The sequence below is a fragment of the Neopelma chrysocephalum genome, unplaced genomic scaffold, assembly GCF_003984885.1.
Source record: "Neopelma chrysocephalum unplaced genomic scaffold, ASM398488v2 Primary Assembly neopelma1_97034, whole genome shotgun sequence".
NCBI classification, from domain to species: Eukaryota; Metazoa; Chordata; class Aves; order Passeriformes; family Pipridae; genus Neopelma; species Neopelma chrysocephalum.
In genome coordinates this window covers 1,927,648-1,999,736 of record NW_020925676.1, presented here as the reverse complement: position 1 = coordinate 1,999,736, position 72,089 = coordinate 1,927,648, and the positions used below count along the sequence as shown (strand labels likewise).

General features: G+C 41.1%; 1 long non-coding RNA gene across 2 annotated transcripts; it reads left to right on the top strand.

Annotated features, from left to right (window-relative positions):
* Nucleotides 1-11,452: 11,452 nt before the first annotated feature.
* LOC113961100 lies at nucleotides 11,453-44,803 on the top strand. Of its 2 annotated transcripts, none has more exons than XR_003532203.1 (3): nucleotides 11,453-11,577; nucleotides 15,360-15,488; nucleotides 44,221-44,803. It is a non-coding gene; the product is annotated as an uncharacterized LOC113961100 (long non-coding RNA). The 2 variants fall into 2 exon arrangements; XR_003532204.1 differs by lacking the exon at nucleotides 11,453-11,577 and adding an exon at nucleotides 11,663-11,723.
* Nucleotides 44,804-72,089: the final 27,286 nt, after the last annotated feature.

Below are 72,089 nucleotides of genomic sequence, written 5' to 3'. Positions count from 1 at the left end.
CAAGCTCATGAAATTTAGCATGGAGTGCAAGGCCCCCATGTTTCCAGACTTCGGGTGGAATTCCATCAACCCCAGCTGCCTTGCCAATTTTCACCTGCTGTATGGCCTTGAGGGTTTCTCCTAAAGTGGGGGCAGTATCCAATTCGAATTTCACCGGTTGTTGTGTGATGGACTGAATTGCTGAGTCTTGTACTACACGGTTGGTGCTGAAAAGAGTCTGAAAGTGTTCAGACCATCGATTCAGAATGGAGGTTTTATCTGTCAGAAGCGTTTGACCATCTGCACTGAGTAGTGGGCTTTGGACTTGGTACGTAGGCCCGTATGCTGTTTTCAGGGCCTCATAGAATCCTTTGTGATCCCCTGTATCTGCACATAGTTGAGTTTTTGCAGCTAGATCGGTCCACCACTTGTTCTGGATGTCACAGAGTTTCTGTTGGAGCTTGCTGCATGCAAGACGAAAGGCTGTTTTTCTTGCGTGACAGGATGGCAGTGCAAGGTGTGCTTGGTGGGCAGTTCTCTTCTTCCTCAACAAGTCCTGGATTTCTTGATTGTTTTCATCAAACCAGTCCTTGTTCTTCTTGAGGGAGAACCCTAAGGATTCTTCAGAGGATTGCAGGATGCAGCTTTTAATATGATGCCAAATTGTTTCAGGAGAGGAATCTGCAGGATTTGTGGGATGGTTTTCGAGCCTGGTTTGAAGATTTGTCTGGAATCTTTCTCTTACTGTGGCTGATTGGAGATCATTAACTTGAAGTCTTCTCCTTGGGATACTGCCCCTTTTGGGTTTGAATTTGAGAATGAAGTTGAGTTTACAGCGCACAAGCCGATGGTCTGCTTGGCATTCTGCGCTGGGCATCACGCGGGTGTGGAGGACATCGCGGACATCTCTCCGACGCACCAAGACATAATCAATGAGGTGCCAATGCTTAGACCTGGGGTGCATCCAGGTTGTCTTCAGACTATTTTTCTGCTGAAAGATAGTATTAGTTATGGTAAACTGTTGCTCTGCACAGAATTCTAGCAGAAGTCGACCATTATCATTGCAGTGTCCAATACCATGCTTGCCTAATACTCCTTTCCAAGCTTCAAAATTCTTACCTACTCTGGCGTTGAAATCACCAAGGATAATGATCTTATCATCTGCGGGCACCTTTTGGGTAAGGCAGCGCAGGTCAGTGTAGAATTTATCTTTTTCAGCAGGGTCAGCTTGGAGAGTTGGGGCATATATACTAAAGATGACAACGTGATGCTTGTTGTTTAGTGGAAGGCGTAGGGAGATAATGCGGTCAGAGTGACCTGTCGGCAGATTTTCGAGTTTAGGGACAATAGAGTTTTTGATCATGAAACCGACACCTGAGAGGTGTTTTTCGGTTCTGGGCTTACCTGACCAAAAGAGTGTGTAACCGGCACCATGTTCTCTGAGGCTGCCTTCCTCGTGAAGGCGAACTTCACTGAGACCAGCAATGTCGATGTTGAGACGAGCCAGTTCATGGGCAATTAGGGCAGAACGTCGCTCAGGACGTCCGCTATTCACAGAATCGAGCATGGTTCTGATGTTCCAACATGCTAGAGTTAGTTTAGGTACACCTTTGAAGGCAGGTGTGTGCCTTTGTCTTTTGCTCTTTGTGCGACCGCATTGGAAGAAGATGCCCGTTGGTCTGCGGTTAACCAACCGGGTGAAGGTGGAGATGAGCTTTGTTTAGGCCACCTTTTCTAGGCCCCTCTCCGAGTGGAGCAAGCAGTGCTGTCCTTGAAAAGGTTGCTTGGTCGTTCAGGGTGCTGCCCCAAGAGACTGTCATCTCCGTCAGTCTCAAATGACCAATATCCTGAACCGCCTGCATGCAGGGTTGAGTCTGCGGCTCCCAGTGCATCTTTCACCTACCGTTTCAACCCTCGCCCGTCGCTGCAGGACTTTTTGCATGTGGGTAAAGCCTTCAAGCCTGCGCAATGGATTTTTTTAGGTGAGATGCAGTATGCGCGGAACTGAACCCACCCTTTAATCCTGAGGCTCATCTGCCAGGGCCGAGCGAGCTTGGACGGTGGCAGCGAGGTCCTCAGGACGTAGGTTTGATTAGAGTGACCTTCTCTTAGATGGATGGCCTTACAGGGCTAAGCGAGCTCCATCTGCCCGGGTTTGAGATTAGAGTTGTCCTTCTCCTAGGATGATTGCCAGAAGGCTAACGAGCTCATCCTGCCCAAGAATGTAATGTATCTGACCCTACGGTTTTGACCTGTCTGGCATGGGTGACCCTACCGATGGCATGTACCATGGCCAGCATAGCTCGCAACCACATAGGGGCACACATGGTCTGTGCCTGTCAGAGCGATCTGGGCAAGTCCCTCACTTCCCACCCCACTATCACCTAACTATACACAATCTCAAGGAGACACCCAGGAACAACCCCCGCCCTGTCCACCCCTTCAGGACGCAACAGAGCAAAGCAGATACATCTAGAACATGCCGCAGCTGTGCAGAAGCCACAGGTGAGCCAAAACCAAACAGACAAACAAAGCAACCAACCAACCCCCCCACTCATCCAAGGCTGGGGTGCCTATCAAGGCCCCAGCCTGGCCGGGACCCCCATCACTGTAAAGGAACCCCACTATCCAGCCTGACCATATCCTTCCTTCACTGTGTTACCACATATCATCAGGTGCACTGCTTACCTGTGACACTTGATACAGGACTGCCCCGCTCTACCTCCTGCAAGTCGGAGGACCCCCACGGCCTGCTCGATACCCCTCCCCTCTCCTCCTCCCCCTTCCCCTGAACCCCCATCCTCCCACCTCACCTCCCCCTCCCCCCATCAAACCCCTCCCCCCCAAACCTGGAACGGCAAACCTGAGTGTGCTGTCCTCTCCTCCATGGGGGTGCAGCTCCGGCCTGCGAGGCTCCCCCGGGGCTCCAATTTAGCAGATATATTTAATATATATTAAACGCTCAGTGATAGTTTCTAACTTACTGTGTGATTCACAGCTGTGTGAATCCTTCCTTCAGTTTCTTAATATATAAATAATAAAGCCATCAGTGTTTATATTTTAATATTTTGTCCTTCTGTTATTTTTCTCATTCTGCCCACTGGCTGTTCTTTCCTGGTTGGCATTAGCCATGCACCCGGTAGCTGCTATGTTTTAAAAGGTGTCAACTAATCTTCTGTGGGCACTTAGAAAACAAGAGTCTGCTAGGAGCATTTCTGAAAATCTTCTGTAAATTGTACCTGAAATTACAGTATCTTTATATTTGATCTGTGAATCGAGTAAACTTTTTAATCTGTAAATTAATCAAAAGCCTATGGTCCCTGACAATTCTGTGTGGCTAATCTTTTATTCTGGTATTTGTAACTATAAAACAAAAAAGCCACTAAAACCAAGCAGCTAGCCAAATGTTGTGGTATCATTTTTTCTGAAAGAATTATACCATAAATACAAAGAGATTAGAGCATATTTAATTATTTGGGTCTAGATTTCATGTGGGATCCATTCGAAGTAAAATGTGAATGCAAGAATAAATTGCTTACACCTGTGAAACCAGAAGCTGCACAGTCAGGCACATTTATTTACCATGCAGAGGGAATATTTCCTTCTAACTCATTTATAGAATTCTTCCCTTCAATGATATAAAAGCAATTTTGTGGTCAGTGGGATCTGTTGGATGTCCTTTCCTAGTTTAAGAGTTAGATATTGCACGTGAGGTATGCAGTCCTGTGTGTAATGTACTCCATCTGTTACAAGACTGAAAGGCACATTTGGTGCACACGCCTGCCAAATGAACTGCTGTGGGCTGCCAAAGTGTAAGATGTTAAAAGGGAGTGAAGGTTGAATTTCCCGATTCTCTAATGCCTGCAATTGGAAAGTAATTTCTAGTGTGACGTGAAGTGGAAGAATACAAATTTATCTATATTCCTCTCTCTTTGGTGTTTCCAGTTGTTTCCCCACCTTCCACTCGTGTCCACAGTTGTTTCGCTCAGCAGTGAGCGGAGGTTTGTGGGCATTACTCAGTGTCTCCTTGAGGTGCACAATCAGGCATCCTGTTTTTCTTTTGGAATCTCCTTGCCTTCTGTTTCAAAAATATCACTTCTCTGGTAGAAGTCATGGCTACCAGCAGAGCTGGGATTTTTTAAGCCTAGGAACCAGACCAAGGAGAAGATTCTGGGTGCATGATGCATCCAGTTAAAGCAGTGGAGACTTGAAATAGCTCCAGGCTTCCTACTCCATTAAGGTAGGAAGCATTCCCACAGTCACAGAGGAATGTACCTCCTTGCTTTTCCTCCATTTCTTTCTGCTTGGCGCAAGAGTGCCTTGAGGTAGACAGGAGGACATGGCACTTGGATAATTGCAAGCTGCTGATGCCTTGCCAAGGTGTGTTCCTCCTGCTCAGCTCAGAGTCCTGTTCTTGCTGCTCCTCAGCTTTGCTTTGCAGAGGAGTTAGTCGTTGATCAGTGGAGGAAGGAAGGGGAGGACAGACAGATTTTGGGACAAGGTTTGGCCTCAACTTCCTCCTGTGTCATAAAAATGCTCCCCTTCTCGTCTCCTCAGCAATAAGGAGAGGGCAGTGGAAGTTTTTAGATTCTGAATTGTGAAATCCGGGTACCGTCTGCACCAGCACTGTGCAGGACTGACACCATATGCTCAGATTGAACAAAGACAGAGTGATCCAAAGCCCCGTGTCCCCATGGTCTGTGGGAAAGAGTTCTAAAACTTGAATGAAAACCTGCTTCTGTTTTGTTGTGAGGACATGCACATAGAAAGTGTGTGGATGATGCAAGGGACAGGACCATTTGGAAATCTGAATATCTGATATTTAGAATACTTTGCTGTTTGACTCCCCGAGGGTCAGGTGTGTGAACAGAGGACATATGGTGATGGATAATAGGTGCAAAAGAACAAAACACACTGATGTCAGCAAAACAGCAATGAAAAGTGAGTAGGTGTACAATGAAATCTGCAACAGCCAGATCATTTCTCTTCCTGCTCTCTCCATGTCTTCCATTAATAAAAGATAAGTCTGTCAAGGCTACTGTCTAGACTTCGTATTGGAGAAATTTCTGCAGAAACAATGGGACCACAAAACAGATTGCATTGAAACTTGAAGGTTTTAACAGGTTTTAAATTCTGGTTTCCCTTTTGAGAATGTTTGCTTTTGGGACATTCTGCTTGAATGGGTAGTTCTTGGATGTGTTGTAAGGGTTGAGGTTTCCCTTTGCCTGTGCAAGCATAGCTGAAAGCTCTGATTTAGACAGAACTATTGTGTGCCCTAATTTAATTGAACAAACACTATCAGCTATAATGAAAGCAAAGTATTTCTTTGCTGTACTGCGAGCAGGTCTTGCACTTCTCAGGGATGGATTATAATGTTGACAGGATCTGCCCTAGCACAGTTCAGTATTGTCTTTCTCTTTGCTGCTTCTCGTGGGGATTCATGTTGGTAAAAAACCCCTAACATTACAAAAACAAGAGAAAGTGATGATGTATAAAATATAATAACAGAGCAGAATTATGTCTGATCCAGAACTCTTCCTAAGTGGTCAGTGAGGCCAGCTGTGAGTAAAGATGGCAAAGCACAGGGAATGATATAGCTTAATAAACCAGAAATTTTTTGTAGGTAGTCCAGTGCAAATTAAATTTAAGGTACCGGTTCTGTCCCTGACTACTCAGTTTTCTACATGTCTGGTAATGGGTAATTTCACTTATCTACTGACTGCTTTCTGGATGGAAGGCACACCATGAGAAATGCTCATGTTTGCAGCATTACAACAGTTCCCTGCAGCTTGGAAAGCTGGGCAGCAGCCACTGAAACTTGGTGTAGTTTAAGGTCAGCAGTAATGCTGATCCATCTTGGGCAAAGAACTAATATGGCTCCAAGGTTGGCTGATTCCTCCTTTAACTCAAGTCCTGTGATATACAGGGGATGAGTAAATCCAAGGATCCAGAGATAACAGCAGCCACTTAAGGATATAGATACTTTTTATTGGTACCTAGTGAGGAATTGAAGTCACGAAATGCAAAGCCATGGTGTTATTAGCTACTCCTCTTATCATAGGTCTGTGCATGAGTGAGAGAAACAGGATGACAGGTGTCTCACATAAGGACCTAACAGCAAAAATGGCAGATAAAGCAGAGGAGGAATTTTTCTAATTGATAAAACAGGGCGTTATTCACCTAGGTTCAAACAGTGGCTGAAAGCACAGTTGCTTTTACAAAACCAAACAAAGTGCTTGTCTAAATACAAAGTTTTAGCGAAACCCACAAAATGCAAACTCACAGGAAGAGTGTGAGAGTTTGTCTAAATTTCATATTGCAAAGGTATTTTTCAGCTTACAAGGTATCACTTCATTGATTCCATAGTCTCAACTCTGAAAAGGTTTATTCGAGACTCCTGGGGGATTCAGTGGAAGCTAACACTCTGGTTAGGCTCCTGGATCTAGATGCCAAGCTTTTCACATGGAAGTAGCTGCAATTGCCTCAGCAACCATGTAGTGTGGGACAGAACTTTCAGGATATGCTGCCTGGGGACAAGAATGATTAATACTGCAGTAAGAAATGGTGCAATATTCTGCAGCACATCACAAAAAAAAAAAAAGGACTTAAAAGTGAAGTGGATGTCACTGTAAGCTGGAACAAATTAGTTATGTTTACCTACATAGTCAGCGACAGACGAGTTGAAGGTGGAAGAAAAGAGAAGACAACTATACATATGGCAAGGCTTCCTCAGTTGCAATTCCCGGAAAGCTGAAGCTGTAATGGACTGCTTTGCAGCTGACTAGGATAAATAAACAGATCTCTCATTTGTCTCAGTGGAATCTACCTGCTGAGGTGTAGAGGGGTGCATATTTCTTGCTTTCAGAAGGCACTGTAAAGAGGGGAAAGAGGAAAGCTTTGGGCAGTTGAGAATTAGGTGCCCCAGAAGCATTTCTAGATATTCTGAGATTAATAAACAATCCACAGTCATGGCCATTGCAAGACAATAATGTGAAAGGTTATATAAGTACTGAGTAGCCACAGAAGAGTTAATTTCAGAGAGAAAAAGATAGATTAAGTGAAGGAAAGCTGGAGGCAGAATGTGATTGCAAACGCTTTCATTAACACATATTTGTAGAAATCCCTGGAGATGGGAGCAGATCTTAAACCACAGGGAGCCACCCACTGAGTGAGAAGGAGGTACACCCGGTCAGCACTGCTGTTCAATATATTTTGCTTCCTGCAGCCCTAATACTCTCCCCCAGGATGATGAGCTCATAGCAGATACTCTTCCACTTGGCTGTGTGCCACAGACTGAAGTGGATCTGGAATGTGATCTGTACTAGCGACAAGCTTGTGCTGTACTGAGGCAATTCTTAGTTGGTGTAATGCCTCTCATATAATTATGATTTAATTGGGATACAGTCGTTCAGGCTAACCTATGGCTGCATGATCTCATGCTTTTTTGTGGGCAGATTTTACTCAGCCTGTTTGGCAACTGTCTCAGCAACAGGCCGTGGTAGAATTCTTCCATTTGTCTATAAACATTATATTCCTTCCTGATAGTGTAACATTGCACATGGTTCTCAAAAGGTCACACTAGCCATTTTGCCCTGTAGTTTCTGTAATTCTATCTGCTTCCAGCTCAAGCAGCTTTGAAGCATACATACCTCCCTTGCACCTGATTACATACTTCAGTATGCCCTAAACATGCAATCATTTCCTTCTCTAATGGTAAGTAACATTTCTCTTTCTCGATGGTGTTGAAAGTACTGCATGCAAAATGCAGACCAGAAGGACAATCAGATGTAATGAAGAGGAAAAAAAATGCAAGATACATTCACTCATTATGGCTTGGGAAAATTCTTTTCACGTTATGGAAAGCTGCAGGTGTGATTGTCCTGGGGCCAGGGTGAGGACTGTTCTAATACTTCAGTGGCCTGCAGGCACAAACACCACCACGCTCCTGTTTCTGTACTCAGATTGTACCATCATAGAAAAAAAAAATTTAACTGCAGCAGTTTGAGATAAGCAGTAATCACTGCTGGTTACCTTTGTAAGAAGAAGAAAGACAGATTTGTCTGTGCCCATGGTTACAATTTTATAGGTGCTCAAATATGTCTGCAGATGTTTGCTCCCCACTAGGAAAGCTGTGGGTAAATGTGGGATTGTTGAAGTTAGGCAGTAAGATGCACTTTGTGTACAGATTGCTGCTGCCAACTTAGTGGAATACATGCTGAGTGGTCCTTAAAATGCCTTCCAATCGATATTACAATTGTAATGCAGGGACACATTTGCTCAAATCTATAAGGGTATGTGAAATAAACTTCTGTAAAGTCAACAAGAACAAATAATTAATGCAGGTGCAGATTAGAGACTTTTTTGAAGCAATAACCTCTGAAAATGTAGGTGGTATCAGAAAAACCACAAATGGCAAGCCAGAAACCACTGATTTTATATTGGCTGCAGCGGTAAGTAATAGGAAAAATCTTCTTGTCTTTCCCCCACATTAATTTCCACCCACCCTAGGTTAAATTTTGATCTCTGCTATTCTGACTATTTAAATTCTTATCCTCAAACAAGGTAATCTTACACAGTTATGGATTTACTATGTGCAATAAGGTTCAAGGACAGCCACTGTACATCATAACAGCATCTCATGCTCTAGTCCAAGTACAATGGTGAGCTGCAAATCAGAAAAAGATAGACCAGAAGGAGCTGTATTGTCATTTGCTATGGCCCACACCTTGTAGGAAACCTTGTCACGCAAAATTTCCAAGTACTGCATTAATTTTCCTAGAACTTCTTTTCGAATATGTCACTTCCTTTTGTACCAAATGAAGTGTCTTTGGAGACTCTTTACCACGGATCAGCTAACAGATAATGGAGAAAAAAATAAGAGACTGTTTTTACAACTGATGAAAAACTAGTCAGAAATGATCCCTAAGTATTTTTTCATTTGTCTCAAGGCCTCTGGAGATGGTCAGAAAGCATACTGTCATTAGGGAGACTTAAATTTTGTGAGATTTTTGCACTTTAACTAGAAAAGAGATTTCTACCAGTCTCACTGAGTCAAATGTTTTCTTTTTGACAGGGAGGACAAATTTTCAGAAATCAGGTAACATATCAACACCTCAGCCTAAGTCACTGTAATGGGCCCAAGGGTTTGCTTTGAGCTTCAGAAATATGCAAGATTCGTGTTTAGTGAGTGCAATAAGCACAAGCCACCAACTGGCAAGTACATATGATGCTTTCCTTCCTGTGTTTGGTTTTTTTTTTTTAAATTTGTTAACTTATTCCTGTTTAGGATTCCACAGCTCTTTCTTTGTACTCTTCCCATCATCCTGCTTTTGTAATTTCTCAAACTTGCTACTGGAGGAAGAAGTTATAATGAGAAAAAGACTGGAAGAGAAATACTAGGTGGAAATATTGTTGTGAGAAAGATAACAAAGAATTAGAACAGGCATGAGGTGAGGAGGAAAAAGATACAATATAGAAGACAAGAAATAGTACAAGCCATTAGGAGGAAGAGGCAAAGTTGTACAAGTGAAGAAGTGATACCAAACAGGAACTGAATCACTTGGGGAAGAATCAATAGCACAGAGAGTAACCACAGAGAACAGGTGGTAAACAGTTTGCCTGTAGGAAGCCTGGGCATGTACCTTGTGAGTGAGACACTGAAGTGCAGAGCATCAGGTTTGGGAAGAGGATGGAGCAGAGAAACATCTGGCTGCCTTCTCTGTGGTTGTCCCTGTGAGTCTGAAAGGTGCCAGCCAAAAAGTGGGGTGTTGGCAAGCCTCTCATCAGTGATTCTATGAACAAGGACAGAATGTGGCTGTGTGTAAATATTTTTCAGCACGAGGCTAAACTGATCTGATTTTGATGTCAGGAATGAGTGATGTGTGGGTCAGAAGTCTTGCCTGACTGACACTGTAGGGAAAATCAAGGAAGGAGAAGGGAAAACTGTCTTTTCAGCTGTTTCTTAGTCTCTAATGTTGGAAGCTCCTGGTTTTGAGGTAGGCAGGTTGGTAGAAGAGGTTCCATGAAGACTGTTGTGCTATACAAGACCGCTAGAAGGCAGCAGTATTCTGCTGTGCTCTCTTGTCCCCCTTCGTCATGTCCTCTGTTGGAAATGAAAAGCCCAAAGTGGGTACCACATTTTCTGGTCTCAAAAGTGGTTTAGCTGAACCAGTGGTTATTTAGATATAATCCCAACTTTAAATTAAACTGCAAACTAGTTGCACTTACTTCTCAGCACAAAACTTCAAATTAGGGATTAATTTATCTTAATCAGATTGTTTATGGAAACTTGATTAGAAAGGGTGACTTCAAAATGCAAATACTGCTTTTGAAATGTCATAACACAAACCTAACATGCTTCTGAATTATTCAGTGGGACATCGCAGTATTGGTAGATGATATTTAAATTATTAAAAACATAGTTTTCAAATTCATAAGCAGGACAGTTTTTACAGGAACCTTCCCATTTAATGTGATCAGACTGATTGCATTTGTTAAGAACGCCAAACAGTTTGCTATAGTACAGTCTGTACTGCTAACAAACAAAAACAAAACCAAAAAAGTAATATACAGAGGTGTTATTCCACAATTTATACAAGATATTCTGTCTCCTGGGTTTTAAATTTTTTAAAAAAGGAATAGAACAGTACTTATGACATAATTCTTGTGTGATTTCTCTTTGTTTCGATTGGTTAGTTAGTGGTGTTTGCCTGAAGTGTATTACTTACACAGAACCATAAATGCACATGGTGCCTTACATATAAGCATGCCAGATTCTATGCTGCAGAATGTGTAATTTGATCAAAACAGATAGGCGTAATGTTTTGCATTTCAAAATCCACATATCTGTCTGCCTGCCTCTGTTTAGTTACTTGATTTACCACAGTCATTTTTAATGCTTGTATCACTGTAGTATCTGGCCAGCCTACAAATGGATGAAATTCTACCTCTCTTTGCCATTTTAGACCCAAAATAGATCAGCCCTGTACCTATAGTGATGATCAGTGTTGGACAACATGCCAGCTTGATTACAGCATGCAGAGACGGATATTTCATAGCGCTTTTCACAGCAAATGCTAGTTACAGTAGAAGATGTCTTGCCTCACCTTCCAGGCATTTCTCCCAAGAGTGCTCAGAATCAGTTCTATATTTGCCATCAGGAGGGGCTGCAAAGGTATGTCATCCTAAGTCCCAAAGTGCTGATCAGTGAGAAGTCCGGGCTGGTATCATAATGAGCAACATCGGGATACTCCCCTGATGTGGCATCAGCAAGAGGCTTCATGCAGTTCCCTCATTGCTGACCACTGAAAAACACCACATCCTCCCCAAAGCAGCCCAGGACCTTGCTGTGACAGGACTTTGCTGGTGCGAAATTACAGCTTCAAATACCATTGAGGTCATTGGTGACAGAAAGCCCCATGGAATCTGGCAGCTGGATGATCTGAAGGAAACAACTTCAGCCTCTTCCCAAGTGTTTCATGCTGTAAGATCCACCCTTAGCACTTTGTTAGCTGCCTGCTTGGAAATGATAGATGAAAGTCTATCAGAAGTCAAGGCCCTGGTCCTGAAAATGTTTCCTGATCCAAATTTCCCACTGAAGTAAGTACTGTGAGGCTATTTTTCTGGTGTGGTCATGTGTTGGCCCAGAGACTGAGATTTTAGAGATTGTCCTTTCCGCTTGAGGGCCAAGTTACACTTGAGAGAGGAAGGCTGAGCAACGTCTATGGCTTTCACACTTCTGAAGGGTGAGCAATGTCTGAGCAATGGCTTTCAGCCTCAAACACTAACAGCTGGTAGTAAACAGCTCATTCGAAAATCATGATTTGTGCGCATTCACTGTGGCTTTAACAAAATCAAACCCATTTTGCCAACTAGGATGGTGCATAAATAAATAACTAACTCATAGCAACTATGAAGCCAGTGTTTGCCAGAACTGTATATAGCAGTTCCCAGAGACCACTGGGAAGTTCTAGAGAAAAAAGAATTTTAAAATAACATTTTAAGTACAATTTTTAATCCAACTAATAAATTACAATGTAACTGCACCTGTGGACTTGTTTAAGTAGAATAAATGTGAAATAAATGGAATATTGATATCAAGCAAATATATAACATGATGGATCAGAAATATATTATTCTCCACACTATCTGTCTTCTAAGCGCTACAGATTTGGGGAAGTGATTCACCCTGCATCTTGAAATTTGATACATATTTGTTTCCACACTATTCCTGATTTATTAGGATTATGAAGGATTATGAATCAAAGAATCATGAACCTTGCTAAAGCAAGAGAAAGAACTGACTCCTGAGTATTGTGTGCCTGCTCTTTTGAAGAAAGAGAAAACTATGCAAATGCCAAGTGCATTAAATTCCTATTGCAATTACTAGTTTAGAGTCTTTTTATTTAAAATTGCTAGTTGTGTAGCAGGTCCCATTGTTACACTACTGACTGGATGTCCAAGTACTTTGTGCTTGATACAAATGTCTGTTCTGAAAATCTAGCCTCAATTATGGAAGCTAAGAAGTATTGAAAGTCTGACCATTATTTTAATTGTTGAACTCATCTTATAATTGAACATGAAAGTATAATAGAGACACAGATCTCCTTAAAATATAAAGATACATTGAAGAACTCTTGCCCTGTCCTCACAATGTATCCTTGTACCCATGGAAGAAACTTCAGTTGGAATTGTTAGCTTTAGAAGGTTTCCTAATAGGTCATATTTCCCAGTTCAGAGGTGATATGGATTTTACTTTTGAGAACTAGAGGAGTTATGAGATGTACTGCCTTGTTCTCTGACTAAAAGGATGCTTTGCATCCAAATGCTTGGTTTGAATCATCTCAGAAAGGCTCTTGGAGATCTGTTTTGCTTTGCAAAATATTGATTGAAGTATCATCCTTATAACCAATTTATAGTTGTGGACGTACTCCTGTACACTAGTTCAAACTGAGTTTAATAGCCTTTTTTCATTAATATGTATATTTTTTGTTGCAAGAAAAAACAGTAATATTCTGTTCACAGAACTACAGGATATCCTGAGTTGGAAGGGACCCACAAGAAACCTGGAGTCCAACTCCTGGCCCTGCACAGGACAGCCCCCAGAATCACACCTGGTTCCTGAGAGCCTTGCCCAAACACTTATTCAACTCCATCAGGCTTGGTGCTGTGACCACTTCCCTGGGGAGCCTGTTCCAGTGCCCAGCCACCCTCTGGGTGGCAAACGTTTTCCTAACATCCAGCCTAAACCTCTGCTGACACACAGCTTCACACCATTCCTTCAGGTCCTGTCACTGATCCCCACAGAGATCAGTGCTTGCCCCTCTATTACGACTCAAGAGGAATTTTAGACTGTAATGAAGTCTTCCCTCAGCCTCCTCTCGGCTGAACAGACCAAGCTCCTCATACGGCTTCCCCTCTAAACCCTTCTCCATCTTTATTGCTCTTATTTGGATGCTCTCTAATAGCTTAATATCTTTCTTATATTGTGGTGCCCAAAACTGCCACAATATTTAAGGTGAGGCTGCCCCAGTGCAGAGCAGAGCTGGACAATCCCCTCCCTTGCCTGGCTGGTGATGCTTTGCCTGATTTCCCCCAGGACACGGTTGTCTCTCCTGGCTGCCAGGGCACTGCTGATTTATATTCAGCTTGCCATTGACCAGTACCTCCAGGTCATTTTCCCAGCACTGCTCTCCAGCACCTCATTCCCCAGGTTGAACAAAAATCAGGGGTTGCCCCATCCCAGGTGCAGAATTCAGCACTTGCCCTTACTGTGAACTTCATATGGTTGGTGATTGCTGAGTCCTCTAACTTTTCCAGGTCTCTCTGCAGGGCCTCTCTGTCTTTGAGGGAATCAACAGTTCCTCCCAATTTAGTATCATCATCAAATTTATTTAGTGTACCTTTGAGTCCTGTGTCCAAGTCATTTATAAAGATGTTGAAGACCACTAGCCCTGGAATGGAGCCCTATGGAACCCACTAGTGACAGGTTGCCAATCTGATGTCACCTCATTTGCTATAACTCTTTTGTGTCCAACCTGACAGCCAGCTGCTCACCCACCATGTGGTGTGTTTATCCAGCTGTGTGCTGAACATTTTGTCCAGAAGGATCCTATGAGAGATAGTATCAAAACTTTACTAAAATCCTAAAACTACATCAGCTGGTTTCCCTTGATCCACTAGATGGGTTACCTTGTTGAAAAGGGAAATTAGGTTTGACCAGCAGGATTTTCCCCTCATAAAGCCATGCTGGCTATGACTGATGACTGCATTGTCCTTCAGCTGTTTTTGCAGTACCTCCCAGAATAATCTCTTCCATAATTTTCTCAGTCACTAAAGAGAGACTGAGAGGCCTGCAGTTTCCATGGAGGCACCTACTAAAAGTACCCTTCTTTTTTTAATTAAAAGAGGAGGTTATGATGCGTGGGATAGAGTGTCTTGCCCTAGGTGAACCCTCTGACCTAGAAGGAACTTTATCCACCTCATCAGGTGGGTCGGGACAACCCCCAGTATTAACTCAGGCTGGGGGATGAACAGACCAAGAGCAGCCCTGCTGAGAAGGACGTGGGGGACCTGGTGGGTGAGGCTGGACATGAGCCATCAATGTGCACTCACAGCCCAGACATCGAAGTATGTCCTGGGCTGCATCCAAAACATTGTGGGCAGCAGGTGAGGGAGGGGATTCTACCCCTCTGCTCTGCTCTGGTGAGACCTCACCTGCAGTACTGCATCCAGCTCTGGGGTCCCCAGCACAGGAAGGACATGGACCTATTGGAGCAACTCCAGAGGAAACCACCAAGGTGATCAGGGGGATGGAGCACCTCTGCTATGAGGAAAGGTTGAAAGACATGGGATTGTTCACCCTGGAGAAGAGAAGGCTTTGGGATGACCTAATTTTGGCCTTCCAGTACCTGAAGGGTGCCCCCAAGAAAGATGGAGAGGGACATTTTACAAGGGCATGTGGTGATGTGACAAGGGGGAATGGCTTCAAACTGAAAGAGAGTAGGTTTAGATTAGATACTAGGAAAAAGTTCTTTACTGTGAGGGTGGTAAGGCACTGGAACAAGTTGTTCAGAGAAGTTGTGGATGCCCCATCCCTGGAGGTGTCCAAGGCCAGGTTGGATGGGGCTTTGAGCAACCTGGTCTCGTGGAAGGTGTCCAAGGTGTCCTGCTCATGGCAGGAAGGTTGGAACTGGATGATCTTTAGGATCCCTTCCAACCCACACCACTCTATGGTTCTATAGTCGGTCTGTCCAGCTTCAGGCCCCCATACCTGTCGTATAAGGTACTAAACCTATTTGTCAACCGCCAGTCTTCAGGAAGAACAGGAGCCTTCTTCCTTGTGTGTGCAGTGACCAGCTTCTGATCTTTGTATTGAACAGACTTCTGAGTTACTGCTTGACATGCTATAGAGCCCACCTTCATCTCTGCTGTCATGGCAGGTCAAGACTCCTGAGACTGTGAGGACATAAACAGGCTGCACAGCATTGGCGAGGATGAGCAAGACATAGGTAAGATATTCTCAGAGACTCTGTAGTCTCAGGAGTCTCAACATGGATTTTAAACAACATCATTTGATGTATTTGATGCTTTTGAACATCAAATAAAATAGCAGACAGGGCTACAAAAAGAAGATAATTTGATTTTCCAAAAGGAACTGGTGAATCTGAGCTGTGGATTCAAACTTTGTGTGCCCCAATCTGGATAATTTTAAAGAGTTTTTTAGAGATTGGAGTCTTTGTAATGTATCTAAACTTGATACTCTAAAAATGTAGTGAAATTTGAAAACCTGTAACACTTAATTTAGTGGAGCAGTATACAAGATGCTCGTGAAATGACAAAATTTTAGAACAATCTGGACCGACTTCCTTACAGAGAAAAATAATTCTAAATCGTACTACTAATTTCATATAAATTTACAATCCAGGGATATAGCCATTAAAATATAAATGTGACATAGGATGCTTCTGAAGCTAAGGAAGAAAATCCTTTTACAAATGGGCATGTCTTGTAGTATATGAAATGAGTAATTAAGTAGGGGTCCTAGGCTGGTACACAAAGATACAAGAGTGCTTGGAAAGGACTAATAGCAGGTAAATGACCTCATTTACCTGCTTTCTGTTTTTCTTGGTAACATACAAATGAATTAAATACAAAAAATATTTTGATTTATTGAATTAAATTATGTCATGTGTTATAATTATGCATTTCCTGATTATAATTGTACGGCTTCTCAGAGTAGCTGATGTGATGGAGAACTGAACTGACCTTTTGTTTCAGATTTAATAGTCCTGGTTTAAGGATGAGTGAAAGATCTGTGTCCAAATTAATTATTATATTAATAATGAGATAAGCTATATATTTGCTTTTCATTGACACTATAGAATATTAGTTATTCAGTACACTCTGTTATGTATAGTAGTCATTCCTTAGCGACTAATTACAGTGATGATTTGTGTGATATTTGAAATGTTGATCACTTTGTTCATTATTGCCATAAAATGTGGATAACTTCATGTACAGTCTGTATGATGGTATTGCATGCTGTATGATGCAAACATGTATTAGCCTGATATTTTCTGATCCTCTTTTTGACAGTGTCTTGGAGATATTTGTCTGTAAATTATTAATGTCCTTGATTATCAGTGAATATTCCTCAGCTCACTTTTTAGTTCACTAATTTATATGTGTAATTTCTATGTGGAGTCAAGGGAAAACAACATTTTTCCATAAAAAGCTGTATTGACTGATGGAAATTTGAGAGACAGGAGAAAGAATTCAGTTGGTGGGTAGTTGTCATAGCCAGTGTACATATTAGAAAACCAAAGTATAATTTTGGGAGAACAAGATCTGTGATTTCTTTCAGAATTCAATTTTGAAAGACGAAACTTCTGGCCAGTCCTCAAGGTACTAGTGCACTTTTTAATCCTTTCTGGAGCCAAACAAAATATTTAGTGTATTTTAAAACAGTGTTGTAAACTACTAATTTTTGGAGCCATGTATGGCAAGTGACACGAAAATATGCCAGTAGATATCTACTGTGTGCTGTTGTTATATACACATGCTATTACCAGAATTCTCTTGGCTGACCATAGCTTTGAACAAACTGTTGGGGTGTGTTGGATGTGATTTGAGTGTGCCTGCTAAACTCTGCATCTCAGGACTGAGGCGGGGATCCCCTGTGGGCCTTGAAGGTACAAATTCAGCAGTGACTTTCCTGAGTCACGGCTGCACAGATGCTGAGCTGAACAAGAAGCACCCATCAAACTGCATGCCTGAAATATTAGGTGCCTCTAAGATTTACTTAGCAGTGTGTTTACACAGAGGACATGAGGCTGGAATGTTTTGACCGAAAATCTGCTGACAACTTACTTCAGATATCTAAATCCTTTAATGGGTCTGAGTCATAGGCTTAGATCTGCAACATGAAAGCTGTGAGCAGGCTGCTGCATCTTTACAGGGACAAGGTACTGGATTGACAGTCATCATTAGATTCATGACTAACTACTAGATGACTTGTCAATCTCTGACGGGAAGACTTGAGTATCAGGGTCTCCCAGTAGACCCTATTCTGTGGACTAAAATGGTGCATAGGTCTGGAGCAGATTCTCTTCCTCCCCTTCCATGAAGATAAATTTCACCCACAGGGATTGGGAGCTCACAAGGACTGAGAAATAGCATTGGCAATACTAATTTTCTAATGTGAGTTAAGACCAACATTTCTCCTGAGTTAAACAAGGAAAGAAGGCTTTTTCTAGTGAATCAGAGGATGAATCAAATGCCATGAGTATAAATAAAATAAATAATCATTTCAGAGAAGGGAAGCACTTTATACCTCTAAGACAACAAATACAGAGAGATCAGTGAGAGATTTGTGATCCACTCTGTATTCTGCTGTTCTTTTTATTTTTATTAGTTCAGGTGGTGATGTTTACTCACAAGTTTACACTAAGTGGAAACATGGTATTCATGAACCATTGATCTTAGTGTGGTATTAGGAATGAAAATCAAATGCTCATTAACACCCATCTTCAGGCAAGAAAATAGACTAGCCAAGCTCTATGGTTTCACTTGTCTTTGAGCAAGTGATAATTGGAAAAATGATAATGCAGAACCTAATTAGGCAAATATGTGAAAAGATATACAAGAAGAAACACAGATCATAAAACATCTCCTATTTTAGAATTGCTAAATAACACCAAATACCTAGCCAGGGGGCTGCAGATCAGGCTGCAGCATGTGCCTCATTTTGTGAAAACCAGAAAGCTCTTATACGCAAATCTTGCACAGTCTGCATAAGACAGGATGTTTGTAAGACCCTTTGGGCTGGTCAGAAAGAATGAAGCTTCATTATTCACTCTTTCATATGCCAGTGGCATGTGGCAAGTCTGGAGTATTCTGTCTGTGGTCATACCTGTGAATACAACCTAGTAGCTTCTCTTCCAAATCTTTATGGTGGTTTGCTAGACCCACTCCTCATCCACTGCCCTGAGCTACTTGGGCAGAAAGAGTCATAGAATCATAGAATCAGCTGGGTTGGAAGGGACCTCTGAGATCATCAAGTCCAACCCTTGATCCACTACTGCCATGGTTACTAGACCATGGCACTAAGTGCCACATCCAGTCTCATCTTAAAAACCCCCAGGGATGGAGAATCCGCCTCTTCCCTGAGCAGCCCATTCCAATGCCTGATTACCCTCTCTGTAAAGAATTTCTTCCTAATATCCAACTTAAACCTCCCCTGGCACAGCTTAAGACCATGCCCTCTTGTCTTACTAATAGTTGCCTGGGAGAAGAGACCAACCCCCACCTGGCTACAACCTCCTTTCAGGTAGTTGTAGAGAGTGATGAGGTCTCCCCTGAGACTCCTCTTCTCCAGGCTCAACAACCCCAGCTCCCTCAGCCTCTCCTCATAGGACTTGTGCTCGAGTCCCTTCACCAGCCTCATTGCTCTTCTCTGGACCTGCTCCAGCACCTCAATATCCTTTCTGAACTGAGGGGCCCAGAACTGGACACAGTACTCCAGGTGTGGCCTCACCAGCACTGAGTACAGGGCAAGAATCACTTCCCTGGACCTGTTGACCTCACTGTTCCTGACAAAGGCCAGGATGCCATTGGCCTTCTTGGCCACCTGGGCACACTGCTGGCTCATGTTCAGCTTCCTGTCAATCCAAACTCCCAAGTCCCTTTCTGCCTGGCTGCTCTCCAGCCACTCTGTGCCCAGCCTGTAGTGCTGCACGGGGTTGTTGTGGCCAAAGTGCAGGACCTGGCACTTGGCCTTGTTGAACCTCATCCTGTTGGAATCTGCCCAACTCTCCAGCCTGTCCAGGTCCCTCTGCAGAGCCCTCCTGCCTTCCACCTGATCGACACTGCCCCCCAACTTGGTGTCATCTGCAAATTTGCTGATGGTGGACTCAATCCCCTCATCTAAATCATCAGTAAAGGTATTAAACAGAACTGGGTGCCTTGGTCTGGATTTGGATGGTGACGATGACAGCAATAAGGGATCTTTGCAAGGTGGAAGGTCTGAGGCTATCGCAAGTTTATTGAAGGAGGGTGCTGCCTTTTATAGAGCTCAGGAGGAAGGTGCTGGAAGAAAAGGTGGAGCATGGGATGGACAGATGAGGGAATGAACCAAAGGGTGAACTAGGAAAGGTAGGAGGGACATGGAGATAAGTGGGGACCAATGGTAGGTCGCTCCACACTGCGGCAAATCTTAGCCAATCAGAGGGAGGAAAAAGAGAACAGGGGGTGAACAAGTCTGAACATGCCTGGGCAATAGGAATAAATGGGGTACATCGGTATATGCATGCATTAACAATTATATAAACATTCTAAAGTCCTTAAAATCAGTTCAGTAGTGTCTTCTTTTAGTTTCCATAAACTTCTCTCCACTTTTGGAATTTTTTCCACTCTGATATCTCGTCCAACACAACTGGGCCCAACACTGATCCCTGGGGGACACCACTAGTGACCGGCTGCCAACTGGATGCAGCACCGTTCACCACCACTCTCTGGGCCCGGCCATCAGCCAGTTCCTAACCCAGCACAGAGTGCCCCTGTCCAAGCCGTGAGCTGCAGCTTTTTCAGGAGTATGCTGAGGGAGACGGTGTCAAAGGCTTTGCTGAAGTCCAGGTAGACACATCCACAGCCTTCCCCTCATCCAGCAGGTGGGTCACCTGATCATAAGAGGAGATTAGGTTCGTCAGACAGGACCTGCCCTTCCTAAACCCGTGGTGGCTGGGTCTGATCCCTTGTCCATCCTGTAGGTGCTGTGTGATTGCACTTAGGATGATCTGCTCCGTTACCTTGCCAGGCACTGAGGTCAGGTTGACGGGCCTGTAGTTTCCCCTGTAGTTTCAAAATGGAGGAAAGAGGTGAAACTTGCTACATCTTTCTCTTCCTTGCTCAGTGGAATTGCAGTCACCCAGGTCTTGAATCCTGTGGCTTTATTATTGTTGTGCTTTGTGAACGGTATCAGAAAAAATTGTGTACACCACCAGTAGACTTGACTTCTCCTCCTAATCCACACAATTGCTGCACTGACTGCCAACAGGCAGCCCATGGGGAAACCTATAAGATGTAAGGTCCATCATAAGATCTCCGGTAACTGACTAAGGTATTGGACATACATGGGCATGTGATATGTGTCATAAAGTGGCCTCTGGCTGAACCTGTGGCTGTATTTTCTGTCTGTATGAACTGTGCATTTGGTCTTGAACCTTGCCTTGGGGCATCCTTTGCATATGCAAAGTGCATATAACCTTTGTGCCTGTAGATGGAAGGTAAGAGCTATTGACACAGAGCAGCAGAGGTCTGCTCTGTGCACAGCTGTATTTTATATATGTGTATATATAAATGAATAAATGCATAAATATTTTCATTTGAAACTAGTGTATTCTCCATAACGGATACTTAGAATCCCGTATAGCTTTTTTTCTGACTCATAAGTAATACAGTGGAAGAAATCAGAATCTAGTATGAAAAGTCCACATGATCACAATTGCTTGAGATGATCTACAGATCTTTTGTGGTATTGAAATATACTATTTTTACTTCCCCCTTTTTTTTCTTTTTTTGGTTGGTTGTTTGGTTGGTTGGGTTTTTTCAACTTTTTTATTATAGTGTTCTTAATTGACTCCATCTTGGCCCAGAATCAGCATTTCTAGAACATCCAAAATTACACGTTTATGGAACTGAAGTACTAAAGGTGTACAATTTGTTCTTTAAAGTTTGGCTCCCCTTGTAGTCTTCACTTATAAACCCAGATAAATAAGAGAACACATGCCTGGCTGAAATGCAGAATCTTTGCATTTCTGCCTAATTGCTTCCTCATTGCAGTCCTCTTTCAACCCTTCCCCTTCTGCTTTTTTTTCAAGACTCTGAAGACATTTCTGCCTGACTTCATATTTGGCAGAGGATTGAAGGCAATTGCTAGATAAACTTAGTCACCACTTAGGGACCCTGTAAGACAATAGCTATCCAAGCTTCCGCATGATGTCAAGACAAGGACTTGGCCAGAATAAATCTCATTCCTGTTAAACTTAATTTTTTATATGGAACATTTTTGATAAGTCAGTAGGAAAAAAAAATCACATTTTAGTTAACACAGTCAAAGTACCCCAACCAAGAATCCAGGGACTAATTTGCTTAAGGCCAAATGGCAGGCTTGTACAGGTAGGCAAGCATGCTTACCAGAGGAGGAAAAGGCTGAACCAGCCGTTACAGGCACTGCCAGCTGTGGGATATGCCAGCAATGGCACTATTTTTCCAGGCAGACATACATCAGCTATCTAACCATTCCAAGAGATGTGAATCAGTCTTGCTAATTATCAGAGAACTTGGTAATTGCTTTCTTATAGTTTTGATTTATTACTTTTTGCTCCAAATCTTACAAACCAGAACAAGCAGCATGCTCTGGTTGCTTATATGTTAGTGTTTCCTATGCAGTAATTGATATATATACTATTTGCACGTGAATACACTCATTCTGTAGTACTACCTTCAAAAGGTAATGCTTTGGCCATGCCAGAAGAATTTTGTCTGGATGACAGATTCAGAAATGTACACAGCCTATCCAATTTCATCTGAAAAGTGCTTTTTAAAACACAGAAGTCTAGAGAAATTAGCAAGAAAAGGTTGACATTTAACCTGTGTTTGCATAGGGACTGCTTATTAGCACTAGAGCTATAAAGGCAAAGATTTGCAGTTTATACATATAACAAAGCCACTGTGGCCTTCCATTCACCTGGCCCCAGGGGAAACAAGCTATTATTCAGAAAAAAATGTTGTCTCTCCTAGTAAGGTCTTTTGTCAGTATAGCTACTTCGGATAGGGCTTTGTATTCTTCTTACCTTCACAGTCTTCCCAAACAAATTCCTTGTAGTGTAAAGCTAGATGAGTATTGGGTTTTCACTTGTAATATCTGCACTTGAAGGTTATTTCCTTGTGTCAGACTTCCCTGTGTTAAGGAAACTTTGCTGTCTGACCATTCAGGAGCCACTCTGAAAGTTATACGTACACCACCTGAGCTGGGACCTAAGCTGGGACTGAAGCCCCTGGGCAGTGGTGGCTCCAGGTAGCTGATGGAGGCCCTGCTTGACTCCCCACATATCCCACTCTCACACAGTCAGACCAGGTTTCCTTATCAATTCGACCCCAGGTTTCTCACAGCAAAGTCTCAGATCTCTGGATCCTTAAAGTAATTTTATCATGATGCAAAAACAGAATAACAGCTCGAGCTGGTGCTTCTGAGGGGGGACCCTGAACAAAGGGATCCCTGGGCTTTATACCCTCGCAGTCTGTATAGGGGCAAGTGTGGAGTCTTCCTACTGAGTCCTTGGCTCCTGTGGTGTCTCTGAGTTCCCTCACCTGGCTGTGCACAGGTCCCTGTGCCCTTTGTTATGCAAAGGGTCAGCACCAGTTCATGGCCTCTAGCCTGGGGCTCCTACTACCCATAGGCTTTCTCACTGCAGCTGCACACAGAGCTACCTGCATTGCAGGTACTCTTCAACACCAGAGACATAATTCCTCCTGGTTTCCTAGCAGATACCCCTCCTTACGTATGATCTTTTGGCTCAAATTGCCTTCTGAAGTGTTTCATTTGAACTGATTCATCTCCTTAGCCTCTTCACCTAGTCAACTGCAAATTTTCTAGGAGATTCCTGCCACAGATAATATCACATTGTGAAGAGGAACTGTCTACAATATTTCATTAATATAATAGGATTCACCATTTGCTAGGTATTGCATTGGATGCTATACAATTGCCTGCTAGGCTGGGCTGTTTCCAATAGTCTGACTCATCACTTACTAGCCACAGCACTTATGTGTGCTGAGATCTGCACCACAGCAAGGAAATTCAAGCTGGGAGCTGAAACGAAACCCTTCAGCAAACCTCTGAAGAATGGTAGAAGTGAGAGGTTTCTGTAGAGCACATCCTACGGGAGGCTCTTTTTAAGCCAGCAAACTGGCCCAAGTCCTCATTTCCAGTGTTTGGCTGAAGCTGCCGATGCAGCCTGTTAGAAGTCTCCTTGACACAACTTTGGTAATCATTGGCTTTCCTTGACAAGGTCTGGAAGCAGTTTGTGAGTGCAGTCTAGGAATTTTTCCAAGTGCACAGTGTGGCTGATAAGGTGAGAAGGAGGACAAGGTAGATGAAGAGCACTCTGCTGATTTGTTCAGCAGTGTGGAGGTACTGAGTACGAGGTTCGTCTCAGGAAGACAGGAGCAAAGACCTTTTATTGCCTTAAGGAGTCTGCTAGCAATGTTCCATCTCTTCTGAGGAAGGTATTTGTATTCATTGATGTTCCTCACTTGCAGACTTACGGCATAGGCTCGGTGCATGTGGAATAGCAGAGCAGGGTAGAGTAGACCTGGTCTAAATAGCACTTCAACCTTGCACTTTTAATTTAGTGAAGGACATCTTGGATATACCTGCTGGTAGCACATGCTGATCAACTTGCTGAGCAACCATGCTGAGCCTGTTTTGAGTGGGGTTGGTGAAATCAGTTGCCTGCTCCTGGATCTGCTGGCCTGAAGTACAAGCTCTGCAAAGTTGTGCTAGTCCTTAAGGCAACAAAATTTGCTTTGCCTAATCTGTTGAAAAAAATGTGGACAGGTTCTGGTCAGAAGAGAAGCTGGGACTGGTAGACAATGTAGTGTGCTTTGGACCTGAGGAAGTTTATCTACAATTTCACGTGCTTTGCTTCCCAGTTGGTACAGTTTTGGTAAGAACAAGTATTAAAATCAAAGTGACCTCTGAAAGTGAATTTAAACATGGTTGGAGAGTATTTGTGTAGAAAATGTTAACTTAATAAAAAAAATTGGGTTTGGGCAGGTCGTCCGGAGATCATCTAGTCAAACTTCGTACCCAAGTTGGATTAAGTGGCTCAGAGGCTGGTCTAGCTGAGGCCAAGACACCTACAAGGATGGATTTTCTGTATCTTTTTGGGGAACCTGTGCTGGTTCTTAACCAGCCCCCTGGTGAACATTTTCTCCTTATATTCAATCATAATTGCTTTGCTGCAAGCTGGGACACTTGACTCTTTTCTCCTCATGGAGCATTAGAGAAGAGCCTGTTTTCATATTTTTCTATAATCCTTCTTATTTTAATGATGAAAATTCTCTGTACATGGCTGCTGTTGTTCCATGGGGTGGGACTGTTGTTCCCAGGATGCAGGTTTATCAGCTGGGCATCTCCAAGAGCACATCTGCCCACTGCGGCTCTTGCTTCCCTACAGCTTTTTGTATTGAATGGGTGGCAAAATCAGAGCTCAATACAAAGTCACTTAGTTTGTGCTATGCCCAGCTGATACAGGATGATCTTAACTCAACCTGTGACTCTAATGACATGTATTGAATATTTCTATAAGACAAATACACTTTCTTTGCTCCAGTAGTGAGGTCGCCCATTTGAAGTGACTGAATTATTATTTTAAGCTGATACTACACTGTATAAAACTATCATGTGCCTTTGTGCTATTTCCAGTTCCATTCACCATGCTGGTGGAGCTCAGTAAGACTCCATATCTGGGCAGGAATGGGGTAAGTTTAGGAACTGGCTGCTTTGTTCAGCCTTTTTCTTGCAAAACCTAGAGGAAGCCAATGCAGTCTGTCTGCAAGGCTTCTTATTACATATTGTGTTGTGTGGTTTCCCTATGGAAAATATATGACTGGAAAGAATGTCCTGTGTTGAACCACTAGAATGTAAAGAATTTGGGAATCTGATTTTCTTCCATAGCTCTGTATTCACTCTTCAGAAGAAAACCTCATCAGAAAGAAAAGGCTCTTTGACTGGGGTTATGATCTTCTTTATTTTTGCTCCTTTATTATACTGGGATTATTATTTCCTTTATTTGCTATTTACATAGCAGTCTTTTCTAATATTCTAAGAATTTTCAGTAATTTTCCATGAGAAAGGAATTGCTGTAGGGTCTGAATGTTAGAATAAAAACTTACATGTAAATAGATTCTATTTTGTAAATAAAATATTTAAAGAAAAAATTGTAAAATCATGAAATGCAGCTCAGAAAAGAGGACATTTCCATTCTTTGATAATGTACCCGCTGTACATGGAGGTCACAAAGGAATAAAGGGAAAAACACTGAAATAATCAATCTTCCAGTTGAATGATGTTACTGAAATGAATATTTTTACTTGGTTTACATGCTGTGAATTCTTCTTCAAATCCTTAATTCTTTACCTCTGGAAACCAGAATTGTTTGACAAGAGAATGACTGACATTTATAAACAGCAAATAATATGGTTTCAAAATACAGTCTTCAAGGAAAGCCCATACAACCATCAGTAGAACATTAGAATTCTTTCCTACTAGTCCTCTGTTTTGGCAAGACATTTCCTTGGATGCTGGGAACCATCAACTGCAGATGGTCTGGAATAACCCAAGAGGGAACATCTGAAGTGATTTTTTGCATGTCTCTGTAAGTCACTCTTCTGTTTTAAATTAGCAAGATCTAAAACATTGTGGTAGCAGATGTCCATCTCTGAGGCCAAACATTTCAGAATGGAAATCTCTCTCTGTGTCTCCTGCTCTGTATACATAATATGAACAGCACACAAACATATCTAGGAAAAGTTTACACCTATGCTGAATTACTGAACTTTATTTGAATTTTATTTACACAAAATTAATAGTATTAAGAGTGTTAATAACATTAAAAGTGTTAAAAAACTTGTTGTGCCTGACTGAGGGCCTATGAATATAGGTGATAGTCAAAATAATCATTTGCTATCTTTTTTGTTTTGCTACTCATATTCATTACTATAGAGGAATATGACTTATCCTTTGGCCAAAAGCTTCTAATTTTTGCATGAAAACCTGGGTTTCACAAAACGTGGGCCATAACAGGATCAGGGGAAGTGAATTCTGGAACATATTTTGTGTAGGATCAAATAAAAATACTTTGAGTTCCCAAAAAAAGTTTATATTCCCCTCAAGGAAGGTGAGTTTAGTAGCTGGTATTGGCATTTAATAGTGATTGAAAATGGTAACCCGGGCAGATGGAGCTCGCTTAACCCTGTAAGGCCATCCATCTAAGAGAAGGTCACTCTAATTAAACCTACGTCCTGAGGACCTCACTGCCACCGTCCAAGCTCGCTCGGCCCTGGCAGATGAACCTTAGGATTAAAGGGTGGGTTCAGTTCCGTGCATACTGCATGTCACCTAAAAATCCATTGCGCAGGCTTGAAGGCTCTACCCACATGCAAAAAGTCCTGCAGCGACGGGCGAGGGTCGAAACGGCAGGTGAAAGGTGCACTGGAAGAAGCAGACCAAACCCTGCATGCAGGCAGTTCAGGGCATTGGTCATTTGAGACTGACCGGAGATGGCAGTCTCTTGGGGCAGCACCCTGAACGACCAAGCAGCCTTTTCAAGGACAGCACTGCTTGCTCCACTCGGAGAGGGGCCTAGAAAAGGTGGCCTAAACAAAGCTCATCTCCACCTTCACCCGGTTGGTTTACTGCAGACCAACGGGCATCTTTTACTAATGCAGTCACACAAAGATCAAAAGACAAAGGCATACACCTGCTTCCAAAGGTGTACCTAAATTAACTCTAGCATGTTGGAACATCAGAACCATGCTCGATTCTGCGAATAGCGGACGTCCTGAGCGACATTCTGCCCTAATTGCCCATGAACTGGCTCGTCTCAACAACGACATTGCTGGTCTCAGTGAAGTTCGCCTTCACGAGGAAGGAAGTCTCAGAGAATATGGTGATGGTTACACACTCTTTTGGTCAGGTAAGCCCAGAACCGAAAAACATCTCTCAGGAGTCGGTTTCATGATCAAAAACTCTATTGTCCCTAAACTTGAAAATCTGCCGACAGGTCACTCTGACCGCATTATCTCCCTACGCCTTCCACTAAACAACAAGCAATACATTGTCGTCTTTAGTATATATGCCCCAACTCTCCAAGCTGATCCGGCCGAAAAAGATAAATTTTACACTGACCTGTGCTGCCTTTCCCAAAAGGTGCCTGCAGATGATAAGATCATTACCCTCGGTGATTTCAATGCCAGAGTAGGTAAGAATTTTGAAGCCTGGAAAGGAATATTAGGCAAGCGTGGTGTTGGAAACTGCAATGATAATGGTCGACTTCTGCTAGAATTCTGTGCAGAGCAACAGTTTACCATCACTAATACTATCTTTCAGCAGAAAAATAGTCTGAAGACAACCTGGATGCATCCCAGATCTAAGCATTGGCACCTCATTGATTATGTCTTGGTGCGACGGAGAGATGTCCGCAATGTCCTCCATACCCGCATGATGCCCAGCGCAGAATGCCAAACAGACCATCGGCTTGTGCGCTGTAAACTCAACTTCAATCTCAAATTCAAACCTAAAAGGGGCAGCATCCCAAGGAGAAGACTCCAAGTTAACAATCTCCAATCAGCCACAGTAAGAGAAAGATTCCAGGCAAACCTTCAAACTAGGCTCGAAAACCATTCCACAGATTCTGCAGACTCTCCTGAAACAATTTGGCATCATATTAAAAGCAGCATCTTGCAATCCTCTGAAGAATCCTTAGGGTTCTCCCTCAAGAGGAACAAGGACTGGTTTGATGAAAACAATCAAGAAATACAGGAATTGTTGAGAAAGAAGAGAACTGCCCACCAAGCGCATCTTGCACTGCCATCCTGTCATGCAAGAAAAATAGCCTTTCATCTTGCATGCAGCAAGCTCCAACAGAAACTCCGTGACATCCAGAACAAGTGGTGGACCGATCTAGCTGCAAAAATTCAATTATGTGCAGATACGGGGGATCACAGAGGATTCTATGAGGCCCTGAAAACAGCATACGGGCCTACATACCAAGTCCAAAGCCCACTACTCAGTGCAGATGGTCAAACGCTTCTGACAGATAAAACCTCCATTCTGAATCGATGGTCTGAACACTTTCAGGCTCTTTTCAGTACCAACCGAGTAGTCCAAGACTCAGCAATTCAGTCCATCACACAGCAACCGGTGAAATTCGAATTGGATACTGCCCCCACTTTAGAAGAAACCCTCAAGGCCATACAGCAGGTGAGAATCGGCAAGGCAGCTGGGGTTGATGGAATTCCACCCGAAGTCTGGAAACATGGGGGCCTTGCACTCCATGCTAAATTTCATGAGTTTGTGGTGCGCTGTTGGGAACTAGGCCAACTACCATCAGACCTTCGTGATGCAGTCATCATCACCTTGTATAAGAAGAAAGGTACTAAATCAGACTGCTCAAATTACCGTGATATTACTCTGCTCACCATTGCTGGCAAAATCTTGGCAAGAATACTCTTGAACAGACTAATACCTGCTATAGCAGAAGGAATTCTACCTGAAAGTCAGTGTGGTTTCAGAGCCAACAGGAGCACCACAGACATGGTGTTTGTTCTCAGACAACTGCAAGAGAAGTGTGAGGAACAGAACAATGGTCTCTATGTAACCTTTGTCGACCTCACCAAGGCTTTCGATACTTTCGAGCAGAAAAGGTCTTTGGCAGATTTTGGAACGTTTAGGTTGTCCCCCCAAGTTCCTTAAAATGATCATCTCACTCCATGAGGATCAGCACGGCCAAGTCAGATATGGCAACACACTTTCTGAGCCCTTTCTAATAATGAACGGTGTGAAACAAGGCTGCATTCTCGCACCTACCCTATTCACAGTCTTTTTCAGCATGATGCTCCAAAGGACCACGGCAGACCTTGATGATCAGGACGGTATCTACATTCGATATCGTACTGATGGAAGCCTATTCAACCTAAGGCGACTGAAGGCCCATACTAAGACCTTAAATCATCTTGTCCGGGAGCTGCTTTATGCTGATGACACCGCCCTTGTTACCCACACAGAAGCAGCTCTGCAGCATTTAACATCCTGCTTTGCAGATGCTGCTGAGCTCTTTGGGCTGGAAGTCAGCTTAAAGAAGACAGAAGTTCTCCATCAACCTGCACCCCAGGGAGTCCTCCATCATCCCCACATCACCATTGGCCAATCAGAGCTCAAATAAGTCCAGCAGTTTAATTACCTAGGCAGCCTCATCTCCTCGGATGGTAAGATTGACAGGGAGATAGACAACAGGTTAGCGAAGGCATATAGTACCTTCGGAAAACTCCATAAAAGAGTATGGCATAATAAACACTTGAAGAAAAGTACCAAGATCAGTGTTTACAGAGCCATAGTGCTGTCTACTCTCTTATATGGTTCCGAATCATGGGTCATCTACCGCCACCACCTGCGTCTCCTAGAACGCTTCCATCAACGCTGCCTCCGTACAATCCTGAACATCCGCTGGTCAGATTATGTGACCAATACATCTGTTCTTGAACAGGCAGCAATCACAAGTATTGAGGCCATGTTACTGAGAACACAGCTGTGATGGGCAGGGCATGTCTCCAGGATGAAGGACCACCGCCTCCCTAAGATCTTGCTTTATGGTGAACTTGCCACTGGCTGCCACAGGAGAGGAGCCCCAAAGAGAAGATACAAGGACTCCCTGAAACAACATCTCAGCCTGGGCCATATTGACCACCATAACTGGTCTACTCTGGCCTCCAATCGGGAGGCTTGGAGACAGACCATCTATAACACTGCTGATGCTTTTGAGAAAGCACGCAGGATCACCCTTGAGGAGAAAAGACAACGCAGAAAGAATCGAGCCTTGCATAATATACCACCTAAGGAGTTTTTCTGTTGTGCCTTTTGCAACCAGACGTGCCTATCTCGTATTGGCCTTTTTAGCCACCAACGCACTTGCAATAAACGTGGGTAGAGCCCTTCCCAAATCTTCGTTTGCAAAGCCTAGCCATGATGATGAAAATGGTAAGGGATTAAACTTATCACAAGATGAAGCTTCTCATTTGACAATTAGAAATTAATCATAAGCATTAATTAGACCAATGATCTTAATTTTCTCAATCTATTCTAGAAATTTAGAATAGATCTTACATTTTCAAAAGATGAAGAAGGAATCTGGAAAATGTAACACAGAAGCATACACATATTCCTTTTTTTCCCTTCCAAATGAATATTTTAAAAACAGTAGGTTTTTTATTTACTTTGAACAATACCAAAATGCAGCATGCTTGAGAAGAATGGCTATCTTAATACTGAGAGTTGGGAGAGTTAACTTCAGACAGTGACCTGAAAAACACATGTAGACTCACAATCCTTTATTTTATTTGCACTCATGGCAGTGTTTATCTGTGGGAATTGCCTGAGAGGAGTAAGCTATTTTTGAGGACTCCCCAGAGCTAATGTTAGTTTGCTGTTTCCATTTCAACCCAGGTGTTTAGCTGGTGTGTGGAATCCTGAGAACCACTGGGAGCAAGAGAAACTTGAGCAAGTTCTGTACTTTGAGACTTTTTTTTTTAATTAGAACAAGATGCTCAAGTTTCTGTCTCTGAGTACAGAAGAAACAGGAGGAAACTGGAAAATTTCTTCCATGAAATAGCATTCATTTGTGGTATTTTTCCTTTCTTTGAATATCTGTTGTACTTTTTTGATGTCTTGTCCACCTTTTTATCTCTTCTAGTACTAGAAGCATTGCACTGGAAATTGAGTGCCTCTGTCTCTTTCCCAGTCCTCTTCAGTTGCTCATGAGTGTCTTTGAGTCATCCTACTAGGAATCTGACAGTATCATGCACCCCATTGCCTTCTCCATGCATTTGATGCACCCTCCACCCCTGTGTTCATCCCTTCAGAGTCATGTTGTCCTGGGTTGAGCAGCTCCCACCCCCGGGGGGGGGGCCCTGAGTTAAAAATGGTTAGTCCCAGTTGAGATTCTGGCCAGGGGGACCAATAGCAGCTGGGGTTTTTTTCGCTCCTGTGAAATTAGATATCACAACCACCAGAAATGAGTTGGCAGAGTGGGCAGCCAGTCTGTTGCTGTGTCTGTGTGTGTGTGTGTGTGTGTGTGTGTGTGAGAGGGCCTAGGGGTGGTCAGGGTCCCCTTGCCCCTTCCCCCAGGGAAGAGGGGCCCTGGGCCCCACAGCTCTGGCCAAGCTAGGGCTGAAGGCAACATGTAAGAGTGAGTGTATGTTGTAAGGGAAGAGATTCACAACAGTTGAGGTAAGAGAGAGGGAGATGCAAGCTCCTTGTGAGGAGGCCAGGCCCTCTTTCCCCCTCCTTTTCAGCCAGACTGCAGAGCTCGGGACAGTTCATAACTGGATCGAATGCCTGGAGCAAAAGTTGAGTGGGGGCTTTTCCCTCTCACTGTAGGTGGGAGTGGATGTAAGGCTCAGTATTTTGAAGCTGAGCCAAAAAGGAGACAGGCTGAAATGAAAGTTCGGTGCCAGGAGAAGAATAAATCCAGGCGAAAATTGGAGACGAGCCAAGCAGGCTTGGAGGTGCTCTGCATCAGCTCTTGGACATAGACTGCCAAAATTGGAAGCTGCAGCAGCTGGAGAAGAGTGAGAGAGCCAACTAGCAGCAAGTGAGTTCCAGGTAAAGACTCAGAACAGCATCTTACCCTGGGAGGAAACCTCCATGGACCAAAGAGGACAAACTCAGAGTTATTTCTTTGGACCTCATGAGGAAGAGGAGGCTTCTGCATGGAGCTGGGACTGGTGGTGGGGGGTGGTTCAGAGGAAACCCTTTTCCCTGACACCCCAATGAGAGAAAGACTGTTTACCTGTCAGCCTAAGGGCTTCTCCTGGACTGATTGTGGGAGGGGCTCGGAGGGATGATAGAAGTGTGTTACTATTGTATAGTAACTTTATATTGTATAGTTGCTTTTAGTTTGTACAGTATTTATTTGTATAAAATAAATGTATATATTTCCCTTCCCCCCTTACAGAGGTGTGGCTGCCTGAAAATTTCTCTTCGGTGTTGAGGTAAATTGTGGGGGAGGTAGGGGAAGCTTGGAGATTGGATTTTTGTGGGGGTCAAACCACCACACATGCCCACATTTTTCATCCTGGTAGACAGTCCACTCTCCCACTCTCTAAGTTGGCTCTGGGGATGGCCCATCAATGTCTTCTAAGAAGTCATGTAAACCTGCTTCTTTTGCTGTTCATATGAAAGTCTTCCCCTGCATTTTCCTCCTTCTGTTTGCACATCATTTTATGATTTGGCCCCCTTTCCCATGATTTTATATCTATCATCCTTATGCTACCTTCTATTTCATCCCTTGCCTATTTTTCTTATTTCTTCACCCTCTTCTGGGAAGAGCTGCTTCATAGTTCTCATTTTCTGTTTTCCCTTAGTACAGCCAATTCCTTCCTTGAGGATATCTTTGCTTTGGTAGTTTTATTCCTTCTTTTCTTCTGTCCTTACATTTTCCCAGAGGCAATCCATCTAAGCCAGGGTATTCTTTTGCTCCTCTTCTCTACTAAGTACCTCTCAGTCTTGAGTTACCTACCTATTTTCTGCTGCTTCAGAATGATAAATGTCTACTGAATTCTGTTATTCTCTCCAGTTGCATTTAAGTCTTGGGTCTCATAATTTGTTGCCTTGGTTTGGCCAAATTTTTCACAATAATGGTTTGTGCCAGATACCCTCTGCAGACACACTAGATATCTCTCTCTTTTTTTGTCATACCAAGTCTTAGGTCATCTCCAGGTGTCTTTTTCTGTGTTTTATCACTGCCAACTTCTTCCTTTTTGCTGGCCTTAAAAAAGAAAAACAGTATCTCCCAATATTTCTTTCATGGTCTTCGCTTTACTAGCATGATGGCTTGACTATGTTTGGATGCCAGGTATCCACAAAAGCTGCTCTGTCACTGCCCTCTGCAACTGGACAGGGGAGAGAAAATTTAGCAAAAGGCTTATGAGTTGAGATAAGGGCAGGAAGAGATCATTCACTAATCACCATCATGGGCAAAAGAGACTCAACTTGGGGAAATTACTTGAATTTATTACCATATAAAATCAGAGCAGGATGATGAGAACACCTCCCCCTCACTCCTCTCTCCTTCCCAGGCTCTACCTCCTCCCTTCCAGCAGTGCAGCGATAGAGGAGAGAGAGGAATGGGGGTTACAGTCAGTTCAGCACAGTTTGTTTCTACCGCTGCTCAGGGAGAGGAGTCCTTCCCTTGCTCCAGCGTGGGGTCTCTCCCATGGGAGACAGTCCTCCATGAATTTCTCCAACATGAGTCTATCCCACGGGCAACAGTTCTCCACAAACTGTTGCACTCAGGGTCACTTTTCCATGGGGTACAGTCCTTCAGGAACGGGTTGCTCCAGCATAGGGTCCCTCCTACAGGAGACAGCTCACCATGAACTTCTCTAGCATGAATCCTTCCCATGGGCTACCCTTCTTCATGAACTGCTCTGACATGGATCTTTTCCAAGGGGTGCATTCCTTCAGGAGCAGACTGATCCAGCGTGGGTCCCTCATAGAGTCACAAGTCCTACCAGGAACCTGCTCCAGAGGCAGTTCCTTACTGAATGGGTCTGCAGGTCCCTGCCAGGAACCTGCTCCAGCACAGGCTTCCCATGGGTTCACAGTCCTTTCTTGGGCATCCACCTGATCCAGAGTGGGCTCCTCCAAGGGCTGCAGGTGGATCTCTGCACCCTGCTGGTCCTTCATGGGCTGCAGTGGCACAGCTGCCTCACCATGGTCTGCACCACAGGCTGCAGGGGAATCTCTGCTCTGGAACCTGGAGCACCTCCTGCTCCTCCTTCTTAACTGGCCTTGGGGTCTGCAGAGCTGTTCCTCTCACATATTCTCACTCTGTTCTTCTCTTCTATGCTATAAATATTTTTCTGTCTTAAATACGTTGTCCCAGAGACATTACCACTCTCACTGATGGGCTCAGCCTTGGCCAGCAGTGGATTCGTTTTGGAACTGGCCAGCATTGACTTTATTGAATGGGGAGGAAGCTTCTGGCAACTTCTCACAGAAGCCCCCCTGTAGTCCCATCACTACCAAAACCTGGCAATGCAAACCCAATAAAACTAGTCACTTTTCATAAAATGGAGCATGAATGACATAATTATGAAAGTTATGCTTCTTTCCTTCTGCATAACAAAAGTAGCTGAACTCCTGCTTTAAATGTGAAATTTGATGATGTTAACTGTGGAAACTCAAGCTGTACAATTAGTTGTCACCTTTTGCAAAATTAAAAGCAAATATATGGGATCATATGTAAAATTCAGTTATTAGCATCTGTTTCAATACTACATTTTAGGGGAACAAAAGGAGAAGAATAGATTCAGAAAGGTCCACAGCTAGGTAGTATTGATTAATACAACTCCATTGCTAGGGAAATATTTCTCTACTCAGGACATTGCCATTAGAAATTGAAAGATTTTTTGAGAAACAGCAATTTTGGTCATCAGCAATATCTGAATGTTGTCAAACACAAACACCTGCACCTATTAAAGCATCAAGACTTAGAAGAGAATGAACTGGATAGTCTACAATTTTCAAGAAGTTCCAGCTTCTGCCATTTAAGCACCAAATAAAGTTTAGATTTTTGGACAGGCACATCCGTGTTCAACACCCAACAAGCATAGTTCCCAGTGACAGATCACTGCTTAGTCCTCACTGAATCTGGATGACAGAGGCTGTGCACTGGGCTAGGCAGAAACTGATGTTCCAGAAATAATGCTTTTACCACAAATTTATACATTTATGTCTGTTTTGATGAAAACCAAAGGCCCAGATTTTCACACAGTCCCTGTGATTTGAAAATAACTTCAAAATGGTAATTCCAAGTGTCAGTCCTCGTAATGCTGTTTCTGACTTTTAAACCAGATAATTCAAAATTACCACCCTTAGAAGGCAACTGAAATAGTTCTTTTTTTCCTGTTAAATATTAGGGCTCACCTGCAAGATTCCTTTCAAATGACCAGTTCTACAAATGATTAATAACAGGAGCATTTACAACAGATTAACTGTTAAACTCCATTCTGCCTATCAAAGAACACAGATTTTTGCACTCCTTTTATTGAACAATATGCAGTTTATTGCTTCAAAAATTCTCGTTTCAATTTATTGCAGTGAGACGTGGCTCTCTTTGAAGGAATTAACACTGAATGTGAAAATTCTTATCATCCTCTGTCTTGCCTCACTTTTTCTCTTTGTCTTACTGAGCAGTCTGCTTCTGCTGCTGCAGGGAGCTCTCTTGTAGCAACCTTATGTTTGACCTTTCTCATGGCACAGGTTACTCAAGGCGATCAGGACTGTGATTTGGAGGACAGCACTATGTGTGGCCATTTAAGCTGTAAGTTAATTCTGCTTCTTGAATCATCATTAAACATCTTACAAAGATTCCTGCACTGAGAGAGGGGTATATATTTGCTAGTGAGTAAGCAGTATGATAAAGCCTCTGAGCCACTGGTGCTGCTCCTGGGAAGGAGATGCAGTGTTGCAGGACAAGGTGTTGACCTTGGTGACAAGCCATAATTTTCACACCACGTTTCAACAAATCATGTGCTTCCTCCCTCCTTCCCTTTTCTAGCATTTCCATCTCCTTTGCCCAGGGAAGAAACTCAGACATTTTCTGTATTGCTACACAAGGACATTCACATTCATTTTCTTCTCTTCCATGAGTTTTTTCCCTTGGAATACAATTTTGAGCAGAGTTTAGAGGAGAGAGGGCTGCTGCGGTACAAGATATAAATTGGCATGAGCACTGACAACAGGAGTAGGTCTCTCAGTGAGGTTTCTGGTTTGTTCAGTCACAGAGTAATACAGAAATTCTCTTGGATTCATGAGTGCTACAGATGGAAAAGTCATATTCGGTCGTCTGGTTCATCCATTTGAGAGCACAGGGTTATTCAGCAGGACATATGTTTCTAATATTTTGTCCAACCTATTTTTGTAGCCTGGGTGATGAGTCATGGGGCTTTCACCGTCCCCAAAGGAACAATGTTCTACTGCTAATCAAATTTTAATGCTGGGAATATTTTTTCCTGCTATAGGTTTTCAATGTGTTAATTTTATTTTGTTACATTTGCTTATCTCTCCTAAACATTCCTCCCAGTTTTTGTTTTTAAGTTCTTGTGGTAGTTTGGCCTGGGCCTTCCTTGGTGACCAGCTTGTAACCAAGGAAGTGCCCAGATTTACCCGGTATTCCCTACGATTTTTACGTAAACTGGGGTATAAGAAGAAGGGAGGAAAGACCTTCGCTCTCTTTCCTTCTGGCGGCTTTGGAGGTGCAGATCTCCCTGTGTTGAGTCTGCCGGCTTGGAGAGTGAGGCCTGGTAAGGCCTTGTCGACCTTGGGAGGCGGAGGCCGCCGGCAGCCACCAGTCACCCCAGCGTGATTCTGCGTTGTCCCAAGGAGAGTAGTAAGATCTTCTTTGTTAATTCTTTTAGGTGATAGACCTTGGGCTACTGAGCGGGATAATATAACATATATATATATTATTTTGGTTTTTGTTCTTCCCTTCCCCTTTCCCTGTGAAATTATATATACTCATATATTTCAACTGTATATAACTGTAAATATAAGTGTAAATATATTTATATACATTACTTTGTCTCTCTCTCGTTTTCTGTTCTTTCGGTTTTTTCCCCCTCTTCTCCCTTGGTTTGGGGTGGGGGGGGGACTCCTTGTGGTGAGGTTTGGAGACTTGGCAGGGAGCCAGCTCCAAATCATAACAGTTCTTCATCTGTATCTTTGTTCCTATCAGATCATGGTATTTTAAACAAGGCAAGTTGTTGAAGCCTATCTTTATTTTTGCCTGTCACATTGCTGTATAAAACCCTGTGTTCATTATTGTGTCATTTAATCTTCAGACTTAAACATTTTGGAAAGTTAAGCTGTATCAGAGAACTGTATGAGGCAAAAATATTCATGCTCCCTTCCATGTTAATATAATCAATAGTGATTCAGTTGAAGCTCTACATGCCTATATTTTGAAGCAAGGCTGGGAAATTTGGCAGGAAGTGTGGGTGCTTACAACAAAGGTGTGTCTCTTGACATCACTGAAAAATGTATTTTAGACAAATGATAAATTTGCCTTCTGAGTGTGGAAGACCCTCTATCCAGCTGTGGCTGCTGTGGGATGGGCAGAGCCTGACTGTGCAGAAATCCCTCCAAAAGGCAGTCGCCCACCTTGTCTAAGGACATAGGGCACCCTGCCTGATCCTGGCACAAAAGAGACAGGAAAGCAGGAGAGGAAAGGAAGAGGAATAATAGAAGAGAAAGAAAGGGAGGAAGAGAGGTCTGAGTCGGGAAGGAGAGGAGATGAGACCAGTCAGGGGAAACAGTATAGACCAGGCATAGGAAGGAGTACAAAACTCCATGTTATACGGTCCCCTCCAGAATCAGGCATATGATAATCATTAGGAAGGCATGTACTTCTGTACCGTATGGAGATGAGCATCTTTTTTTTTTGGACTAGTTTTACAGACCTATTTTTTAGTTCCAGGCTCTTTTTTGCCTGAATTGACCCCTAAGTAGCTCCATTCCCATCTCTCACCTTCTGTTCCTTGTTTTCCTGAGCACCTTTCTATTCCTGTTTTCCCCATTTCCTACCCCCCCATCTGCATGTCTTAGCTGTACGTTTTTTACCTCTCCCACAGCTTACACTCCACTTCCTCTCCACAGCGACCAATTGTATATGTTAACAATTTTAGTGCCATATTTTTCTGTTAGGTACTGTGAAGTACAGTGAAATATCCAGAATGACTGATTTGTACATAGTGATAGGGATCATGTCTACTGTCATTTCAGTAACTGTGAACATACCATGAAGAATCTTTCTCAAAAAAATATTTTCCAACATTTTCTAATTTCAATGGCCATTTCAGTATTGTATTTAATACCAGTTCTGGGTTTTGATAAAATCAAGATTTTATCAAAATAGTTCTCTTGACCTAGATGAAAAGAAGCAAAAATTAACATTGCTGTTATGCTTTGAAGGAGAATACAGTTTGCTATATCAGTGCTCTTTTTGTAAAAAAGCTAAGCTAGTTGATGTTTTGCCTCTGGGGTAGGCTAAAAGGTTGCCAGATATTAAGGGTAAAGTTGTCAATTACAATATTTGAATAACTTTCACTGCCTTGAACATTACTAGGCCAGCATTTCTTAGTTTCCTTGCCACCAGTATCAAAGCTGCTTTTTAAGATCATGGCTTGAGATTTAATTTGAGATCACTGGAAATTCATCTGCTGGGTCATAGAGAAACCTTTTATTGTTGAACTTGGGATGTTTATTCTACTGCAGCAACAATGGCACGTAGGGAAATGTACTTGGTGGTTTTGGAGCTCTTAATGGTTTATCATCTAATTCCTAATGTATGGAATTATGCTACTCCTTGATTTCTTTGCAATACTTGTATTCTTTGATTCCTTTGCAAGCAGTGATTTCAAGGAACAAATATTGCTAACCCCACCACTGAAAGAAAAGATAAACAAGTTGCTACTGGTTAAACCATTCCCAAATCCAAGCTGTTGTATCTCCTTGGGTATGACTTACTTTTGTTTTCTTAATATAATCCTGGATTTGGAGTCTTGCTAATGAATGAATAGAATATCTCTACTGTGCAGAAATTATTGTATTTAACCAACTGTGTTTCAAGATCCAATGTGCCAGGATTTATTTTGACCTATCACTAAGGTGGTTGTGATTATATCAAATACAAGGTGTACATTTCAAAAAAAGCTGTGCGTAGTAATCTGGTTTTAAGGAGTAACGTAAATCCTTTAAAATATCAGAGATCACTCTGTTCAAGATCTACCCATTAGTGAAAGAATATTAAGAAAATAGTTATTAACAAACTGATAGCTTCTTTTCTCTGTCCATCTGAAAATGTTTTATATTCAACTCTCAAAACCACATTTGCCAAAAACCTGACTATACTGTCAACTATCTTTGCTAAATTCTTTTGCTATTTTGATAGATTATGTAGCTAGCATTATATCAATGATGAAGTAAATAAGTTTAAAAATGGGATGAATTCATCATGGGATGAATTATGAGAACTAAATAAATTTGTTCTTACTGAAATTAGAGGCAGATAAACTCCTTTCACCTGTATTTACCCTTGTAAGAAAGTACTGCAGTTAATTATATCTATCACATGCACACCAACATACATTGTTTCATTTACTGAAGCAACTTAATTGTGTGCATAAATAAAAGAGAGACTTCTACTCACAGCTAGAATTTATACTGGCAATTCTTTATTTTTCATGTAGCCCAATAAATTCTGTAGCATGGGACTGCCAGCCTTTCTTCTTTGAATCAGTACTGTGGGAAGGGTGTTGAAAGCTGTGTCCTGAGGACAGAACTGGGCACAGAGCATGAGTGAGTTACTCATTCCTATGTGCATAAAGATTCTCTTGAAAGACTGCAGTGTCTTGAAGCAAACTGCCCTTGGTGCTCCTCCCGTGCACTTCACCTTACACAGAGTAATGACATAAAAGCCACCATCTAATCCTAATTACATGGGCTGCAACTGCAACTGCACAATCCTATCCACAGCTTTCTTGTTTTCCCTTCCTTTCTCCCTGCTTGTGTCTTTCTTGAAGTGTATAACAAAGACCTCTGGACAAAGTCTGCCTGCTGCTCTGCATTGTTTCATTATCTAGTGCAATGTGTTTGGGATGCTACTGGTAAACTAAAGAGAGAACATTAATTATAGAGGAAGCAGTTTTCATGTAAAAAATCATGTAAAAAAGAAGATGCCACTGCCAACATAACTGCCTTAGACTTCAGGGTGTGTGGTCTGGGATAGGACCAGGTCAAATAATTAACAGCTGCATTGAAAAGAATGTTAGCATTGGCTAAAAAACTGGTAAGGGATTAATAGACACCTGCACAGTTCTCTGGTGATTTGTATAAGCCTTTATGTTTTGTATTTCCTTTCCTCTGAAACATTTAGACTGTCCAGAATAAACTTCTTATCACTACACCTTTCTTCTTGAACAAGAAGGAGATATCAACAGGAAAAGCATTTGTTTAATCTAAGGGTTAAGCAGGAATTACATCACACCTTTTCAGCTCTGGTGGTCTCTCATTCCCATGAAAGGATAACAGAACCTTGAGCTGCCTGCATTGAAAATTACTAAGTCTCCAAATCTGGATTTCCAGAATGTGGTTTAAGAAAGGACAATCTTTTTAGATATCACCTGTCAGAGGGGATAAGAAAGCCAGCCTAAAAACCAAGACTGGAGAAAGCAGAAGATCCGGGAAGACCATAAAGAGACACTCACAGGAGAGGCGAGAAAGATCAGGGAAGGAACTGATCAGGCTCAGGAAGCCTGAAAGCTGCTGGATCTCAGATTTAGGACCAGAAAAGCTACTTGACGGATATTCTCGGTGGAAGGACAGATGGAAAAGCAAGAAGACTATTCGATTCATTTATGCATCTGAACTTATAATGAATCTTTAATGATGATTCCTCAGTCCAAGAATCTTGCAAAACATAAGATGACTGCAGTGCAGCTAGACCAAAATTTAGGTAACCAAGTTCAAAACTACACTTCTATGAATCGTTTTCTGTTGGTCTTTCATTGCTGTTGTCCCTCTCGTAACTGTTTGCCTCTTTACATGTACACAGGAACCTCAAGTTTGTCATGGCAGAGGAACTTGGTGTCCAGCTCATGCCTACTCATACATAAAACTGGTTTGGATTTTTGAATGCACGAGTGTGCCTAAGCCTCCTGAGATCCTGGTCCAGAGATATTTGAGAACACACTTCTGCACAGACCAGTGCCTAAAGGTGTTTACCATAGACAGTAACATACATGAGAGCTGCAGTTTCTAACCAAAGCTGCCCAGAAATTCAACCCGAACAGAGACAGAAATGGACACTTCTTGACAGAGATACTGCACCCACTGATGACAAATTTTTTGGAAATGCCTAAATTTTGGAGAGATTACATGATTTAAGAACATTAAGAACACTAATTTTGGTCCTGATATCTCTAACAACAAAGGAAGAACGGATTGTGAAGGCATTTGGTGTCATGAGTACTGTGCCTCTGGATCCAGGAGGAACTGCCTCCTAGTAGAATCTTAGGCTGTTTTGTTAAAAGTGCTGTGTTATTGACACAATGCTAATCAACTTCTTTTGGTGATCTCAAGAAATGTAGCATTCAAAGATTGGTTAATATGCAATCAAGATATGGATAAGCCAAACCACCTAGTAACAGACTAATATGCACACAAGTAGTATTTTTGAAGTCTTTGTTACCTCAGGTTTCCTGCCATACTCTCCAGCTGCTACTTAAAAATTTCTGCTTGTATTATTACCAAATTGCATATTTTAAAAAGTCACCATGCAAAAGCTGGCTGATTAAAAGCAAGTTACTCATCAAACGCATTACAGCTTTCATGAGTATCTATCTCATAGGTGCTGGAAGAGTTATTTTGCTATAGTGGCATTTTCATTAAATCTTCGATTTTAGCTTGTTTATGAAGCTTAATTTCTCCAGGGATTAGTTGTCTTATAAATATATCCATAATTCTTTTGATTTTGCCAACCAATTTTCTTGAGGGAGGAAATCTGGCCTGAAAACAGTGCTAAAGATCATCAACTTGTCCCTTTAAAACTCATATTTAATTTTTGAGCTTTTGCTACATAGAGTTGAGTTCTTGCTGATCAAAAACCCTCTCTTTTGTACCTAATCTGCCAGAGCAATTAATTATCTCTAATACATTGTTATTTGACTTTTTTCTGTTATTTCTTTTCCACCTATCTATGATGACAAAAACCTTTCATGTTTCTGGAAGAAAGAATATTGCAGTGTTGTTTTGTGAAGTAAACATTCAGAGCTTCCATGTTTATTCTTTGGGATGAAATAGAACTCACAGATCTCTGTGCCATCCCTGATATATGAGTTATGGAAGATTCAATCCAGTCTGGGGACTTCAGAAGGCTTTTGAAGCCCCAGATGCAACTGACACTTCCCTTTTCCATGAGAATTCACTATCAGTGAATTGTGTGAACAGAAAATTGTCTTGCTACAGCTCTAGAATAACTTCCTCTTAGTATCAGTAACATTTATAGCATCTATAAAATTAAACTCATATCAACTCATATTGTCAGTCTTTTGTTTTGAACAAAAATGCAACATTATTTCCAGAGAAAGATGGCACAGTGCTGTCAATATGGTGTCAAACATTGAGATATGTAGTGTGTTCATTATCAATGTTATCAAGATTCGAGATTGTATAAGTGATCACAATAAATTAAAATAATACTCTCCATTTAGCTGGTTATAAAAATCTTTGAGCAACACTTAAGAGGCTTATCTGCAAACAAGCCTAATCTATGGGACAGGCAATTTGAAGTGAGCTAGGGTTACAACTTCAATAACATTTTTTCACCTTCCCTTTTAACTTAAAAAAAAAAAAAATTCAGTAAACATAACCCTGTTTTAAGAATCTGTGAGGGACTATATTCAGCTGGAAAGTAGCATTGTGTACCTCTGATACAATCAGCCAACTGTAATCCAAAACATCTATCTTCCCAGAAACAGGCCTAGACACAACAAACATCCTGATAAAAACAGGGGAATTATTTTCACTCCCAAATACTTTCCTTCACAGATTTTAAGGAAAATCAGTCATCATCTAATATTTCTGTAGGAACTAAAAATACATTGTCATGGAGGGAATCCATCTTTTCTCTTAAAACAGCACTGGGCACAAGTGCTGCAACATTCAGCTTTGCAAGCACGCCAACAAGAAGCTAAAAAGAGTGGTTTGCCACTACCACAGGGCTGCTTGCAATTTGGATCCCTGACAGCCACAGTTCAAGGAAGACAAAGACACAAAAACAGCTCTTTAATCTGATTTTTTTATTTTTGTAGAAAAAAAAAGAAAGTGTCTTGATTCTTTGTATGTTGGGTCTCCCTTATGATGGTAAACCTGTTCCTCAATCCTTTTCCAGTTCCAACAAAGTGACAGTGCTAGAATAGCATAGGTTTTTGCACCCAAGAGGGAGCAACAACAAATAACCATGCAAAACTGTTGTTTCCTTTCAATGCTGAATGAGGAGTTCTCAGTCACTCAGTCTTCTCTGTCACAGAGATCATTGTCACTACAGATACTACTGGGAGAGTAATACAATAATATGTAGCTCTAGAAAGGGTAAAGTATACTCTGTCCATTTAACTTAGGCCAAACAAAGGCAGTGGTGTCAGAAAGATCAAAAGTCCTTTTGAATTTCCGGCATCAATAATTTCTCATTATATTGGTCATATGTACCCTCTGATTACTTAACCAAAGGAATACGGAACGAAAACAATGCCCACCTTCTACTCATTCAGTGGCAGACTTGTCATCACAAGATGTATTTATCATCTCCAGGGCACTGGTTATGGCTTCTCATTGACCATGACTGCCATCCCAGATCATAATGAATTGGAAGTATATTCCAATGAACGTAAAGCAACAAATGCAAAACTATTGGAAGAAATGAGATAGCTGGCCATTATTTCCAGTAATAATGTTATAGACTTCAATAAAGATCCATCAAGTATGAAATGCAACAGCCAGTTTTCTTTGCAGCAAAAATCACTATGGTTAATTTATACTGATTTATTTTCCGTTGGCTATTTTCTATTTACTGCCTTTTGAAAATAATTGTTGTGTAGCATAGTGTTTCCAGTTGTTTCATGAAATTAGTGTTTGGAAATAGACCTTGACAGAGATGTTTTTCAACTGCAGTGTGCTTAATCAATAAAATAGAGGTAGGCTTAAAAGAAATGAAGGCAGAACTTCCACAGCAGCTGGACAGGTACTAGATTTCCCATTTCTGAAACAAAAATGGCTCAGGTTTTCTCATACAAATAAATGTAAAATTATTTATTTAACTTTTCCTTATAATGACTTTTCAGGTTCAAAACCAGAATGCAGACAAGCACAGAGAATATGATAAGCATAGACTGAAACAGTGAAGCTGGTCCTTAATCATCCCATGAAAAACAGGAGAGACTGAGATGGTCATCTACATTTTTAATACTTTAGAGGTATCACTGTCTATCTGTTCTTACATAAAGCAAAAAAACCCCAAACCAACAAACAAAACATTGCTAGTCATTAAAATGAATTAAAACTATTCAGATCAGGTCTGCCATAGAATGCAACAACGTCAGTTAGACTTGGTTAGAAAGAAATTGGAAGAATTGTCTAGTCTTTTCTGAAAAAACTTCTAAGTGTTCTTGTTGTTGTTTTCCTTCTTTTTTTGTTGTTGTTTTGGATTTTTTGTTTGCATGTGCACACAGTCAACCTAGGTCTGTATAAAATTTAATAATTTCTGCCCAAAAAGGTGACGAGGAATCCTAATTCAAAGTCAGGTCTTCTTTTCTTCACTGAAATAAAGTTACCAAGCATCAGAATGATTCAATCATACCTCAGTTTGCTCTTTCTTGCTGTTATAATCAGAGTGTGGAACTCATAAAAAATTTTTAAACAATAAAGTTCCAGCATCAAGAAAAAGTGGATGCTTTTCTCTAGTTTGATTTTTCCAAATGGATCCCCAAATGCAGATAGCCTGCTGCTCAGAAGAAAATGATACTCAGTGTCCCACAACAGCAAAATAAACAAAATTCTTCTGTCTAAAGACTGTATCCTAAATCTCTTCCATTCACAAGTTCCTCATAATCTTTTTACAGTGTCACTGGGACCATTTTATCTGGAATGCATTTTGCTTGTGACATAGAACTGGTTCTGGATTTTAATCTAGCAGATGAATCCACAGGATGCCATGTCTGTTGGTGTGCTTAGTTTACATGGGAAGTGCTGTTTCAGAGCCAGATATAGGGATGTGAAGAAAAATAGATAATTTGCATGGAAAAGCTGAATGTTCAGGGCCTTGTTGCATTGTCTGTGCCAGGGCTCTGCATGTCTAGCGTTGAGGCTTCATCCCCTGTGGTGACCATCAGCCCCTCTTCTGCAAGCCAAGGCAACCAAATAGTGCCTGGCTCTCCCTACCTCCAGTCTGTGTCTTGGACAGAGCCCCACTCTGCTCCACACTGATTTGGAAAAATTCAGTTTTACTTACCCTTATTAGTCTTAATTTAACCCAGAATTTATGTACAAGAGTATAGGAGATTTAGGAGGATATATTGTCTCTCTCTTAACTAAGCTGAGTTGGAATGAAGTACTGTGAAACTGCTTACCTTTAACTGTTTTGAGGTGGCATCCCTTTCACCTGCAGAAAACCTTGGGGTCTCTAAACTACAGAAAAAAATCCAGGAAGAAGTATCTTTAGCTATTAAGTAATAGCTCTCAAATTACTTTGTAAGTAAAATAAAGTGAGAATGAAAAAGAAAACGTTGGGGATGGCAGTACTCCAGAAAGAGAATGTTTCTTCTTGTTGTCTCTTGTGATTTTAAATGTTAGTCTTACAATAAATCATATTTTCCTTATGGAGCCAGTTGCTGAGGTCAATGTAACATTTTTTTTATAAGGCACTTTTTAAGGAAGTAGTAATAGAAGGTGCATGAATGAAGTATATGCATAAGATTTAGGAACTGTCAGTTAATACCATTATAACCTGAAAAAAATCATTCTGTAGAATAGGATTTTATTTGCTCAGGGAATCCAAGTCTTCAGTGTATAAGACAAAACTGAGATAGAGCATTTGTCTCTTACTGTTTCAAAATGAAATCACTGTTATCTGTGTTTAGGGAACCACCTAGAAGGTGACAACTAGAGAGAATAATGGAAAACACTTTGAGTTCTTTTCACCAAAGTAAGATCCAGAGGCAGATTATCTTCCCAGACTTCCTGTGCATTATTTCATTCACACAGGTAGTGCAGTCACATGTCAAAACAGTTTTACCACTGAAACATAGAGAAATCTTATTTCAGTTTATATTTTCTTATTACTTCCATGAGATATTTAGTGAGTGCTTCTGGGGCACAGTCGTTCTGGGGATATTCCCAATTGATGTCAGGGTAATGACACCTTAAGTGCCACTATTTTTCTAAGTAAGGATATTACTTCCTTTAATAGCAAAAACCACACGAATTTGTTTGTCATGGACTGTGCAACATCAGTATTTTGCCTTGTAATCAAAGTATCAGAGTGACTGTGAGCCAAATTATTGTGCCCTTTTTTATTTTAAAAAAGTTAGTAAATTGCTGCAGTCATAAGTAGAGGCTAAAAAGTAATGATAGTATTTCTTGTTACAGTTATATCAAAGACCACAAAAAATCCCCCAGCCTCTAAAGGAAACCCTTTAGTGCAGTGTTTGTAAAGGGGTGGGTTCTATCTTTGTGATGTCTACTGGTTTTCAGGAAGATGTCACTTTTTTCCCCCATTGTGCAGCCTGAACAACATGAGACACAGTGTAAAAGATTAAATCAGTTAATTCTTTATGCACTACTTGTGCCTTACTTTAAAACATTCATGCACGAATAAACAATATGCTAGTATGTTTTTCAGAAATAAGCACTGCAGTGTGTGCACTTTGCATGTGTTCCAGTTCAGAGACATGCTTCCTTTTCACATTAGCACATACTTAAAAATGAAAAGAATATTCTATTGTCTTATTGAACCAGATGTTGGCATAACTCTTTATGGTTTCATGAACAAGCATTCAGGATTTTGCTAAAAAGGTTCTAATTATTCCATCTACCATTACACTTGTATAACCTTCATTTGTAATTAAAATCTATTTCTGTCCTAATTGTAAACTTGATTTTCTTTACTGGTGATATCAATCAAATGCCATTTTATGTGCTCATAGCCACATGGTGTTAGAACTATACATACATACATGACTAAACACTCATAGCTACAAATCAGAAGAAGTTTGATATGATATTTTTCATCTTATAACTTCAAGACAACCTTATGAAAACCTCTCTCTGAATCCATATTCTATATTCTGATAGCACATTTGCGATTTCCGGCTTCCAAATTTCATTGAACACCGTGTTAATGTGGCTTTGATGTAAATTCAGCAAAAAATAGTTCATGGTGAGAAGAAAAGTATGCCTTGTATATTGAGATGTATTTTCCGTGTCCCTTCAAAAACATGGAGTATAATTTTAAAAAACTGTTCAGAATGCAGATTAATCAGTTAACCAGTCTCATCCAAAAGTTTAATCATTTCAGTTCATCCATCATTTGACAAGATTACATTTAGGATGGCTGACACCTGAACACAGAATGTCATTTAAACAGTGCCAGAGTTGAATAAAATGGGCTTAATGTCATTAAGTACCTTGATGGATTGAGTCAAGTATCTCATGAGAGTTATAGTAATTCATGTGATGGGACAAGAGGTATTTTGAAAGAACATAGGACTGTCAAACTTTCCTGCTGTCATGCACAACAGCACAGCCATAGATGATTCTTCAACTTGCCTTTTGGTCTATGGCAAAGTTTGACACATGTTTGTTCTTTTTACATTTGCAATGATTATTCATGTAGAGGGAGCTGGTGCAAGAACATAATTTTCCAAAATTCTCATGATTATTTTACAGTAACCACAGTTGTTCAGTTAGTCTATATGATGGCACAGGCATCATTTAGAGTGAAAAAAGGATCAGAAAGGAGCAGACCTTCCCACAGGCACAGTGGGAAAGGAAATCCTTTTGTATTTTTCCCTTACCAGCTATATAATGTTACCATTTATTGATCTTCCTTCAAGATTTCTCCATCATCCCCTGCAGAAGTTAAATGGTTGTTCCACCCTGCTTTTGGTCACACTGGCACTCAGTAGGCAAAGACACTGATGTTATAGAAGAGCACTGGCCTTCAGCCTGCCAAACACAAGCCCAGGAGCCAGTCTGCCACTTCTCAGGGTGCCATTACACTTCTGCCAGGTGTTCTTTTTTTTACTGATAAAATTTCAGGTGTTATTAGAGGGTAAATGGGGTTTTCTAAAATGTAGGGAAGGGCATGTATCAAAATGAGAACTGTGTTAGGTGAAGCTAAGTAAAAACTTTGCCTCTCTAATGAGAGAAATGGAAAATCTCTGCCCCATCCTGATACCTGCATACATGTGAATCTGGCTTTGTATTCAAGAGAGATCTGCAGGACTTTGAACTTGTTTCCCTTGTGATTCCTGTGTATGTTGTGACAAGAAGAATACAGGAATGATCACTGATGCATCTAGTGATCCACAGCAGCTGGAAAAGGCAATTTTCATCTCAAACGTGTTATTAATGCTGACCACTGTTGAGTAAACCTCAAAACTGACTGCTTGTAGACCTCCACCATTGTTAGCACTAGCAGTTGACTTTAAAACAGCAAAGTGGGCATGTACTTATTCGGGTTGCTCAGTTTTGGAAAGCAGTAACAAACTGTGCCTGAAGGAATTACTTCCCTTGTTTGTTCATCTTAGCACTTAAGGGCCAGGGTGAGCTTTTAATATTCAAGTTTTTCAGCTATTGTTCATAGAGTCAGATTTTAGAGAGTATAATCTTCTCCTTACTCTGTCTCCAAAGAATTAGTTATATTGGTTATATTAATACATGTCCTTCTGAATCGAGGATGTGGTTGTTCTGTGTCACTGGTAACCAGCCTTACAAGCCATATCACAACACTCCTTGTCCTGTGGACAACCACTGTGCCTCAGTTGGCAGCAGCTGGGCAGTTCATGTGTGGGAGTCCAGGTCAGGTCCCCTCTGCACTACAGTCATACATTCAGACAAAGCTGATAGGTTGCCCTTTTAAAGAAAAGGTTGACTGATGTAACCAATGACTAATGCAACCAGCTCTGGATTCCATAGTGAGATGATGTGGGCAGCACCTGTAAAACAGGAAGTCATCCATGTTTCTTGTGTCAGGACTTCAGATGAAAAAAAAACCTTCCTCCAAAATTTTCTTGATTGATATTGATCACTGAAGGCATCTTGAGATCATTGGTGAAGAGGCTAATAATTTCCCACTTGTTTCTAAACAACATCCGTTTGCTCAGGCTGCCAGAACACCCATGAGCCATGTGAAATAGCTCTGAGATGATACAGGTATCAACCTACAACTCCTGCAAGGAGTGACTGAATGTGCCAGGGTTATGACTGTTGTATGTGGCTGAATGGCACATAAAGGAGTAATTCTGAAAGTCTGGCGACTCATGGGGGCTTTAGTGTGAGCATCCTTTTCAAGCTGTGTTGTTGAAACATTTTCTTCTGTTGCAAAGTTGTGTGTAGGTTTGTGCTTTTTGGTCCCTTCTTGCATCAGAGCATGACCTGTGACTCAGCTCTGGAAGATCTGTTTTTAAAGAAAAACTGAAAGAGATCTAGCAGCAAACTCTTCACAAATGAAAAAGTTTTCATTTCATGTAGCCCAGTTCTGCATATCCAAGGAAAAAGATTTAGAAGATGTAGACATGAACCCCTGCCTTATCCAATCTTACAAAGGCCTCCAGAGAAAACAAAAAGTAAACAGCAGGTGCCTATTTCATAAACAAAACAAATATGTTTGGAAAGTCCTCCAGCTACTCTAACACATTACTACATATGCCACCAATAAGCAACCTCTTCAAAAACACAAATGCAGTCATAGCTTTGAACTAAGCACCGGAATAATGATGTAAATGCACAGAACTTCCTTTAGCCGCTTAGGAATCCTCAATTAACCCATGATTTGTTTCTAGTTTCTTCTTTTTCTTTTTTATTTTTTTAAGAGAGATCTAAATGCTTCAAAACTCTGATAAAGTGTGTCTTTGCTTCCATTTTTGCTTCCTTTTTTGTATTTCAAACTGAAAGTGTTTATGAAAATACTGCAGTATCGAAGAAAAATATTGTTGAGAGTTTATTTCCAACGTTGCATTTTGAATATGTATTTTTGAGAAGACAGGGAAAAAAGAAAGAAACAATACCAAAAATAGGAATTACTTTTCTGAGGGATCTTTGTCCTAAGGCTGTGCTGTTTCCATACCCTGATGTAAAGGAAACTGCCCAGAAGCCAGAAGTACAATTTGAAATTTTTGGAAACATATGGAAATTTTCAGCTTCTCCTTCAAAAGTTTGTTCTGCTTCTTGAGCAATTAAAACATTTCAGAGGGGGAAAATAAACACAGTTAAGAGTAGGGTGAAAATCTCAGTGGGGGAAAAAAATGACAATTTTATCACTCTTTTTTCAACACTGTTCTGTAGTCCTTTCATCAAGTTCTTTTTAATATCAGCCAATATTCTGACTTTATTTTTAGACTGGACTTACAAAAGCTACAGAATCTAAGGCAAAAATGAATATGTAGTAAATGAATTTCAGTTTCCCATTCCTTCAACATTGCTGTGGGTGGGTACGTACGCACTTGAGTTCACATTTTTCTCTTTCATGAATCCTTCCTCACAGCCACATTTATGGCAGCAAGCAATGCAGTGCTTGCAGTGGGATGTGAATTAGACAAGTCTCTTGGGGTTCCTTCTAGTCCCATTTTTCTGGATTTGTATGACTTTTATGGTTCTGCAACACTTTGCCTTCTACGATGGTGGCCAGAATTAAGTAAACATGTTCTTGCCTTATTTCAGGCAGACAGTAGTAAAGAATAGGGTCCCTCTGTCCCAGCCTACGCTGCAGATGAATCAGAGCACCACCCCAGACAGCTTGTGCTGAGTCCCCTGCTACTGAAACAGTCTTGCTTCTGGTAAAACTGAAGGTTTGTTTGGCTACAACACAGGATACAGATGATGGCTTGTTGGACAGAGTCTTCTTGGCAAATTGTTCCGCTTAAGTAGGTCAGCAAATCAAACTCCTGAAGTGTGTCCAGAAAAAAAGGAACCCTCGACAGTCTTCTGACATGGGAACGGGCAGTCAGGAAGGCCCTTTCAGTCCATTACCTCCTACATCTATGCTTTAAACTTCAAACTAGTTCTTGTCAAGCAGCACTGCTTGACAGAGGTTTTTATTTAACCTCTTACACTTTTTCTTTCTCAGTATAAATGCTATGTGTTAAGCCTTAATAACTATGTTTTCCTGGGAGAGGCATAGGCTACTTCTGCCATTGGAATCACATCCATTTACTTTCCATGGCTTCCTCTATTATGAACTCTCTATGTTGTATCTTCTTCATCCAGCTCTGTTGCAGCCTTTTCTCTTGCATTTAAGTCTTATTAGAGGGTGCCAGGAACTGAGTGTTATAATTAAACTGTAGATTACTGGAGGAGAAGTAGAAGTCAAACATGCTTTTTTAATATTTTGCCTGCCACTTTGAGCCAGAAAAAACACAGCTTAGAATAACAGCAAATTTAACTGATGATCACATGGCAGCTACTTTACCTTTTTTCATGCTTAGATACATTTACTCATATCAGACTTAACCCCAGGTGGCTTTTTTTTGTCCAAGCAGCACACAAAGGCCAAGATGGTTCAATAACACCAAGAGGGAATAACCATCATCCCATCCAGTCTGTGGTTAAAAGCTGAAGTTGTCTGTCCTTGAAGAGGGGAAATCAACTTCACCCATACCAGGCCTGAGGGTTGGGGCTGTGGGTGAGCAGAATGTGGAATGCCTGCTGATGTGACATTTCCAGCCCTCTGTGTTAAACCACAGGGTCGCTCTGTAACTAATTTTGTGTTTTGGTCTATAGAGGGTATGTAGACTCTCTGCTGGTGTTGCCCATGATATTTGAAACACTTTAAATGGATAAAGGGAGTTTCATGGCTCCTCGCTTGGCTAACTTCTCCTGTGTTCCTGCATGGATTTTGTTGGAATGAAGGGTTCACGCTGGCTGTCCTGTACAGGTGACTTCTGTTTTCCTTCTACAGTATTAAAAAATGTACTAGGATGCTCAGAAGAACTTAGAAGTTTTGTTCAGACAGAGTAGAAACTTCAGCTCATCATAAAAAACATACATTAACCTCCCCATTGCAACCTGCTTCTCATTTGTTAAAATATTCCACAGCTACCCTTCCAGGCCTACATCAGGACTCTTAAGTATCCTGCTGTGCTGGTTTAAAGGTAAATCAGCAGGGGAAAATGAACTCAACCCAAAAGAGAGAGTGGAAGTCAGAACAACAATTTAATAAAATAATACAATAAGTACAATTATACAAACAAACAATTGGTTTTAAACCACAAAACCCAAACGTATAACCCAGCACCCTGGGGCATGAACAGAGTGGTGTTAGTTGGGCCCCCTGAGTCCAAGGCAAAGGGAGAGGGGGAAAACCTGTTGGTGAGAGCACTGCTGCAGTCCGGTCAAAAGTGGTGATTGCAGTCCAGACGAGAGTGGTGGTCTCAGTCTGGCTGAGAGTGGTGGCTGAGAGTGGTGGTCTGCAGCTTAGTTGAGAGCGGTGATCTGCAGTCTTCCTCTGGATCCCACGGGTGGTTAAAAAAAGTCCCAAGACTCCAAGATTATATATCCTCCAGTTCAGACAGGAATGCTCAGTACCTCCCTCAGGGCGGGGGGGTTCCTTAATGGGTGTGAGGACACGAGCAACTTCCTATCTCGCAGGCCCCTTAACAACTAGTTTATAGCCTGAGGAGTCAGGCTCTATGTGCAGATGGTGTAAATGGTTCATTGATAATAGTTCTGGGAAATGGCATGGAAGGCTATAGAATACACAGTTTTGGGTTACACCCGTCCAGTGATGAACTGGTCCCAGTTGTTCTAACTAGGACACCTGCTGAAGCTAATGTCTAACCAGGCATATTTTACTGGTAGGAAAGGTAGATATGTGCATGTCTGGCTCTGAGCCCACCTCCTATCACAAGTAATCACTGGTTAAGGTTAGGTCTGTACCATCTCTTACTAAATAATGCAGGGACATATTTTTTCTATTGTTTTTTATTGTCTGTTTGTTTCCAATCTATTCACAGTTGTAGAATGCTTTAGAATAAGACCACATCTACGATATTATGGTATATGTGCTTTCCTTTTTCCTGTCTTGTATGTTTGAAGCAAATGGAGTCTCATTACTCCCATCACCCTAGAGCACCTTAGGAGCATTATGAATCTAAGTCAAATTCCTTCATGCTGCTATCCAGAAAGATCAAATTTTTGCAACAGCTCAGGAGAAAAACACCAACTGTGCCTATTCAGCTGGACTGTTTAGTGTGTCAGGAAGGCAGAGTCAAGGTTTTACTCTGACCTTACACAACTGCTTTTGTGTGAAAAACAAGTGCTAAGCAAACTGTGTGTTTATTTTCAAATCCATTAACCCAGGCTGTAGTAATTCAAGGGTTTAAATGTGATTCTTTTTTCTCTTGGCAAATAGACTTGTTGTACCTAATTGCCTAATTATGCATATGGGCTGACTAGTGCTTAAGTGTGTATGATTGGTGGGACAATGACATTGCTAATAGCTGAGTTGCAGTAAAATATTAATTTGACTGGGAAGACCTAAAGTGAGAGGGTCATGAAGTGATAAAATGACACTTTTACTGATGGGAACTCAATGGGCAGTATTGTATTAATTCCTTTTCTTTATGAGCCACAAACCAAATTTTAAGTGCATGACCATAACTCAGTTCATTGAACCTGCTCAGGTTTGAGTGTCCAGCATTTCCTGCATTGCTCTTGGAACATGCATATGGCCTCAAAGTAACACATATTTTAAGCAGAAGTAGACTTGAATTTCTTCAATATGTCTTAAGATCTTTTGTTTTAGCTCAGTTTCAGTGCTTCTATTGTCAGCAGTTTCTTCATCAGTCTTACTGTGGACTAAATCAATTTGTGTCTAAATTAAATGATGTCCCTCGTATTGTTTGAGACAAGTTGGCCTAGTGACTACTGCAGTGAGAAAAGAAAGTAATTTTCTTTTGTGTGATAATTCACTGACATTATGTTCCACACTGGCAGGGGAAGATCAGTGCTAAAAATGGCCAGTCAAAAAATCAACATTCAGTCTTGGAAACTGACTTGCCATAATAAGATTTTACTGTTGGCAAGATACTTTCTGTTGAAATGTTTCTGTTTTAAAATTTAAATACAAAGAGCCAGAGAAACAAAGCCAGTTTTCAACACACAAAACCTGAGCAAATTTTTTCATTCTCTATGGTTTCATTGGAATAAAAAACTCCAGGAAACACAGACTAAATTAAAACATTTGCACAAGCTATTCCCTTGACATGCCCCCCTGCTCCCATCATTTGATGGTTGCTTTGACTAGCTCTGCCTTTGAGGAGATTTTTGAGCAAATTGAAGGGGAACAGAATAAAAAAGGAAGGAATATCAGTATTTCTTCCAGGTAGTTATGTACTGTAACTTGTAAACTTTTTTTTTCTTTTAATATTCATTTTACGTAAATGTTTAGCTCCTATTTTCTCCAGCTGCAGGGAAAAAGACAAATAAGCCTCAGGCACCAGAGACTAGGGACAAAGGTATTCCTAAGGTACATAGTAACTTTCTGTAGGACAGTAAAGCCTGTCTGTGGGAGATATACCTCTTCTCCACAAAATGTAAAAATCCGAAGTTATGTAAAAGTTGGGTTTTGGAGTGAGAACATGAATAAAAGTAAAGAACCTTTAATTCTTACAGTTTTAAGTAAAGTTTGCTGGGATGTATCTTTTAGAGATCAATTTCTGGGAAAATCTAACATGCATAGAGCTGTACAATCTGCCAGGAGCTGATTATCCCTCTTTAGCTATCCTAAACATGTCTCCAAATATTAACTTTATATTTAGATTTATAGGATTTTTTTTCATCCTAAGTAAAGTGAATCACAATCAATGATGTACAGAGCTCTCTGCTTTCCAGATTGCTAAAGGATGTATATGTGAAAATTTAGACTTCGTTCAGATGTTTCCTCCATCAGGCAGAAAAAGCAGCACTATGTGCCCTGTGCTGAGGTGAGTGATGTACCAGCTGACTCGTGGTGAAGCAACAGTGGATGGACACCCTATGTTTCATTCACGGTGTTAGGCACCTTTGAATGTAGAATATGGTTCAGACAGTTAATAACTCAGCACTTGGGGAAGGCTTGTTTGGTAATGTGAATAATGGAGTGGCAATTGCCCCAAAAAGCGCTTTAAGCATGCCCTAGTGGACACCTTGCTTTAATATTGCTGTCTCAGCAGTTCCTTGGAGAGTCAAGAAAGTGCCAGATGAGATTTTTTTTTTCCTAATTTCTTTTTTTTTTTCCAGAATGAAAACTACTTGGCCTGAAGGAAGTCTCAGCATCAAGGCAGTAACCAGCTAATTAATTTGTATAGTAACCATTGCTCAAAGTATGAGAGTGAAGGTGCTAATTGTACATAGCCTGGATGATTGTCTGATGCTCAGTATGCTTTAAAAACTGAGAAATTCACCATAGCAACAGAGAGGTCTCACCAGGTTTTGCTATGATCGTAGAGTCTCCTGACTACTTCTGTTCTTTGTGGTTGATGTTCCCCCTGCTTGATTGCCAGCAGGAGCAGTGGGTAAACGCAATGAAGCCCTGGATTCAGGTTATCCAAGAGAAAGACGAGAATGAAAAATGCAACATCTGAAGGTACAGGAGTCATGGCTCTTCTCTCTTTAAAGAGGAATAATTTTCTTCATAAAGGTTATTTCAACAGCAGTACAGTTGGCCTTGGTCCATGAGTACAGACTGTGGGCTGTCAGAGAGCAGTGCTGGAGCTTGTGACCCAAAGTTTCTTTCAGGATTAGCTTTTTGAAAATTGGACACTGTGTGAGAGTGATGAAGATACGGGAATGGGTGAAGAAAATGGGTAGGCTGAAGTCAGAGGGATGAAAAACATGAGGCCTTGTCCCTGAGCTGCGCTGCTGATGCTGTTTCTTGCTTAAGCCTTTCCAAAGACACATTACAACACAGGTCTATTGAGAGTTAGGTACCTTTCAGCATAAGTAATATGAGGCAGAGCTTTGAAAGAAATATACTGTTTTGCTTAAAAGTAGAGAGTGGTGATTAGAGGCTTGAGATTAGGTGCTTGATCCTTTTGTAAATTTATCTCAGGTTGTTTACCCTGCTACCACGGGGTTGAGTGGGAAGGAAAGTACACACTAATTAGGTATAAGACAATCAGAGTGAGCTGGAAGCCTACATTCCGTTTTTTTAAGTGTCTAGGCATTTGGAAACCTACATGTAGACTCAACATTTCTGAAGATTTTATACTCTATCTGCCGGTGGTATGGTTTGTTAATTTGAACCTACTTTATCTAGATGAAAAACGAATTCCTTGACTGGCTATTTTTTTTTTCCTCTCTCTCTTTTTTTCTTTCCCCCACTGTGTAGTAGAGTTGAATAAATCAACCTGGTTTGTAAATCACCAGATTTTTCAGTGGTGTGAATCATATTTAAATTCAGGAAATAAATTAAGATAATCAATGTCAGATGTTTTGGTAAGATTTTCTATGCTGAATGACCGGAAAAAAATAAACCCGATTGCTTAAATTTAATGGCTATCTTTTGTTAAACCTCACATAAATCCGAAGTGGCAGTGTTTGAGGATTACGCTTCTGTTATATTTGATTAGACATGAACTTAGTAACAGCAAAATGTATTTCAAAGAAAATGCTAAATTCTGGTTATGACTGGTTTCACTGCCACTGATGTATAACATTCATACAGCATGGTTCTTCTTGGCATGATATTAGCATAAGAACATTAGAAGTTCCTGTTAGAATGCAAACAGATCTTTAAAAGCTACAAAATTGAATCTCTTATGTACATACAAATACATCCACTTTGCACCATCCTCTGTAGCTACTGCTACAGATGCCATGGTAATTTGTTCATTTATACCTGATTTGTGGAGCTGCAAGTCATAATTTTTGCAAGGTTTTGTGGCCACTACATAAAAATGACAGGAAGTGGATCAATTTGCCTGGAAGACACTGTTTATTTTGGAACAGGCTGTACTCAGTGTTCTCCTTTGAATAACTGGACATCAGCTCTCTTTTAAGTCTTTTGTCAGGCTCTAGATGACTAACAATGCTTCACAGCCAGGCACTACATCAGAAGAACATTCCACCCATTGTTGCACACTGTTGCTTTAGGAGTTCATGTCCAACAATGGAAATTGGGTGACTCTGGAGTCAAGTGAGGAAAGCTGGTAGTGATTCATGGAGCTGATAAAATTCAGATTCCCCTGCTCTGGAGAGAAACTCATCAGGGCTCAGATCCACTACAAGTCAAAGACAGTGATATCCAAAATATTATTTCTTAACTGAATTTATTGTTTATGGGGAAAAAATGCACCTTAATCTCTAGAGGCTGTGTAAGCAATGCAAACTCCCTTCCATGAGAAGAACAAATTTCTGTCTTTCCTCTGCACTTTTCTCATTGATATATCTAGACAATGGATGTAAACATGAGAGCAATATTAAATATATTCACCCATTCTATAAATGACTTGGTTATTGACATAAAAGACCCTTCTCCATGGTTCCATTATGATCTGCTCAAGAAATAGTGGCTGGACTGTTGGCAAGACTTTGTTTGAAATTACATTTTCAGTGTATCAAATTGTTTCACCCCAGGCTTGTAGATGAAGTTGTTCCTCAATCAGGATTCTCATCAATGTGTCTGAGCCCTTTAGCTTTTCATGCTACAACAGTGCAGTTCCAGATGCAGTGGGTTGTAGCAACCAGGCAGAGCTGAGCATGAATCATGGTAGCAAGGCCCTGATCCAAGAGGAAATGACACAATGGTTTTGGCTTAAAGATGAAGGGTGGCCTTTCTTATGACTGCTGCTATTGATGTGCTCCTGTGCAGTGACAGCCTAACACACATATGCTCCCTACTGGCCCATCAATGAGATAAAGAGCAAGGTCAGTTTCCTAGATAGCTCCTCAACATTTCTTCTCTTCATGCCAGCCCCAGTTCTGGTCTGTTTGAGTTGAGCTTCAGGCGTCTGTTTGATATGTACATGTGGTCAGTGTAGTACTGAGATGCTGACCACAGAATCACATAGCGGTTTGGGTTGGAAGGGACCTTAAAGATTATCTAGTTCCAGCCTCCCTGATGTGGACAGGGACACCTTTCACTGAACCAGGTTACTCAGAGGTCCATCCAACCTGGACCCACTTCCAGGGATGGAGCACCACCCTCAAAGCAAAGAATTTCTTCCTAATATCTAATCTCAACCTACTTTCTTTCAGTCGGAAGCCATTCCCCCTTCTCCTGTCACTACATGCTCTTGTAAATAGTTTCTCTTCATCTTTCTTGTGGGCTACCTTCAGGTACTGGAAGGCTGCAGTTAGGCTATGCTGATGATGCAATTTCATGGCATCACTGAAGCGTTCTCTTCTCCAGGCTGAACAATCACAATTCTTGCAGTCTTTCCTTGTAGGAGAGGGGTTCTATCTCTCTAATCAACTTGGTTAACGCAGCCCGGTTAGGGATGACGGGGAAGTCCACTCAGGATCCAACAGAGGTTGTAGGTTGTGAAGGAGTGAACCACTTTATTAAAATGGCTTCCCCTTATATAGGGGAACTCAGAGAACTTTCTAAGGTATTACAAACAGGGGGAGGAGTTGGTAGAAGGAGGAGTAACGATTGGATAAAAAACACAAGGGGAGGGATTACAATAGAATATGGATGAGAGAGGAGGGGTAAAACTCTTGTAGGAACAAACCACTGTAAGAACAGGGATAAGAAGGTATCATTAAACTTAAAACATTAACCGGCATTAACCGGTCGTTTTACTCCATTGAGTCTGTCTTAATTAAGCAAGTCCATTGTTTCAAATCCAATCCTCTTCTTCTGCAGCTTCCTTCAGAGCCACAGTCCATCGCTGGTAGGCTTCCTCTTCTCTTTCTTCTGCGTCCTCACCCACACTTGGTGGCCTCCTCTGAACTTGCTCCAACAGGTCAATGTCTTGTGCTTAGGATGCTTTGTTGCAACTTACAGCAGTGAAGTCTCCAGTCTGAATAAACATATACCACAAATAATGTAAATTTTTTGCAGTGCACTCAAGTTCTCACTCTTTTTTTCTTATTCCACTGCAAATGTGGAATTGCTACATTATGCACTGAGGTCCCACATGGAGACTGCTGGGTATGGAGAGTTCTGGGAACTAAATAGTTGAAAAGAAAAATTATGTGCTGCAATTTTTTCCAGTTATAACAGTTAGAAAGAGTGCTTGCTGTGATTTTATAGATTTAAAGAATTTGATTTTGTGTATGTAAAATCACAATCTGTTATAATATGTCACAGTATGATGGACTTTTGTCATGCAGTTGTTACTTATGTAAATATTATAGTGCAAACATTCTGCAGAGTTTAGAAACACAGCTGACTTTAGGCACAAATTAGAATTATTCTTATTCTTGGTAAAAAAAAGACAGCATTAGTATCATCTGCTATAATAAACTTTGGTTGCTACTGCATTTCAAGAGCTGCTGCTCAGAAAATCAAGCCACCCAAGAACTCTGTAAGCAAAGAAACAGTTAACACTACAGCTGCCCTCTGATTTGTTGCATTTTTCCCCATTTACTTCCCTCACAATATGATTCCTGGATAGCACATCACAGGGAAAAAAAATAAGGAGGACAATTTGGGTGATGTTGCTGTTTATCACTGTTATGTCACAGACAGACAGAGACACATAGAGAAGTGATGCTTGAGAGATGTAAGATATGGATGGGAAGGAAATGCTGAGGAACAGCTTTTCTTTTGACAACATAAAACAGTGTGGTCAACACAGACCACTTTTGCAGCATCTCACAGTTGTTTCACTTGTTGCCACTTCTCAGTACTGTTATATTGTGGTGGATATTCTTATACTGAAATAATATATTCTATGGAGACAGGCTGAGAGAGTTTGGGCTGTTCAGCCTGGAGAAGAGAATGCACTGGGGAGACCTTAGAGCCCCTTACAGTACCTGAAGGAAGCCTACATTAGGTTTAGATTAGCTATTAGGATGAAATTCTTTACTCTAAGGGTATGGAGGCACTGAAACAGGTTGCGCAGATTGATCATGAACTCCCCGTTCCTGGAAGTGTTCAAGGTCAGGTTGGATGGGACTCTGAGCAACCTGCTCTAGTGAAAGGTTTGGACCTAGATGATCTTTAAGATCCCTTCCAACCCAAACCATTTTATGACTCTGAATTTTTCTATGCAGGAAAGAGCTCTCAGCTTTTGCTATGCCTGAAGAAGCTCCTGCACATTTGATATTTGTGAAATAATTTGATAGCAAGTCTCCAAAAAGCTATTGTCAAAATAGCAAGTCAACCTTTAAAGCCTTCTGCCAGCACCTTTGATTCTGTCCATCCTGTTGCAGCTAAAGTACAACACTTAATCTACTGTACAAATGATTGCCATCACAAATGAAGAGCCGCAGTTACCCTTACGCTGCTGGCACTCTTGTGGATTACCAATGGCTTCATATCAATGTAAAGCAAATAATCTAAGAATGAAAAATGCTTGACATGCTATTTAAAGACCCAGAGGACAGCTGCTATCAGGGTACCTTATGGATGAACCAGCCCTAGTTCCATATAAGGGCAAAAATTCCAGTATATGTGATGGAATGCTAAGAAAGTTAATTTAACTAAACAAGGAACTGTCCTGATTGAGAGGCAACGGGGTAAGGGAGAGGATATCCACTGAAAAGGAACTATAGATTGCTTGTGGACTAGTGCTATTGTGATAACTGGAAGAAAAAAAGAGCAGAAAAGAGAGAGTGGAGGGTGGAAAAGACGATCAGTAGATGAGAGAATGAAGGGATCCAAACCCTAGGCTGGCCAGGGACTTTGTTGAGGAAACATAGAGGAAGACTGAAAAAATAGGCTGGAGAGGATAGGTAGCTTTTGAAAATTGAGTTACAACACAGAAGGCAGGGGAACTCTGACAACCCCTTGAAAGGAAACTGAAAGTGCATCACAGAGAACGGTTCTTGGTAGTGGTTTTCTACTAACAGCTGCAACAGTTTACATTCTAGCACACGACTAACTTTCCATTAAGCACACTTTGTCAGTTTTTCCTACCAAGCATTATGTAGAGAAAAATGTTCTCAGAACTTTAAACCATACATTCCTTAAACTGTTAGCTTTTTCTGTCTAGATGCTATTCTAGTCAAGCTGCTTTTCTTTTCAAGTTGAGCAGCACCAGTGAGGCTGACGCCTAGTATGTTCCACCTCTGTTTCCAAAGACAGGCAATAGTAGCAGGAGCATCATTTATCTGTCACTGTTCTTTGACAGATGATACTCCTTTGTATGATCTTTTGTGAGATATCTGTTGGTTTAGCTGCTCCTGGAAACAGCACCAGAAACAGCATTGACCTGCAGCCCCTGGGGAAGAGCCATGCCAGAACCTGGGTGCATATTCATGCCCAAGTACAATCCTCATCAACCTAAACAATCCTTTAAAATGGGCCTGTGGTGAGACTAAGTGAGGTGAGAGCCTTGGGTATAAAGTCTGGATTCACAAAGGAATGCATTTAAGGATAAAGTATTCACAGTTTCTGCCCAGGGGAATCAGAGATCCTTCAGGCATAGCACTCAGGAAGCATAAATATGCACCAGTAGTTCTTCAAGGAAAACTTGTTTTCACAGCAATTTCATTTTTTTTCTGCTTCCTGAGCCTGGTAATGTGTATTACACTGGCTGACTGGTGATCATGAACTAGAAACCTTTGGTCACTGCTGACCTAGGTGAGAGTGAAACTGTAGTACAGTAAATTACCCACAGTAATTTCATGAGTTAAGCAGCACATATTCAGTAGCACATGCAAAAAGGGTACTACCATTTTTAGTCACATTCATTAAGTGATGCTCTCCGTTCCTAGCACACCAATCTGGAAAAAAAACCCTCAAAAACTTGTAAGTTGTTTTAGAGTTGCACAGCAAAACTTGCTGAAATCAAGTTTTCGTTACTTCCCAAATATCCAGGATAGGCCCACAGGTGCAACAGTTTATCTGAGCAAGTTTAGCAGCATAGTGACCAAATTAATTCCTGAAGAAGCTCCAGCATTTTCTGAAGAGCTACACCAGAAGTGAATTTATTCTAAGAGTAAAAAGCAGATTAAAAAAACCCCAAACAACCCAGCTTCTTTTTTATGAGTGATATTTTTAATCTATGCTCATTTTTTATTGTCTTCACCATTACTCTTGTCAATATAGATAAATCTATTTTGACTGTTAAACTAGATGTTTACTTGCATTTCATACTGCTTCATTTCTTTAGGTATTCATATTGCTGTCCACATTTTAGTCTACTTAATCCTTACCGTATTACTCTAAAATAAGTGGTCCCCTTGAACTACTGAAGTTTAAAACGGCTTCAGAATTGTTTTCAAATGCTTGTGAAGAAAGGAATAATGAAAGAAAGATTGCTTGCTTGCTCTTTTCCAAAATCTTCTGTGGTAAGACTTAGCTAAGGGCAAATTTATGAGCTGAATAATAATAATATCTTGAAAATGGATGTTAAATGGAGAAGCTGACAGGCCATGAACTGCACACCCTGACTTCAACTGTCTGTAATTTCATATATTTTCTCAGTGTGCAGGGTGTCTTGTTCTCCTTTCTCCCTAACCCAAAATGACAGGTCTGTTACACATATGTATGCCAAGTGTCTTAATGGATTTAGACAGCCTCTTCCTGAAGTTTAAGATGCAGTCATTAGGTGGTACTTGGAAGCAGGTGTTGTTTATGGGTTGAGATCTATTTCTCTCTCTCTCTCTGTTGCTAACCTTTCCATCTCTGCTATTGATTAACAATGAGGGGGTTTGAATGGCACCAGGGCAGCGCCTCAGCCGCACTGCCATGGAGACTGGTTTTATACTTGCATGTCTGTTCCTTTCTTTGAAAAGAAGGAAGAGATGTACGTTTATATGGGCATTAAGTCAATATTTACTTTCAGTTATTTTCCAATGTAGTCACTTACAGACTTTTCCGCAGGTTCAACCCTATGCCACCTGTCTCTCCTTGTACTCTCACAACACTCTGGTGCTTCTTCCTGGTACGAAGGGGCCAATGACTGAAGCAGGAGATCTGAAAAAGCATTGTCAGCACCACTACTGTTATCCATTTTCTTTGCAACTCAGCTCGTGACATTTCTAGATGATCAAGAGCAGAGACTACTACTGATAATCCCAACCTAGTGTGCAATTGATCACACTACACCTGTCGTATTTCCTGACACCTCTGGTTAAGGACTGTGAGAGAACACCCAGCTGTGTGCTACCTCATGGAGTCATGCCAGGCATACAGTGATGTAGGCAGGATTAAACTTGAGAAGCACCTGCTTTAGCATATCCCAAACCCCTGCCTGCACTCGCACCTGCTGAACAAAGGGTAGGAAATGCACCTGATGGTGCAGGAGATGTGGTTGCAGGTTTATATTGGATAGGTGTTGATATGAGGGCACCATATGTTACCTTGCTGCCTAGCAAATGAGAAGCCTTGCAGCAGTCCTCCTGCACCTGACGAGCACGAGCAGATGGCCTGAGTGTATTGCTGGGCACTGTTGACAGCATACGTCCTTACCCAGTTGTCAAGACTGGAGCAAGGACACGGTTTGATCCACTGCACTGGTTAATCCCACATTACTGAGGGCCCTCCACTTTTGAGTCCACTGCATTTCACTGCTTTTGAGTCTGTTTGAAGTTGCTGTCCTCAGAAGTAGCTAAATCAGAAATTAATTTTGCCCCTCCTTTTAAATTTACGAATATTTTTTGGAGGAAAACATTGCCCAGCCCTGACAAATTGATTTACATGTATTAACCTTTTCTGATATTTAAAATCGACACATTGGATACTCAGTCTTGTCATTTAACATTTCTGAGGTGAAAATAGGTAGAAGTGAAAATAGGCATGAATGAAAATAAATATGTTTAGAATATTTCTACAGAAATAATTTATTTGAACTACTGAGGTGAAGTAAATTACTGAAGCAACGATTAGGGTGGTGTATATAGCAAACGTGTAATCAAGGTATATGGAAAATGTGGACTTCTCTCATCAGAGATAATACAATAAAACCTTTTTCCAACTACTTACCTTGATTAGTAATTCTTTGTTTTTCATTTTTCATCAAGGACAATGAAACAGCTGAAAAGCACTATTTAATAAAGTTGCCAAGTCCTAGGGGTTGTAGAGGGAAGCCCTGTGTTTCACAGTGAAGTTACCATGTCAAATGTTTTAATTTGGTGCATTTGTAAGAGTGTTCATGAGAATTCACACTAATCAGCAAGCTAGCAAGATTCTAGTAAAATTTCAAATGAGGGGCAATATGGTGTGGAGGGGCATTTTAGAAATAATAGTACAGAAACTTCACCATTGCAGCAAGACTTATGGAAAGCACACATTTAAAGTACTGACATCACAGGAGAAAGAATTCATGAGTTTGCCAGTATGTCCTTGAGGGTAATATCCTGATACAGCTGCTCTTACTGATAGTGTATTAGCAGAAGTACTTTTAGCAGGATAACATACCCTACCATTTCCCCTCCCTGTCTACCATTGTTCTGAACACTACTGTGATGACATCCAGGAAGTGGAAAAGACATGGAGAAATATGTACTATTTCCCAGTTTTGGCTCATACCCATTTCACTACAGAATTATTGATGAGAATAGGCTTTAGAAGGATAATGTTAGAGAAAATGACAAATTAAGAGTTATGGCCACAGGACACTCCAAATTACATATTTTAACAGCTTCTCAACCCCCCACTTCGTTGTAAGATGCAAAACGACCTGGTTTTGTTGTTAAAGTGTCCCTTGAAACATGCTGAACTCAAGAGGGAGACATAAGAGTGAGAAGAATATATTCAGATCTGGTGGGGGATGTATCAATTTTTTCTAAAGCCTTTAAGAAACAATGTTGAAAATTATATCTTCCAAATGCTTATTGAAATAAGAAAAGCAGATGCATACCACATTAAAGTGAGGGTGAATTCTGTCATCCATATAAAAAAAATGTTGAATGAAAAAAATGCTTTAGAAAAAACGCACTGGTGTGTGTGCAGCAGTCTTTTTACAAGCTCTGGATCATTCTGCAGGCTGCATAATTGTTTGGTAGACTAGCCGGTAATAACTTTGAAAAGTAGTATTTCTCCCTATGAAGTTCATTCGTGGAAAAGACACGATGAGGAAATTTGGCCTTCTGTTATTTTTATGGGCCTATCCTTCAGTTTAAAAAGGGGGATCAAGGCTGAGCTCTCACTGTTTGCTGCTATATGTAGTGAAAACTGCTGACAGGTATATGTATCATGGATCAGGTATATATAGTATAGCAGTTATACTATACCCTACTGAAAAGAATATCCCTGACGTTTATCAGAACTTTAGGGTGCAGAACCAGCTTGGACTGAAGATGATGTTCGCTGGGAAAAATTCGCTAAACTTTCGGTTTCACTAGAATGAGACCATTCTAGGCCAAAGGGGTAAAATAGTAATTTGTCTACAACCCAGATGATTCTTAGGCTTGCATTTGCAAGCAAGACAACTGAGAAATATGGTAGTAGGGGAGAACAGAATGGAACTTGTAACAGTGCTCTGTGAGAATTGTGGAAGTTCAGACAAGGGGATCAATCTGCAAAAATGTCAGAGACTCACAAAGAGAAATGGGAGATGAAAAGTCAAAACAGAGCAAGATTTCAAGAAGATCTTTTCACAAAGATTTCTGACAACTAAATGAAGATGGGAGTAAGCTCAAGTAGGGAAACTTAGGAGGTGATGCATGTCTTGTGTGGGTCTGTCTAGACAAGGGAGATGAAAAATTGATTCATCTGATCCTAAAACACACATCTATCTTTGGTCAGATTGATTGCTTTCTATAGTCTACTGACTGAATTGACCAGGACTTCATTGACTGGCATGGGTTTGTAGATACCTAACTAGAGGTAGAGGCCTACATCTATGACATCTAAAAATAGAGGCATGAATCCCACTTTAGTTTTGTCTTGTGTAAGTGCTATGTATGTAAGAAGATCCTGTAATAAAATGAGCTTCTAGAGGAATTTTGCAAACTCTTTGTCATGTACACTGCAAAGAGAGAGAACAGGCAATATATGCAAGATCCATGGGAATGAGCAAATGGGAATTTGCTCAGGCTAGAATACATGTAGTTCTTTACCCTCCCTGAGCCTAATGAAGGGCACCTAATGGGGCACCTGGAGATCCAGACTGTCATCTGTGTTATGCAGAGCTCATCCTTCCCATCTGTCATTTATTGAGTTCATGCTTTCTCTTGCATTTTTTCTGACATATCACTTTCGTGGAGTAAAGACAGAAAGAATACAGAAGGATGACTATATGCATATACGTCTCTCTGTATATCATATGTGCAGTTGTACACAAACCAGTAACTTTATTTTCTAAAAGGCTTAAGAGCAACAGCTGAATGAAAACTTTTAAATGTTCAATTCATTTGGAAATCAAGTCACTCATTTGGGTCACTAAATATAATTTTAGGCTTTCTATTTTGAAATATTTACACTTCTTTTTTAAGTACCATTGAAAGAGGATGGTGTGATTATGTTTTAACTGACATAGCTGCTTTACTAGGGCACAAGATCAGTGCAAAAATAGCCTGATGCCTTCAAAGTGCACAGAAAAGGTGAGTAGATCTCATGCTTGGGATTCAGGTGTTTGGTTTCGATGTCAGAGAGATCACTCTGTTCAGGATTTTACATTACACCCATTGAAATGATATTAGAACATCCAAGTACTATCTGCTCGCTCATGTCTTACAGAAGAATTGGACTTTCATGCAATTAACTGAATTGGCATCTGACCAAGACACCTCTTACATGGGTGAAATGGGAACTGAGCTGTCTCAGAGCACTTAAGCTGAATTTTTTACATCCAAACCACTTAGGTGCACTTCCATCATTTACTGCTTTTGGCTCTCACGTGGGCTTGTGAAGTTCAAGTGTGTTAGGTTAATCTCAGCCAATTTATTTTTGTCTGGTTCTGCCCTGAGCAAATGCTGGCATTAGACATAACAATAACACACAGTGTTATGCCACTAACAGAGGGTAAGCACAATCTGTGTAATTAGTTTACGAGGAATAATAATGCGAAGTTACCCAGTACCATTGAAATTCAGGTCAGGACAATTTCAAGGTCCTGCAGTGCTCCAAGGCAATACAGCAGATACTTGCATACAGTGTTGATAAAGAAGACCAGTAATTTGAAGTTGCATGATAATATTCTTATTTATCTTCTAGTGCTTCATTGCAGGAGTAGACCCACAGAAAAGCTTCCTGTCAAAGGGCAAGTAAGAGGATCAGAATCCTGCCTTTGGTTGTCAAATTAAAAAAAAATTACTCAGCTTATGGACTACATGTGTCAGCAGCTTTAGTACTTAAAAGGAAATAATTTAAGTTAACAATGGTTTTCAGCTTTCTGATCTGGCAGCTCTTAGGGATAAGAGCCTCTAAGAGATATATAAAAGACAGTTAAGGACAGCAAAGTTATTGTCAATAGTGTTCTGTTTTTAGGAGAACCACCAATTGGAAAAAGCTTAGCAGTTACCAAAAAAAAAAAGCACTTGTATTGATATCCTTACCTAGAACACCAACGATGGAAAATAACAATGCACAAATTATGAGTGTCTGCAGGGCAAACACAAATTTGACCAGTGTACTGTATACCTTGGGCATATTTGGTGACCAGTGAATTCCCAGGCTAAACAAACGCTGGTGAACAGCATTTAAAAATGTACAACCTCTCTGGCTCTTTCCCACCTTGTCAGAGTCAATGTTATTTGGTATCACTATAATGACGAGACCTTCTGTGCCAGGCTCAGGGAGTTAACTGCAGAAGACCTTATTCAGTCCTTCCTCAGGCAAAATTCCATTTGCTCAGCAGGAGTTTGTCTGGGTAAAGAGTTTGGGATTTGACAGGCAATATTTATGAGTTGTACAGAAAACTAGCTGAAATAGCAATCTTTGCAGCCCTTCCTAATGGACTAATAGATTTTTTTTTTCCAAGCAGATAGAAGATATTCTATAATCCCTCCAAGTCCTCAATTTCAGGTTTACAATTATGTCTTCTAATAAATGATGGAAGTTTCTTTCATTTTACCACCTCAAGCAGCTGCTTTAATGAGCTCTGCAGGAGAGCTCACTCAAGTTACAGCAGGAGCTGGAAGCACAACTGCTGCTCTCTGCACAGAGCAGCTGCTTGCAGATGGTTTGTGGTGAACAACCGCTCCTAAAACCTCTCCATAGCCAGAGGAGACTTTGCATGTCCAGGGCAAGGTTATTCTAGGTAGAACATCACCCCTTTTCCTTTCATGTCTCCCTCAATATGCCCTGCCTGCCTGCCTCCTCAGTAAGGATGGGAGGGGGGCATAGACACTTCATCTGTTAAATCTGTTGGTGGGGTTGAAATGCATGAATATGTGATCTGATGACAGACTGAGTAAGAGATTTTCTCTTGCATAATTTTATACTGCCTACTACAAGGGACAGAAGACAGATTCATTCCTAGAATATACCTCTCTGTTTTCATGATTTTTTTTTATTATTACAGGGTTTAAGGATATTTTTGTCTAGAAACATTTATGTTCAGTTCTAATTTCAGTTTGAAAAAACTCCTTCTTTCTTTTTCAGAAAAATCATGGTGTAATATTTTTAATACCCAACCTGAAAAGGGCTTAGTATTTTCCCCTTCTCTGTGGCTACTGAGATAGATCATGTCTTCTGAAGAGGTCATTGTTTGCTCAGTTAAATCATTACTCTTCTTTGTTATGTGTATGGACAAACTGAACCATGGTTTGATATGCAGTGTGTGATTCAGGGATTTCACATTTGGAAACACATACCAACATTATAGAATAGAATAGAACACTTACTACACTTAACTTCTGTATTGCCTTATTCCAAAAAGTTATTATGGTATGAAATGTCACTTTTCATTTGGAACAACTTATAATGCAGTGCAAGACATATTACTGCCCACGAGGCAACAGGAAGAGTGATGTAAGCACCTATTATTTCCAACATCTGTTTGGCACTGAGCTTGGTGCTTCTGTCTGGCTTGATGAAGGAACTGTGTGATCTTACCTGACTTTTAAAAACTATATCAACTTGCTAATAAGAGATGCTATCTCTCTGAAAAGTTTGACTTTTTATGATAGCTATACACATGTATGTCTATTGTTTATTAGATAATAGATGTATATGTGATTATCTATTATAAAATTGCTTGTAAACTTTTCTTAATGAGCTCTTTATTTTATGGATGATAGCATGAGGCTTCATAACAGCAAACATTTTGTACTTGACATTTGCATTTTTGTTTCAATCAGTGGAGTTACAGCAGAAGCTTATATAAATTTTACAAAACAAAGAAAAACAGAGGACAACCAAGAGTTTTCAAAGTTATGGACAAAACAAGATCCACAATAAGTCGTGGAGCCCAGTATACTGGTCAATCACTTGGAACTCCCTCCCAGGGGAATGTACGGTCATGTGCAAGACAGAAAGCATGTTTTCCAGATACACCTGACAGCAGGATACTTTCAAGGCTTTCTCTGCACTGTCTTCTCTGGCGGAAAGAAGTGGAGCAAGACTAAACACTTTATACTGCTTGTTCTGCTGGTAACAAATTTGTGAGGATCCAGGAGGAGCAATAGATTTACAGGTCTCCTTTTCTCTGGCTCCCTTACAACACAGAGCATTAACATTAGGGTGTGAAGTTGCAAGAAGTCCTGGAACAAGGGACTGCTCCATTGGTGCACTTTGCTGCTTTTATACGTACTCTTTTTTATTTCATACTTTTATCTGGATCTCCTGGGAGAAAATGAAGGGACCTCTTCCTGGATTGCATGGCTGCTTTACTAAGGGAGTCCTTTTTACAACTATACATTTTGAGTTCATGCTTTCTATCTGAAGAGTTGTTGAGAAATTTCTTGCTTTGATCCTATTTGAACAGTTAATTTTTACTATGATATTATCTTTATCTGACATTCCTCATCTCTTAAGCATGTCTGGGCAATCACTATGATAGCACACAGTGATTTCACTCTGTTAATATGAGAATGTGGAGAGTATCTCAGAGATGAAAGCATAGAAACACAATGCCCTTAGATTCTGTACCTCTGCTTTACTCCCAGTGAACAGCTGCATTGACTGACGTGGTAGTGCAATCTTGTATAGTTGCCTTGGAGCTGCTGGACTTTCAGAAAGCGCGTTTTCTTTTTGTTCTTCTCAAATTCACTTTCTTTGTACATTTCTCAACTTTGAACCTGAGGTTCTGGGCTGGTTTTGACTGGTATAGAGCTAATTTTCCTCACAGTGGCTAGTGTGGGGCTGTGTTTTGCAATTGTGGTGAACTCAGGGTTGATAATATAGAGATGTTATATAATTTCTAATAGAGATTGTTGTTGTTCAACAGGAGAGCCAAGAATTTTTCTGCTTTTCACACAGGTGAGGGGGCTGGGGGTGCATGGGAGGTTGATAGGAGGCACAGCCAGGACAGATGACCCCAACTGACCAAAGGGATATTTCAGACCATATGACATCATGCTCAGTATATAAAGTGGGGGGATGTTTGGAGTGATGGTGTTTGTCTTCCTAAGTCACATGACAGAGCCTTGCTTTCCTGGAGATGGCTCAACACCTGCCTACCCCTGGGAAGCAGTGAACTAATTTCTTGTTTTGCTTGGCTTGCATGTGCAGCTTTTGCATTCCCTATTAAACTGTCTGTATCTCAACCCTTGAGTTTTCCGGTTTCTACTCTTTCAATTCTCTCCCCAATTCTGACAATGGGAGAGTGGCTGCATGAGGCTTGGTTGATGGCTGAGTTTATAACCCATGATGAGAGGAAAAAAAAATCATATAGGTATCAATGGAAATTGCTATGATTCATTATTTGCAGATGTTGTGTTCTTGGACATCTGTGTTTGGGCAGGACTCAACACAAGACTTTCCAACAGCATGCAAATTCCCTGAATGCAATTATTTTCCCTGTGAAATTTAATCAAAATTGTTCTGTGAGGCTATATCCTGTCACACTTAGGATCCCCTAGGAAAGATCCAATTCCCCTTGGATGATGTGAGTCTGGTTGACACTAAACAAAGATTTGGCAATAATGGACAGTCTCCTTGACAGTATCAGTACTAATATAATGAAAAGTCAACACCTGGGAATGATTTCACTAAATCATAGCTGAAGTTTATTGATGTGCAAACTGATGACTTGTGTTTCTGCCCAGGGAATTAGAGGTACACTGCCTCTCCTTTGGGAGAGCTAGTAGACAGCACATTTCATAATCACTGCATTTACCTGCCTTCAAAATATTCAGGCTGTCTAGGCCCCAGTTCTGTTAAATTTACACCACGCTGGGACCATCATGCTCCAGTCACTCCATTTTCTGTTTACTTTGTAACTGTTTACTCTGGCTGAACGCCAGGTGTCCACCGAGGCTGCATAGATTTCCTCCCCCCCCCAAAGGGGAGATGAAAGAAAAACAAACCCTCAAAACCGGACTTACCAAGAAAGGAAGTTTATATTTATGAGGAGAAAAAAAAGGAAGAGACTAATAATGCTACAAACACACAGGCAAAGAAAACTAACGGAAAAAATTCTACGTCCCCCACGGAGCGGTGTCTCAGACAGGCGCAGCTGTCTATCAGGCCGTCCTGGAAGGACAAGAAGGGCTGAGCTAACTCTCCCTTCCCCTTTTATAGCTGGGCTGACATAATATGGTATAGAATATCCTGTTCCTCTTGGGAAAAGGAAGCGTTATTTAACTACACAAACCCACTACAATCCCCACTCCTTATTCCATACCATTTTACATCATACCCATATCCCCATTATTCGTCTACATCCTGTGCTTGTACAGGTCTTGTCTTCTATGATGGTCTCATCATTGAGCACCAGCATCAGCTTAGTTCGGATCTTCCTCATCTGGTGACTTTTCCTGCAATGCACAACTCAGAATACAAATTAGTTTTTTC